This window comes from Choristoneura fumiferana, chromosome 15 (genome assembly GCF_025370935.1).
Source record: "Choristoneura fumiferana chromosome 15, NRCan_CFum_1, whole genome shotgun sequence".
Classification (NCBI taxonomy): domain Eukaryota; kingdom Metazoa; phylum Arthropoda; class Insecta; order Lepidoptera; family Tortricidae; genus Choristoneura; species Choristoneura fumiferana.
The window spans coordinates 10,666,331-10,738,419 of record NC_133486.1 but is presented as its reverse complement, the minus strand read 5'-3'; the positions used below and the strand labels follow the sequence as shown (position 1 = coordinate 10,738,419).

General features: G+C 36.7%; 3 protein-coding genes across 3 annotated transcripts in view; 1 reads left to right on the top strand and 2 right to left on the bottom strand.

Moving 5' to 3' along the window:
- Positions 1-16,157, bottom strand: part of LOC141435788 (uncharacterized) — a 123,749-nt gene extending 107,592 nt beyond the window's left edge. Inside the window, exon 1 of the mRNA XM_074098609.1 lies at positions 15,908-16,157. The gene's annotated coding sequence lies outside the window, so the exon portion shown is untranslated. The remainder of the gene's footprint in view (positions 1-15,907) is intronic.
- Positions 16,158-20,846: 4,689 nt separating this feature from the next.
- Positions 20,847-40,340, bottom strand: Gycbeta100B (guanylate cyclase soluble subunit beta-1-like). The gene is made up of 16 exons (XM_074098212.1): positions 40,304-40,340; positions 40,050-40,209; positions 37,477-37,503; positions 36,987-37,060; positions 36,008-36,108; positions 35,150-35,268; positions 34,110-34,265; positions 33,469-33,622; positions 33,004-33,158; positions 32,293-32,424; positions 32,125-32,207; positions 31,608-31,778; positions 30,840-31,077; positions 30,136-30,273; positions 29,542-29,699; positions 20,847-25,068 (listed from the first exon to the last, which is right to left on the bottom strand). The coding sequence occupies exons 3-16, from the start codon at positions 37,477-37,479 to the stop codon at positions 24,948-24,950; spliced, it is 1,803 nt and encodes a 600-aa protein (XP_073954313.1). The 5' UTR covers positions 37,480-37,503; positions 40,050-40,209; positions 40,304-40,340; the 3' UTR covers positions 20,847-24,947.
- stops (SOCS domain-containing protein stops) lies at positions 26,439-28,715 on the top strand. The gene is made up of 3 exons (XM_074098304.1): positions 26,439-26,669; positions 26,878-27,111; positions 28,040-28,715. Exons 1-3 carry the CDS (start codon positions 26,540-26,542, stop codon positions 28,699-28,701), a joined length of 1,026 nt encoding a protein of 341 aa, XP_073954405.1. The 5' UTR covers positions 26,439-26,539; the 3' UTR covers positions 28,702-28,715.
- Positions 40,341-72,089: the final 31,749 nt, after the last annotated feature.

The following is a 72,089-nucleotide window of genomic DNA, read 5'->3' as shown; positions in this document are numbered from 1 at the left end:
TGGTGGTTACCGTAATTGAAATGGAAAGTACTTCTTCACAAACTTGGCGACGGTAACCGTGGTGTACGTTCTAATTTAACAGTGATTATCGTTGTTATGATGCTGAATGTACACAAAAGGACCAAATTGTTCGTAATACTTTAGCCTTTTTTCATAAAACACAAAACATAATAAGCATAACTTGCATAGAAAAAAAGTTGAATTTTTTTAATAAAATAAAACTTTCCCTAGGTACTAGAATGCGACGCCGCGTTGAACTTATTTTTGACACTGACGTTAATTTGAAATTATTTGCCAAGTCACATATTTTTCAACCATTCATATCAAATTATTTAGTAGTTTTTAGTCAGTCTAAAAGTTTCAAAAAATATATACATTGAGATAGGATTTTTTAATTAACTAACGTCACGGTGATGCACAGTGCCAATTTAAGGGTTATGCGCAAAATACGTATATTTCGACACTCTCAAGGAAATCAATGCCTAAAATTTCTACGGAACCTCGGTGTGCGAGTCCGATTCGCACCTAGCAGGTTTTTTTAAGTAAAAAAACTTCGTACCGATGCCTAATCTAAAAAGCATGCTTGTCGAATACTGTGTCACAATAAGAAAAATATTAGAAATGCTATGTTAATAGTCACAACGTTCCAATAGTTGACAGAATAATGGCAGAACCATGGCGTTTCAAACCATGACGGAGTAGATTACTGTTACTTAATTCTGTCCTATAATTAAAACGGAGCGTTACGGTGAGGAATACCAGTTGATGGCGCAATCGTATCTAAAGCATAAACAATTACAAGAGGTTTGATTTTATGAAGAAATTTTGTCTTTTTGATAATGAAATCATCAAAAAATTTTTTTTTTTTGAATCTTTTTTGCTGTTTTTCTGTGCATATATATTAAGTCTTTGGAAAAATAATTAGTAGGTTTTTTACTAATTGCACATATTTTGTAAAGAGCTTTTATACCTGCTAAGCTAGCAACGTTGCATTTTTCTTACTTTTTCTCGATTATTTCATCAAAATTCAATGAAAATTAAAAATGTCTGATCTAATGGTCTGATAGAACTCTTCTTAATATAGAAGTTAATGTATAGTAGAAGGTAATCTACTCCAATAATTATTCGTTGCCAGCTCAGCAGGTATAAACGCTCTTAAGTGTACTTGCATTTGCTGAGCATTTATACTACAAGCCGTACCATATTTTTACTGTAAAATGCAAATTTTAGCTTCATAAATATAGATAAAATAATACCCTCAGATCGTCAACCTACAATCGAAATAAAAACCATAGGATACTTTCAATCCAGCTGCAGGTGCAGGTGCACCTTGTGCAATGTCCGCCCGGATTGTTTACCACCGTCTTGCTCGCTAATCCAGCCGTGAAGCAGCAGTGCTTGCACTGTTGTGTTTCGGCGTGGAGAGTAAGACAGCCGGTGCAATTACTGGCACTTGAGGTATCCCACTTAGGCTCTAGGTTGGCAGCGCATACCCCTGGTGTTGCAGATGTTTATGGGCGGTGGTGATCTTTTACCCACATGCTCGTTTGCCATCCAGTTGAATAAAAAAAAAACCCGAAAATTTTTAATGTTCCCGCGGGATGACACCTAATGAAATATTCATATAAGAAAATCTCGAGCATGCAGTGCCTGCTACATTATATTTTGCAAAAATAATGTAATTGATTTACAGTAAAAACGACTGACTTATGTTTATGTCCGAATTGCGGTACGGTGATAAAGCATTGCTTGAACTTGATGATTGAAGACGTATATTATTGGTTAGTAGGTTTAACTGTACTCTGACCGGGTTTTGTGGTTCAACTTTAATATTTACTAAACTTGAACAAAACCTAATGTTTCAATACTTATCTCACATTAACTTCTTAATAATGAATGAGTAGATAAGTAACTTCTGAAGTGAGTATGTGTTTGTGGTTTTTACCGTAGTAACTAACGTTCTAATAGGATCTTATTAGTAACAACTTCACTATTTCTGTAACATGCATTTTTAAAGTACCTACCTACTTCACGTGCAATGTTAAGGTTAGTTAAGATTTTTTTACACACATATTGCTAAAAATGGGTCATTAGCCGACGTAAAACTAAAAACAGTACAAATTTTGGTCCATAAACAATAATAATAATAATTATAATAATAATTTTGTATCGGCTTCGATTTCCGGTACGGGCAGATATATGTATATGAAAAATACGAATGTTTTTTTTGGTGTGTTCTTTGTCTTCACAATTAGTTAAATACTTTAACCGTCGGCGTTCAAGCGTAACCAACCAATGATCATTTTCGTATCTATATGTATAAGGATGTTATTTAAAACTGAACCTTTAAAAAGGTTTAAAGGATTCTAAAGAAAAATATAACCATTACGATTTCTCAGAAGGTAACCCAACCTTTTTAATGATTATGTTAAGGCTTTTGTGGTAGCCAGTGGCCGTGGGAGCGACAGGTTCCCAGGTCATTGAACTCTGGGCAGGGGGACTTTTGGTCCTTCGAGCCGGATCGGCGAGAATCCGAACTTGATTGCCAATTTTAGATTGGTGCCAGTTCAAGTATGAGAAGAGTAAAATTGCTACGTCTAAATATTTCAAATTTGAAATGGGTCATTGTCATACAACGTAAATGGAGATCACTATGTAATATTTGGGAATTCTCATAGTTAAATTACGAATACATAATTGAAATACATGACTGCTAGGTCAAATGGTTTACCCAAGCGAAGTCGCGGATTAAGGCTAGTATTGTTATAAAAATGTTAAGTATCGAATATGCATCATCATCACCATATCATCCGTAGGACGTCCACTGCTTGTCATAGGCCTCCCCCATCCCCCATATACCTGCAGTTACTTAGGTTGGAAGCAGCCCACATCCACCACGAACCCGCTTCTTTTACTAGGTCATCCATCCACCTCTTCGATTGACGTCTTACGCTGTACATGCCGACATAGGCAAGCGAATTAGCCCATTGAAGTGGCAATGGGCAGGTCATGTAGCACGGAAGACAGGATGGCCGTTGGTATCGAAATTTCTCGAATGAAGATCGAATATTTGAGGAAGACGAAACTGTTCCTGTGCAAATTTTATGTAATGTGTAATGCCACTGTTTCCAATATTTTTTAGTACCGGGTTAATTTTTTTAACGATCGGTTCAGTCGCGTTTCTAGCTTTATAAAATAACCGCTTCCATTTTTAAACGGAATCATGAGCCGAAACATTTATTACAAAACGTTACGTTTAAAGTAACAATGTGTACAATTTCACCGGATCCGCTCGATGGAGCGTGCAATTGTACAATATTGTACATTTCGGTGGCGGTCACACCCCGCCATTGTGGTCGTTGGCGACCATTGTGTTCCACTCTTGCGCAGATTGGGTAAGACAATGTTATGGGAAGCATCGCTGTGTTTTTTAAAGTGTTTACCTTGACTTGATTAAGTAGCCATGACTGTAGCAACGTTTGTTAATAATATATCTCACAAATAATTTTTCTCCAGCAATTAGGTAAATCTACTGAACTGCAGTTCGAAATGCATCAATGTAGTTTGTTCCTGGTGACAGTTGGGTTTTTGATTTGTATGTGTTATTACAGTGTCAAGGTGGAGGAACTGCATAAACAAACAAGACTGCGGGTGAGATAAGTCATTGTTTTTTAGTTCACTGATACTAGTAAAAACGTCACGATAGGCAGGAGCTAACTTGGAGCTGCAATGTTTTTTAAGCCTGCGTCTAATTTAGACCACAAACAGCAATAAAAAAATCAGCTAAGTAAGAGTAGGACTTCCGCACTAGATATTCCACACAAATTTGTAAGTATCTATGAATATCCGGTGTTAGAAGAGCCCCTCATCATCCCATTATCCCAGCCTATATACGTCCCACTGCTGGGCACAGGCCTCCTCTCAGAACAAGAGGGCTTGGGCCATAGTTCCCACGTGGGCCCAGTGCGGATTGGGAACTTCACACACACCATTGAATTGCTTCGCAGGTTTGTGCAGATTTCCTCACGATGTTTTCCTTCACCGCAAAGCTCGTGGTAAATTTCAAATGTAATTCCGCACATGAATTTCGAAAAACTCAGAGGTGCGAGCCGGGGTTTGAACCCACGACCCTCTGCTTGAGAGGCGATAGGTCAAACCACTAGGCCACCACGGCTTTTAAGAAGAGCCCCTATCCTAAGCAAATTGGACGAGATAAAAAACAAATGTTATATCGTCGTTTTATTTTTCGTCGATAAGATTTGAGCATATCATAATATGGTCGTACCTAAGTGTAAGGTTTTTAAAATGGTGATCGTTTTCCAGCCTAGCTAAAAAACAATCAGAAGCAGCAAGAAGTCAGTGTAAAAAAATGCCAAAAACTTACGTGCCAATTTGAAATCAATTTAATTTTACATGCCCACGAGATTTCCATATAAATAAACTTTCGCAGTGTATCTTTATTGAAGCATGAAATTCTTTCTCGAAACATTATCCGATTCCAAGAAACGTCCAGAATATTTACAATGCAAAACCTTTTGTCCTTGCTACCAGCAAACAGGTTTAAGCACAGCCATATTACCTTCCACCATAGATACATAAACTAGTGTTCGACTGAAACCAGTATTTTCAACCGAAACCGAACTTCGGCTTGTGTACCAGTTTGGGTCGATACCGAAACTGAAACTTTATTCAACCGCTTTTTTAGTGTAAATAATTATGAAGCAAGTGATTATTAAGGGCATTATTAAACTTCATTATTTATCACATTGTCCGGTTATTACGAATATTGCTACATGATCGTTGGGCAATTTGATTACTGAACTGAAGTCTGATTCAGTCAATCGGAAAGTTAGGTGCGACGACGAACGCAGCGAGAAGGAGCCTGTTAGGTTCTATTGCGACCAAAACCAGAATGGAATTCAACCATTATAGATAACTTACTTTACAGATTTTGATAGATATTTAGTTATATAATGCATCTATGTATAAAATGAAGGAATTTTAAGTCAAAAATATAAATTACATATAGTAATGAAGCATATATTTTTATTAGTCTGCCCAATAGGTGATAGGCATTATGTATAATGCCCGGGCAATTTAATTATTTGTATAGTTATTATCAAATTACCAATATGAGATGGCAATGATCGATTTATCAGTTAGTCCTCAATATATTATTTTACATAATTTCTGAGCTTGCGTTCATTTTAGATCCTTTGCACACCACCTTTTTAGGGTTCCGGAGCCAAAATGGCAAAAACGGAACCCTTATAATTTCGTCATGTCTGTCTGTCTGTCCGTCCGTCCGCGGCTATGCTCAGGGACTATCAATGCTAGAAAGCTGTCATTTTGCACGAATATTTTTTACGGATAATAACGTGGCCACGGAAAATTAGCAGATGAACGTGTGGTGAAGCCACTCCTCGTCGCTCAAAAATTTACGAATCTAATTTCGGTTTTGGTTCTAGTTTCGGCAGATTTTCTGCTGTCCCAGTTTGTCAATTGTATTTCTTTCTTCCTTTTGTACAATAAAGAGTTTACATACATGAATACTACACCGAAACTCCAATTTGAAGCCGAAACTCGCCGATACCGAAACCAAAACTGAATGTTTGGTCAGACTCTAGCACAAACCAACCGTAAAGATGTGCGAACCAGATAATTGGATTCCCTAAGCTCATTTATAACTCCAAAGCCATAAGGAGAAATAAATATGAAATGTTTATGATAACAACATTGGAACTTTAGAAAGTAATAAGGAAGGTAAGGGAAGCAGATAATTTAAGTGCGGTAAAAGATTTTGCGGCGATTATAGGTTTAAGTAGATTTTTTTAAAATATGATAATAATAAAGATATTCGTAGTAAAAGTTTTTAAAATTAATAGGTACGTTAGCACGTCCTGGCAGTTTATGCAAATACTGGACTTTTAAATCTTTTTTTTTTCATTTTAATTATTTAATTTAATTGTTTATTTGTTGTAATTTTTTTGTTTAATAATCATTACTCTTTTCCTTACAAATTGTAGTAAAGACATTAAACATAGGTATTTACATGTTTTTTGCACGCTACAAAGTTTGTAGTACTTGTGTCTTAACTGCATAAATTATTTTTGTTTAATTTTGGGTGTTAATTTGACTTTACGAGTTAATTTTGACGAAGAATGAACCCAAAAATTTCATCAAACAAAAAAGTAACATTTAAAAATTTCCACCTTGGGTACCTATCTTAAAAATTATCCCAGCATGATGTCATACCAAATTCCCCTTGCATTGGGATGCTGGGGCACCGATCCTTTTTTTTGGTTCAAGTTCAGAAATAAAAGGTTATTTTTAACCCGCCTCATACAGAGGCTTTGAGGGCATGCCCTTCAAATTATAGGGCTTGAAAGCCGCCAAAGAAATTAATTTACATGTCTGTTCGTTTGATACATCGTGTTATTAAAGGTTTTGTTTTAATTGGATTTCTTTTGTTTATAGCCTTTGGCCTGCAGCTAAGTGCTATCAGTGGATGAGTGGCGATAGAAATAAGAGTGCGTTTCGACCAGAGATGTGCGAGGATGTGTTGCGAGGAATGTAGTTTGCATGAACCAATAGGAACGCTTCATTTAGCTCGCCTCGCTCCGCTCTGCTGTTTCCAGCAGAGATATGCTGTGCGAGGATAGGTAAATGAAGCGTTTCTACTGGTTCATGAAAAACACATTTCTTGCACATTTCTGACAGAAAAGCAGCCTAATGAAGCTAGAAAACTAGAGAGAGGAAGATACTTTATTTAAAAGAAAAAATAAATTTCTTGCCGCAACTAAGGCCATTTTTTTAACATAAATCTGACCCGTGACTGACCCCTATCTCACTTGATGAAAAGTTCTATAAGTGACGCCAAAGGTGTATTTCACCGGGTCAGTAACAGTCCATTCACTCTAGCCCTGAAGAGCCCTAGATTGTACCTCATCACCATCCTTCATCCTTGTGAGCAACAAAACAGAATCTGGTAAACAAGCAGCATGAAAAATCCAGATATTGGACCCCAAATCTGACAGGAAAATTCAGAATATGACAAAAAACTAATTTGTAAAATATCAGAAATTGGACAGTTTAGAATTAGAAATAAAACGCTGTCTTGCCGTACCGTAGCCTGTTCCCAGTGTGGATTGGAAACTTCACAGACTCCATTGAATTGCTTCGCAAGTTTATACAGGTTTCCTCACGATGTTTTCCTTCACAGTAAATCTCGTGGTTACTTTCAAATGTAATTTCGCACATCAAATTCAAAAAATCACAGGTGCGAGCCGGGGTTTAAACCCATGATCTTCTACTGTCGAGAGGTTAAGCCACTAGGCCACCATGAGGTTTACCTTTTATCCAGAAATACCAAGTAAGTAATAAACAAAATCATCTAATTTCTACAGCGTTTTCTCGGCATCTAATGATCAAAGCAGCAAAAACTTGCTGTTACAAGCTCTTCAGAGATCATCAAGGTGCATTACTCTATTGATCCACTGCTTGCTTTCATGTGTACATTACGCAGCAAAATAGCTAGTTTTCTATACTCTATATCATATAACGTTAAGCTATTGGACAGTAAACATGCTTCTATTTCTTAGACTGGCTTTCATCTCTAATTTCGTCGTTACTTATCAAAGATGCATATCAATGAACTACAATTTTTTTTCTTGCGTCTGTCGCCTCTAAAAAAGAAAAAAGAAAGAAGCCAAGTAAATTTGCAGTTCATTGCATTTTATGTTATTTTGTGTTTATTTGTGTTTATGTTAGTGTTAAACATTAGTAAGCTCCAGGGAGTTGGGGACTTGCTGCCTAATTTTTCAGCAAGCGAGAGCTCAGCACTGTCTGGGTCCTCCCTTCTGAGCCATCCATAATATATTTTTCACACCTCTCATTCAGAAAAGTAACTTTTGCTCCCTGACGAGAGGAATCAAAGTGCAACTTTTCTGTTCAAGGCTTTTCTAAGTGTTTTTTTGCAAACGCAATATTTTGAAGTTGATAATTGTAAAACCGCGCCATTTTCTATGCTGGTTGTTCTTTAATTATATTTAAAATAAAATTATTACAATTTTCGTCATATTCGGTGTGAAAAGTTGTATGAGTCACTCGGGAGAAAATTATTTTCATCTTGGCGTTAACACTTGAATCCCTCATTACGCTCAGGATTCTACTTTAGTCTAGAATCCTTCACTACATTCTGGATTTAATGTACTGCCCTAAATACATCATTTTGCTCTCTTGTGACACAAATGACTATTCCCCGACTGCACACCTTCATCTATTAGAAAGTGCCTCATGTAAAATTTCAAGAACTAAAAAGAAGTTTGTAAACAAAAGCAAGGATCTAGTGTCTTTGCCCTTTAAGGCGATTTAACTCAAAAAAATATGTTGAATTCATACACTAGCATACATACTCGCATGATATTAATGTATTGTTATCTGGAATGAAGTATAAAGCTTGAAAAGCTCACGTTGAAATAGGACTATTAACTATGATCGATAACATAAACATTAGAAATGGTACACCCGATGTTATCGGCGACGCGTTAGACAATTCTCAACGTTATGCCTTGGGAATAGTGATTGTTTTTGAATGAGATTGTGACTGTATTGTTTAATAGTAAACTTTAAGATTCTTGGAGATTGTTGAGAACTCGTTATGGTTTAGTTTTAATTTTGAGTTCGTTTTGATAGTGGCATAGAGCGTGGAGGAGAAATGTAGATAAAATTTGACAAAATTAAGAACAAATAAACATTCTTAGTTATTGTTCACTCAAATTTAAGTCTTCCGAGATACTGACTTATTGTATTCATTCGATACAAAAATGTGTTTTTTTACATGCCTGATTTACACTGTTATGTTTTCTACTTTAAGAATGAGTTCTAGAACTGGCATCTTGTGAATTGTTTTCAAATATTTTTCTGACATGTTAAATAAAACCATTATAAACTACTTAGTAATTAACTTTTTGGCCAAATATCTAGCTGTCGACATCATTACCTAGTTGCCGCTATTCAATAGGCAGTTTTATCCAACGGCCATTACCACAATTTTTACATACTTATTTTTAAACTAACCTACACAAGACCAGTTGGTTAACATTTATGTTTTGCCACTCTCGCCTCACAGCTGACCTCGGAAACTTTCGGTTTAAATATTGCACTTTTGATTAAAATCAAGAGTTAGTTTGATGTCTTTCTGAGTATCAATGGTCTTGATATTTAACGCTATTCGAGAAATGGTTACACTCTAGGCATTGCCATACAACGAGGAATCGTGGCACCCTGCCCAATAGTAGCGACTTGGGTGATATTTGTAAATATAGATTTTTAGGATTAGTTTTAGTTCTATGTTTAACCCCCGACGCAAAAAAAGAGGTTATATAAGTTTGACCGCTATGTGTGTCTGTCTGTGGCACCGTAGTTCTAAAACGGGTAGAGCGATTCAAATGTGGTTTTATTTATTTAAATGCAGGTTTTCTAGCGATGCTTCTTAGACATGTTTTATCAAAATCGGTTCAGCCGTTTTAGAGGTATTGAACTTTGAAGTGACACAGTGTCGGGGGTTTGTTTTGGGGTTTAACTTTTTGTTGGTTAGGTTATTCTCTTTATATTCATTAATCATTGTAAATATTGTATATTAATAAAATTTGTTGATTACACAATTAAACTTGTTTTTGAATGTATTGTGTCAAATATGGTTTAAGTATCTACTTGAACATTTAAACACGCACTCGCCTAAGATGTTTATGTTTAACTCTAGAATTACTTGAGTAAGAAATACTATTTGACACTAAACAATTAAGTTCCATGTATCTACATTGTTTGATTGACCTTTGGGTGCCGTTAATTCCCGATGGAAGTACATAATGCACTATTATGTGTATATTAAAGGGTTCTCTGTCTTTTCCCAATTTCATTTGCCAAACTGTCTCGTTTGCCAACTCAGGATTTTCTATTGAACTATATTTTTTTCGGAGCTTTCATAAAACAAATCTAACCTAACCTACTGTGTTCTATAAAAGTATAAGAAAAGACAGTTAACCTGTCCTCTTCCAGAGGCACAAATTTGTGCCCAAAACCCTTCGATCCTGTTATCCTGGGAGATGACAGGTTAAAAAACTTTTGGTTTAGGAGAAAACTGAGAGTTGGCAAAATGAAACATTTGTCAAACAATAATTAATCCTGCGAAAAGACAGAACCCGATATTAAAGTTTCTATTTCCATGTGGAACTTTAAAATCTTGAACACATCGCGTCGCTATGCCGCTTTCCACGGCGCACGCGCAAGTCGCCAGTTATGGCCGCCATCCAAAGTGAAACCGGCGTACGTTTGATGTTTTCACCGGTTCGAAGATAACTTGGTGTAAAAATGAGATGACAGTTTTTATGTTTTATCTGTTTTTATCGTGTTTTATCTGGTTTTTAGTGAATAGAAAGGCTTGAATTTTGATGCAGCAGAATTTTAGTTTTTAATCTTTACTTACATACATACATTAAACTTACACGCGATAGTAACTCACTGTGTGCCTATCAGTTTGTATCTTTTCAAGCTTAAACAACTGAACTGGCTTAAATGGAATTTGGTATGGTAGGTATAGTTTGGGACCGTGGGAAGAACATAGGATAGTTTTTATCGAGAAATTGCATAGTTCCCGCGGGATGGTAAACGGATTCTTGGCAGACGACGTCACGGGAATAAACTGGTAATTTAGATATATTAATGTTTCACTGCCACCGACGCACAATGCGTTTTTGCAACTTCGCCCCACTGGGCGGCACTTCTCTGTCATAATTATTCATACATTTTGAACGCACATGTGCGTTGGTGGCACCTGTGGAAGTCAGATGGCAGTGAATTCGTTAAAAACAGCGACAGGAGCATGCTCTTGAACGAGACAAGAGGCAGAAAAATAGGTCTTTGCTCAGCTATGGGCACTCAATATAGGCTAAAAAATACATGGTAGATATTTGGTAGGTATTTAAAAATGTTTAAAACACCGACGTGTTAAACAATAATAATAGTTTTAGGTACACTTAAATAATTATAGAGGTGTTCGTTTGTGCAAGTTCATGTCAATTAACCTTGCATTTAAATTTATGAGGACCAGAGGGTTGCATAACGTTTCTGGCGCTCGCGATCGCAATCAAATGTCAGTTTTCGCATACTAAAACTGTAATTTGACTGTGATCGCGAGTGTCAGAAAAGTTAGACAACACAGCCTCAGGTAGGGTTTTGCATGACATGTGTCGCATAGTCGTAGCTATTGCGCATGTTAGGTGGAGTATCAAATTATACCTAGTAGCCATCCACGAAGACGCGTGATTTTGTCAAAATTAGATATTAATGACATTGTAATAAGAACCACGGCACTGGCACGGCATGGTTTTCGTTTATATTTACCAAAACTCGGTGTCGAAAAAATCAATTTGGTTTATGATTCACTAAATAGCAAAGCTATTTAGATGGATAAAATCGGAAACTTTATACTGCAAAATCTTAAACATTATAGTCATTTATAAAGCACAGGCTTCCTCTTGCAAGTAAAAGGACTCATCTCATCATCAGCATTAGTGAAACACTAAACTAACGGCAAAAGCACATTTATTAGTGCTATTTTAGTTTTTAATCAGCTTCCTAATAAATTAAAAATGCTGCATGATATGAAAGCGTCATTTAAAAAAATAGCTGATTTAGAACAGTTTCTATTCCATAAAAGATTTTTAGTTTTCGCCTTAAAACATGTATATTAATTATAAGTCTGTGCCCGCTTATGCCCGCGACTTCGCGGGTTATCGCGCGGTGGCGCCCTCTACTGGAATAAAAAGTATCCTATGTTGATCCTTGGGGCTTAAACTATCTCTATACAAAATTTCATCAAAATCGGTTCAGCGGTTTCGACGTGAAAGCATAACAGACAGACAGAGTTACTTTCGCATTTATAATATTAATAAGTAAATAAGTATGGATATAGCTTATGCCCGCGACTTCGTTTTTATTATCATCAAAATCGGTTCAGCGGTTTCGACGTGAAAGCGTAACAGACAGACAGACAGAGTTACTTTCGCATTTATAATATTAAAGTAGGGATCGTTTTTGTTTGTTCTCTTTAGTTTTAAGTAAATATAGTACACTCGAAATGGGTAACCGTTGGAACCTAACAATATGTAACACGGCTAAACAATAAAGTTTATTCTATTCTATTCTATTATATCAGTCGTAGAACATCCACTGTTGGACATAGGCCTCCCCCCTCCCCCATAGACCTCCAGTTGCTTCGGTTGGAAGCGATCTGCATCCACCAGCGGCATTAACTAGATTATCTGCTGTATTATCATATTACCGCTAGCAATCGCATTCACCGCCTCTTTCTACGCTCATTAAGGTTTGACAGAATGAAGTCGCGAAAACGATTGTGATTCCAAATGTTTTAGACAATAAGGCCTCAGTTTCAGTTTTTTTTTTTTACCAGATACATTTAGGTGAATGTGCGCAGGAATTACATGATCTTATTCCTCCATCTCCTTTTTGCCAACGGGCTTCCAGGCGGGGGAGCGGCCTCACCCTATGTACTTAGTTAGTGTTCCATTGGCCCGCACGAAGTGGTTTGCTTCATATTTCATAATGCGATGCGAACTTCAAGGGATGCAATTCGCTCCCGTCGTCGGTATTCCCGGATAAATACAATCTAGCTAGGTCAGTTTTATGTAAAAAAAACACCTCGTTGATGGACGTCATACGCTGCGGTAGACGATCCGCGATCTCCATTGGGGAACATTTCGGCCCCAACGGCCATCTGTTCTCCATCCTATATGTCCTGCCCATTGCCACTTCAACGAGCTAACTCGCTTGACTTTGTTCTTCTACGTATCTTTTCACACAGAGGGTAGATTACCGCAACCATATCTTATTAATCGTCTAATTAGTTTCGATTATAATAGACCTTGTCGTCAAACACTTAAATAATCCCAACGGTATAATTATTGCATTACATAAATACCCACTTTATTTTAATAGTACGTGTTGCAAGTTTAATAAAATCATATAAAATAGTTTCCTGTATAAATAAATTTGTTATACAACGCGTATTACTTCAGATATGATTTAATTGAAGCTAAATTAGATCATGTCACATTCGGCATGCATTAATTTATGTCTAGCGTTTATGTATACTAGGTTTTATTTTGTTACTCAACATGTTGAGTGCCTGTACCTATGATCACCGCCGATAGTGTCCTATGATTACAAGTATAATCAAATCACAAATTGAACTCGCATATACATAAGTGCTCTTTGACTTTCTAGTGCCCTAATGATTAAAAACATGATCATATTTTTAATAGGCTAGACGACTAAAAAACTGTTTAGTCCGTCAGTTAGATAATTAAAAAATAATGTACATGTATTTTTTCTTTTGTTTTACAAACAAAAAATGACGAGGATACAGTGCTTAGAAGTTTCGAGTGAAGTCACTATATGGTACGATTTTTACCTAATAGGTACGCACAAGCCCTCACTCCGGAAGTTTGATGATCTATACCTTTGTCGATTTTTAATAATTTGATAAACCATAAAATACTTGTCCCATATTTTCCATAATCTAACTGTCGGACTAAATAGAGTGATATATTTTTAACCCAGTCGTCATCCCTATCGTCTGTAGTATCCTATGAGATAACAGGACTGGTGAGATAGTTACGGACATACCTAATCGAAGTACCTATTATACATATGAAAAAAAAATGATAGTCAATTTTATCTAAGTTCAATATATTTTTACTTTACAGACCTCAAAAATTAAAAAAAAATTTATTCCTTATTATATGTTGCAGAGTGTCCTTCATTGCATGTTGTGTCCATACTATGTAAAGATGACCTCAGCTAGATATTTCCACGATTCACAGCAACATGCGAAGAAAAAACGATACCGGATATTATTTTTCCTTGGCTTTAGACATAATCTACTATGTTACTTTGCCGTACGATTGTCTCTAGCTTGAGCTGCTATTAATTGAATTACGCGTAAGACAATAATTACATTGTCATGATGGCTCACCATCAGACAAACTGCATGCTTGTTTGTTTACACACTTATTGAGTGAAACCATAAAGTGAACCTAATAGCTGTCTTAATAATTATATTACTCCCCACTCTCCCATTGGAAGCCAAAAAAATCGGCCAAGTGCGAGTCGGACTTGCCCATGAAGGGTTCCGTAGCAGCAAGTAACATAATATAAAAGTTTCCTTTACTTTACGATTTATGACGTATTAAAAAAAAGCTACTTACTAGATCTCGTTCAAATTAATTTTCGGTGGATGTTTGCATGGTAATCTACATCATATATTTTTTTTAGTTTTCTCATTCTTTTATTTTAGAAGTTACAGGGGCAGGGGGGCGTTAGGGGGGCACACATTTTACCACCTTGGAAGTGTCTCTCGCGCAAACTATTCAGCTTAGAAAAAAAATACCTCAATATCATTTTTTAAGACCTATCCATAGATACCCCACACGTATGGGTTTGATGAAAAAAAATTTTGAGTTTTAGTTTTAATTATGGGAAACCCCCGAAATTTATTGTTTTTTTATATTTTTGTGTGAAAATCTTAATGCGGTTCACAGAATACATCTACTTACCAAGTTTTAACAGTATAGTTCTTATAGTTTCGGAAAAAAGTGGCTGTGACATACGGGTGGACAGACAGACAGACAGACATGGCGAAACTATAAGGGTTCCGTTTTTGCCATTTTGGCTCCGGAACCCTAAAAATGTAATGCGGATCTGGCAATAGAATTCGGAAATTTTCAATTCCCTAAAATTACGTCGTGATTCTTCGATTCGTTGCTTTAAAAACAGTTGCACTACTATTTACTACCTACGGGACTTAGGCTTAGCGGTTGTTATTTTGATATTTTATCCGCACTTCGTGGGAATATCGGGTTAAAATAAAAAGAATAGGAACAATTTACACAAAAAATCAAAAAAGCCTAGCCTTTTAAAAATAGCCTATATGTTTTTTTATATAAGAGTGGCAAACAAGCATGCATGCCACCTGATGGGAAGCAATCACCGCCACCCGTGGACACCTGTCAACACGAGGGGTATCACAGGTGAGTTGCCGGCCCTTTGAGAGACTGATAAGCTCGTTTTTCTAGACGTGTTGTTCTAGATGGCCAGCTATCTACATACCATTCATCCCAATCCCTCCGGCCCTTTTAACACTAAGGTCGCAATTATACACATTTCGGTCGCATTTATAATAATAATTGGATTATGCTTGGTCCTCTAGGACCCTGTGTACCTGTGTCGACCTTGTAAACCCACGCCTTTTCCAAGTAATAGGTACATTACGTAGGTACTTAACTATTTACTCATATTTATTTTCAACTAACGCATTTGACATTGCCTACGAAAATTGTTAAAGTTAATTTATTTATTAGGTTGTTTATTATAATTTGTCATTAATATTTTTGTCGACAAGTAATAATTTTTTGAGGGTAGTTTCTTAGATAACTTCGAAAGAATTGTCTGTTCTTATGAATTGAATTACTTTTAAAATTCTATTGTTAATAATAATAAATTGATTGCTGCAATTTGGTTTTTTATTGGTACAGTTGATAGTAAAAGTAACTTTTGGCAAAACACGCAATCTCCACATGTTGACTAATGTCGATTCAAAAGGAATCACTCCAAACATACAAAAATGCATGATTGCGTTTAAAGCATCTTAACCACACCGCAAATTATTTCTCATAAGCGGGTACAACAAAAGATAAGCGTTAGCGCAACATTTCTGCAATAACCTTTTGAAATAAGATGTCAGCAACTGACACATAAAACTCCGTTACACTAAAACTATAAACAAAAGATATAACTAATTAACATCAAAAAAATACACAAAACATACCGTAACGTGAGAAAATCCGACCTTACAGTGTTGCCAGTCACTAACACAGTCCCAATGTCACATAAACAACCTCCTTTTAGTACTATGAACACTGGCCACTAAGTTAACGGACACCGTATGCAAAAAGCGCTCGCGAAAAAGAAATCAAACGTCAGATCGAACGCGATTGGCCGGTCGATTGGAGTGTTCGAGATTCGAATTGGCCAATAGCGTGCGCGTGCGTGCTTCGACGACAAGTGCTTGACGCGGACTGAGGTGGTTTCTCAAAAACTCAAATGACTAGCAGTCGATGAGCCTCCATTCACACTGTCAAGTTAATTCTTTTCTAATCATTCCTTAACCAACCTTATCTGTCTTAAAATAGGAATCAGTCTCGGTTTGCTGTATTGTCGTGTTTAAGACGTTTTGAAAGTGGTTAGAATGCATTGCCACCTCGGTCGCCTTCACATGCGCACGAGTCTTTTTTGCGGCGACATGTTTTAATTTCTAGGTTTATTTTGAACGGTATAAATTCCTAAACTGTAACGTAAGATGTTTTTAAACAGATATGAAAAAGTAGCAATTTTTAGGTTAAGTACAAAGTTTTTTTATGATTTTGACAAAAAATAATATGTCCTTCTTTTTTATCGGAGTATAATCGTTTTCTTATGCGATATTTTTTTCAAATACAAAAAAAATATACGCAAGATATCTATTAAGTTGTGTCCTTAGGTATATTTAATTATAGTAAAAAAAACATCACATAGTTATTATTAATGAACTACTTATGGGAATAACAAATAAATTTATATTAAAATCGATAGCATTAATTCCTATATTTATAATTAAGATTTAGTTCATTTAATAATTACTCAAAGAATAATTTCAGTATCTTCATGTATAAACCATACGGGTAGTTTATTATAATTTTATAAAACAAAATAAGTGACTGATGAAATCATAATAATAATATTGTCATTCTTCCGATAATTTCAATAGTATAATCCTACCTACAATTGAGTTATAAACTTGTGAGCAAAAATATTTGAACACGCCTTCTACGCCGTTAACAATAGTGTTGTGTCCAGATGTTTTGATCAAAATTTTGCTCACAATTTTATGAACTCGACTGTACCTATAATTCTATATCACTTACCTATTTTAATGAATTAATATTAGTTTTTGTATCATGACCGTTTAGAAGAGATTGCTTTTAAGTAACAAGACTGCCTATGTCTACTCTGCTATTTGTCTTTATTTTTTGTTAACCCTTTGTACAGTCACCTGCATTAATATCTGTCACAGCGGAGCGTGCAAAAACATCTGACACGTCCTACACCGGTCCTAGAAATAAAGTATCACATATTTATGCACGCTTTCTTGTGTCAGATATTGGTGCTGTCTGTACTAAAAATATTTGTGTGTTATTATATACCTGAATTGTGTAGTGGGTAGTACGTGTTACCACGAGCTTTACGGTGAAGGAAAACATCGCCTATATACGTCCCACAGCTGGGCCCAGACCTCCTCTCAGAATAAGAGGGCTTGGGCCGTAGTTCCCGCGCGGGCCCAGTGCGGATTGGGAACTTCACACATACCATTGAATTGCTTCGCAGGTTTGTGCAGGTTTCCTCACGATGTTTTCCTTCTCCGTAAAGCTCGTGGTAAATTTCAAATGTAATTTCGCACATGAATTTCGAAAAACTCAGAGGTGCTCGCCGGGGTTTGAACCCACGATCCTCTGCTTGAGAGGCCATAGGTCAAACCACTCGGCCACCTTGGCTCAGTATTTATTCAAACGAAGATTTTTAAGAACACAGAAGATGTCAATGACAACTGCGTTATTTTTCCAGCCTTCATAAGAGTGGCGCTGACCTGACCATAATTAGTCTTCAAAGGCCGTGTAAGATGTACATGAACATAACACAAACACAGAACACACCCTTCGTAAACATATAAGTGAATGTCAAATATGTTTCCAAAAGCAATGATGTCATCTCAAAACACCAAGCTAAGCAGTTAGTAATATTAAAACGAGCACCGACTGGATCCTTTACACTTTCATGTTGTACATTGCGTTGTTTCACTAGATCTTCATTGTGCATATCCTCAGTGAGTACGCAAGGGAAAATAAATGTTTATTTAATGTTGGTTCGATCTGCATTTCTGGGTACGAGGTATTGGGCACGCGTCTCGCAGAATCCGTTAGCAATATCTTAAGTATAGGTATGTTCGTTAAAAAAAGCCTTTGAAAAACTGGTCGTGCAAGATTCGGCGAAACATCCTTTTGTGGACATGTACCTACCTGAGCTTGTGTTCTTTTTTAGCAGGAGTCTGCCGTACAGAGGTCATTGATGCTTTAGTCGCTTGAAGAATACAAAAATTTGCTTCTATTTTATTATGTCTAATAATATATATTATTTATTACCCTATTTTTGACTTTTGTTAACGTTATGGGAACTTTCAAGAGTTCAAATGAGGTTCATTTCTCCAAGATACTGATAGCCTAACTCTTACGGTTCAAAGTGTAGAAGGTTTTTAATTCGTGACGTTTTTTTAAAGTTCGTAGTTTAAATATTTTTATTTCATATTTAACAAAAGAAGAGTTCCTATCCGGGCCCAGTGCTTCACTCATCAGGAACTTCACACACACATACACACGCACGCACGCACGCACGCACAAGTGCAACAGGTGCAAGTTTCTTCCGGATATTATCCTTCAATGTAATGTTCATCGTAAGTAAATAAAAAAAAAAACTTTATAAAATGTATTCAGTAAATTACGAAAAAAACTAAATAAAGCATACGGCAATAAAGTATTTCTTTGTATTTTTTTTAGTACACAGGCTTCTATTGCTAAAACAAGTTAATTTTTTTGTTGTTTTTCTAATATAATAATACGGACCCAAATAAAAACTCGTTGATGTCTTTTGTATCAAAACAGTCCAATGTCAAATAAAGGTTATTTAAATCAAAAGTTTATTTCAAAAATGGGTCGTAGACGATATTTTACGCGTATTTTGTATTGTCTGGCAAAGTTTTTAAAGACCATCGCTGCCAAGAATAATGCAGCGCAAAACTTGGTAAGTGTAAAGTAATTCTTAACCACTATTTTAAACATAAGAAAACAATACACTTCATCTCATCACCATGCTCGCAAGTAAATAAGTTTTTGTTAAAAAAATCCTTTTTAATTTAAGCTTTTTTTCTGACTGTACTTGCATTGTCATCCAAACTACATTCCCATACCCAATTTCAAATCAATACCATTAACCGTTGAGGAGTTCCGTCCTGCGAAGACGATCCTGGCCGGACCACCAAGATGTAATTATCAGATTATTGGATCGTCACTAGATTTACGTATACAAAATTTCAAGTCAATCTGACCCCTGGAAGTGGGCCAAATTTAACTTGCAAGATTTAACCCGTACATACACACAAACATACATTGCAAGTTAAATAGAAGCTTGTAAAATAAGTAAAATTTGACGCAACATCCAACCACTTACACAAAACGCAAAAATGCGGATAATGTGATCAAAGGTTGTATCTTAGCAATCGGCTCACAAGCTGAGTTGTGTGCTTAAAATAATCAATGTAATGGAATGCCACCAAGCGACCTCCACCATCCGGCCGTATGGCGCTTGCTTCACTCACAATCGACGGGTCCGATACGATTGCGATACGGATACGATGATAGAACGAGTGAATATTGTATGTGTTTATGAGTTCCTATTAAAGGAATAAAATATCAATTGATTGATATTTTACGATATAAAAAATTTAGAAAAAATATCGGTTCATCTATCGACAAACCAAATTTCAAGTCGATGCCATTAACTGTTGAGGAGTTCCGTTCTGCATTAACGATCCCGGCTGGACTACCAAGATGTTACTACCAGATTATTGTATTGTCACCAGATGATAAGTATGCCATATTTCATGTCCAAAGTTATCTCCTCTCTCCCGCCTACTAAAGCGTCAGCGAAATATCTCGCATTGCGAGTATTTATTACACCAAGTACACAACAGTGGCTGGGTAATGAAATGCCTCCTAAAGTGTGAGGTTGGAAGCGAGGAGCTGATGGAACTCTCGAGCCAGTTATCACCACTGATCCTCCAGCTCCTGGCATCGTACTGACTTAAATTTTTTGTCGCTGCAAATGTGCTTGCACTTGAAAATATGGATGTCGAAATCGACGTCGGTATTAAATGCAGTCTAGTATGTTTCGGCTGCTTGGGCCCATGTACAAACGGTGTTCCTGTAGATGTCATAGAAGGAGAAGACGGTAATGTCGATGTAGAAAACGATGAGTAACATAATAAAGATGAAATAATTTGCTTTTTCTATTTTTAAACAATATTTGAAAACCTACTTCGTTAATCATTTCTTAAATTGTCTATTTTTTATCTCCTTGTTAACTTAAACACCCTTTATCTCCTAAAGTATTGACCGTAGAGCAAAAATGAATATGACCAAATTTGTAGGAAATTTTATGTTAAAAGTTTTGTCCGATGTAATCATAATGCTAATCGTACAAATATTCGGGATGTGAGGAAAAACCTGAAAAAAGGTACCTTCAACCCCCCCTTACACCCTCACCATAGCCCTCACCCTCGAAGGCTTTTAGTATGTTCATCTGGATACCGCAAGGTATAAATGTACCAATTTTCAAAACTACACGAATTTTTCCCCCTGATTTTATTAATTTTCTCACCCTATAATATCGATACTATGTATATAAGGGTTTAGGATTCTAGGATCTTAAGATCCTAGGGTTTGAAACTGTTAGTGTTCTAGAATTCGACGGTTTTAGGTTTCGGAAGGCTGCTAAATTTCATCGGTGTTAGTGGTGTCAAACGTAAAATAATACAAAGTATTTCATTATTAATTAATAGTCATTTATTGCACAGAATACAGTTTCATAGAAATAATGGAACATATCACAATAAAGTGGAATTTTCTACACATTTTAGTGCTTATACATGCTACATTTTTAGGCCTTATATTATTAAAAATATCAGTAAAAGTAACAAATAGGAAAAACATTTAAAGCTCTCAAATAGTATTTGGTCAAAATTAACGACTAGAATATTTAAGTTCATTCTATCTTGCCACTTGCGGAGAGATAGAAGCCAATGCTGGGGATGGATAGTATCCGATCTAGAAGTAGTATTCTACTGGATGAAGATTTACCGCAATATTCAGGGTGTCCCAAAAACCAACGCCAAATTTAATGTAAAAGGGCTCATAGAGCCGCTCCGCGTGAGTAAACTTGACTTAAAGTCTCATAGTTTTTAAGATAGTTTAATTTTTAAGCCAACACAGGATTTCTATAAAAATGCCAAATCAATTTATGTTACAACCGAATTAAATCTTTTTGAGTGCTGCTCTTTCATCTTTCTTAGTTATGGGTTTTGTTGGGGACCCCTACAAACTACTTTATAAATCATGCCTCACGAAAGTCTAACATAAAACCAATAGGTACGATTACACAATAAGTTTTTAAAAAATCTGAAATAATGTCAATAGATGGTTAAGCAATATTGATTTTTTTAGGATTTTTTTAATGTTTTTTTTCATACATTTACCATACACACTGCGTCAAAAGCGTGACTAGTTTTGAATAGACTTCCCCCTTCTTTAAGTGAAGTTCCTCGTGAGGCATTTTTGGTGCAATTTTGAGCCCTGTGTTGAACAGAATCATGCCTAATGCGCTTGTGAGGCGGCTCGCCCTATGGAGACACCCTTTACATAGGAGTTCAGACAAACTTACCTCACTATTTGCGGAAATATTTCAGGATGTATAATGACGGCGGCCGATCGTAAAATCAACCAGATAACGAAATTCCTAGGCATATCTTGAAATGGCGCCATTTATTTCATGAATTGGCTAAAGAACATCCGCCATATCGTTCAAAACACACCGTTTAACGATTTGCCTAGTGATGTTTAGGCTGATCATGAAATTCCTAGGCATATCATGAAACGCCGCCATATCGGTTCTGGCACTTCGCCGGCCGCTGCCGCGGCACGCTCGCTCGGCTCGTGTGTTGTGGTCACAATTCATACTAACCACTCCTCGCTTCGCTCGTATCTAAATTTTTCTTATTTCGGCATATCACGATGTGCCCGGCATAGGGCTAGGAATATCGACGAATGCGTTGCTAAAATCGATCTGCTGTATTGTTTCTCAGGCACATCGTGATGTGCCTGGTCAAATTTTAGGCATTATCATGAAATGGCGCCATTTCACGATATGCCTAGGAATTTCGTGATCTGGCGGATTTTACGATCAACCGCAGACATAATATACACCGGAATAACATATAGCTGCATCTTTATTTGACTAGTTACCGCACACGTGATAGACTAAAGGCAGGCTTTCATTGAAGCGGAAAAAATGTAAAATCGACGAACCCATTGTAGCAGTGCCCAAAAACACCTTGTAGGGTAGAAGTACCGGTTTGGCCACCTTAATACTGTTTTTGGCCAGTTGAAATTTGAAGCAATATACCTATAAAAAGTGTTAAAAAAATATGTTTAGTGAGTTTTCGCAAGTTTATAGTAAAGCAAATAAAGTTTGTAATGTTTTATTACTATACATTTATTTCAAACAATAAACGGCCATAAACGGTACAGTGGCCACAAATGGTACTTCTGCCCTATAGTGACTTGGAGTTCCATTAGTGTTTGATTGATTTCAAATGTTCTACTCCGCCTCAATAAGAGCGTGTCATAAAAATAAACTTTTTAAGATATAAATAAATAGTAACAAGGGTAAATAAGCTACGTATAACATATTTTTTTTATATTTCACGCGTACATTAAGTATAAACCATACTAATTAGGTAGAGTACTTATAGTTTACCTAAAGCCTCAGCTATTAGTAGAAATGTATGACTTTTTAGTCATCATCATCGTCATCATTATTTTGGCCGATACACGTGCCACATGGGCCTAGGCTTCCTCGCAGAATGAGAGGAATTAGCTACCAAGCGCCAGATACTGATGGATACTGTTTAAACTCCAGAAAGTTCTATCATCAACCGGAAGACGTCCATTGTTGAACGAAAGCCTCCCTATATTAAATGATATTGTAACGGACTCACATCTTAAATCGAGATCGAATCCTAGAAAAAAGGGCTACAAATTAGCTCGAAACATGTCGAGCTAAACTCTATTTAAGACGTGAGTTATCCGTTACAATATCATTTAATATGAGTCTCACGGTAGTTTCATGTTGAAAAAAGAAAGCCTCCCTCTTAGAACACCTCAATAAACGACAACTCGCCACTTGCATCCATCTGTTACTGGCATCTCTCGCGACGTCGTCAGTCCACTCGGGCTGCCAACGCTTCGTCTTCCGGTTCGTGGTCGCCACTCGAGAAAGTTCTATACTTGTATGTATTTAAATAATATGTCTTATTGTTGTTACTTATAATAAATCAAGAGCGCTACCAACTCTTAAAATGGCTAACATCAAAACTTACTTCTAATAAACATTTTTCCGATCTTCACTCTTCCCATCGAGCTAAATCTAATTGTGATTTCCAATAGAACAAAAGACAGCCTGTGGATAATTATAAAAAGTCAATGCAATATGCATTGTCCAAATATATTGAAGAATTTATTTCTATACAATCCTTTACCCGTTGCTTTGCTTGCGTGAACCTTTAGATCTGGCAGTTCAATTGAAATGCCGCTGTTCCTCTAACCGTGGTCTTTATAATTTACGTTATACCTTTAAACGAGTCATTCTTAGTTAATTTTTCATTTCTTTTCGATGAAATTTGGTTTGAAGAAATAGATCAAATGGTTTGCATATTATTTTGAAACCTCGCAGTTGCAATTTAAATAAATTCTCGTAAAATAGTCTTTCTCGTAAAATGCCTGGAGGAGCTACTGGTCAATGAAAGCACTAACGAAGTGTAAACTTCCACTAGCCTTAAAACGCAACTCGTTGACATGTGCATCCTGCCCATCCTAACCTACGGTGCTCAGACCTGGTCTTTGACTGAGGCCCAGAAGTCCAAACTCAAGGTTTGCCAGCGGGCTATGGAGCGCAGTATCCTAGGTGTTCGAAGAGCTGATAGAATAAGGAATACTTAACTGCGCTCAAAAACCCGAATTGTTGATGTGGGGACAAAAACCGCCAAACCCAAGTGGGACTGGGCAGGCCATGTCTGCCGGATGCATCCGGATCGTTGGGCCAAAATCACCACTGATTGGGTTCCAAGCGACGGGCACCGGAGCAGAGGTAGGCCTAAAAGAAGGTGGCGGGACGATTTGGAGCGATTCAACATTTTGCCGAAGCCAGAGACGAGTGGAAGGAGAAAGGGGAGGCCTTTGCCCAGCAGTGGGACACTGTATAGGCTATTTAAAAAAATAGTCTTTGGGTTATTCGCTACGATGACTTGCGCTATCGATATTATTTATACTTGTGCTATCGATAGGGTTTATCGAATAGATAAGGATTGGTCTAGAGTCTAGACTATACAAATTCAATTTATATAGCTAGTGTGACTGGTTTTGGATTAAAAAAACTAATGATTGTGAAACTGTTGATAGTGTGGTAGCACTAAATCAGACCGTTGTTTGGTGTTTCAAAATGGCTATTTTCATAATTATAATATCCTCCTGAGTCCTGACATTTTTAAACAAACTTAGCGTTTAAGACCTAGACGAGGTTGACCTGCTTTGTTATTTTGGATATTATTTAAAAAATCTTAGAATTCTTTATTCAATGAACAATTTTTACTTTATAAAGTATGCGAGGACTTAGGAGGATATACTATTCATAACAAGATTTTCCTCAGATATAGGTTGTACTATTATAGTTGGTGCGAATAAATTGCACGAAAGTAACGTAATCTGCACATTGTTAGGACTTTGCAGGCAAAAAAAATATCACAAAAAGCTAAAACGTTGGTTCATCATCATCACCTCACTGCTACACACGTAGAACTTATCATTCACTCATTCAATTAATTCATGCCAGCTCTAATAAATCAACCTGTAGGTGTTTTAGTTTTCAAAATTATAAAACTTGTTGACTGTTTAGATCTTCTTCCTCTCCAAGAACCATGTCTGCATAGCTTCGGCTTTGCCCTTCATCGTGACGTGCCCGCGATATGTCAGCTGGAACTGCTCGTCATAATTGTCCTCACGCATCAGGTAACTGGAATAAAAAAATGCACTTTAGTTTCTTGATAGTTATCTCGGTTCTCTATCGTTTGCCCGAATTTCATATGCCATAATGTATCGTTGACCATAATTTTCATTTGCCATAAAGTAATTTATTTTTGAAATAGTATTTTCTTCAGCGTTGATATTAAACTAACCTAACCTAACCTACTGCATTCTATAAGATGACATTTTGAAACATCCTGAAAACAGCACGGTTCTATATATTTTATGGAAAACGTTAGTATGGCAAGTGAAATTAGAGCAAATTAAATTCGGCCAAGTAAAGCTATACGAGTTATTTCATCACTATCATATCAGCCGTAGGACTTTCGCTGTTAGACAACGGCCTCCCCTATACAGGGTGGCTCATTTAGATCGGTCAGTATGGGAAAGTGAGAAACTATAAAACGTACAAAGATCTTAGGAACCATGTCATCGATTTTAATAACAAGAAAAACTGCATTCATACATTAAAAAAAACTGTATTCAGTTCGGAAATCGAACCCAGAAGTTTTGAAAAATAAAACACATTTTTAAAGAATATGAATTACAATGCATTTTATTAATTCTAGATACCGTGTTTCATAGTATCATTTATTGCTTATGACCTACAATACCGATATCCAAATAGAAACAATGTACGTTTTATTTTTAAAACGACCGGAATCTCTTCCCCAACTGAGTAAAAGTATTTTTTTTTTAAATATATGAATGCAATTTTTCAAGTTACTAACCGTGAACCCGCTTCTTTAATGAGGTCATCCCATCTCGTCGGTGGATAGTTATTTATTTACAACTATAAAACATACTATCCTTACTATTATAATAAATATGAAAGCGAGTATGTTTGAATGAGGTAATCAATCGATCGTGATGAAACTTAGAGATAATAAAAAATAATCTCTTATCCCGTAAAATTTAATAGTTCCCGCGGGCGTGCGATAAACGTATTAATGGCAGATGAAGTCGCAAGCAACAGCTTTGATACGCCGATAGTTTGAGACCCTGAAAATAGCATTGATAGTTTTATCCCGAAAAATTTTATAGTTCTGCTAGTTGACTGAATTAATTTAATGTAACGCAGTCACTTCACGAGTTCGTAGTGGTCAATCGAGCGTCGCAATGTAATGCAACTTGCATGATTTTTCTTGCAATTCTAAACTCGGCTTTAGAGAAGGATTGTGCTCAGGATCTGTATAATATTGTAGTAAACATTCCACATGTTGACGGCGGTCTTTACAAACTTTATAAACTTGAAGGGTTTCCCATACGCGACCGTAGTAAAGGGATTAGAACACTAATAGGGTTTCATGAACTAAGTAAGGGTGGACTGATTTCCGACCATTGAGTTCCTAGCTATCGTGTTGTAAACATCTTTCAAACCGTGACAGTTTCTGTCAATATACCAGTCAATAGTCATATAATATTATTTTTGCTTGTAATTATTATTCAAAATTTTCGGTATGGATTCATTCATGGAGTATTACTTTGAGGAGGTGTTTTGTAATTTGGAGAGAGATTGTTTAAACGAGAGATATAAGAGGAGGGAGTTGGTGGAGTACTTTAACACTGTCATCGCTGGTTGTGCTAAAGGTATCACGTTGCTTTGTACACTTAATATAATGTATCAATTAGTGCTCTTATTTAATGAAAAAAAAAGTGAGTCTCACGGTAGTTTCATGTTCAAAATTAGTGATCTTCTATGATTATCACGACATCTATCATTTATGCACGCTTGTTGTGTCAGATATTGGTGCTGGTGACTGTACTATCATTTATTGTGTTTAATTTTACATCACAGGGCAAAACCACTCGGACAACATAACTTGCAAGAACTTCATCCTCGCCGCACTAAGATACCACAATGGGTGTAAATCAAACAATGGCGATGTGTGCCTTATGGGGAAGTACCACAACCTCTTGTACATAGCCATGAAATTATCTTTTGATTGGAGTGTCCAAGACAATGGTGTAGTAGCAGCATTGTTGGACGAGTTGTACGCTTGTGAGAAAACTTTTGAGAGGATATTCTTGGGTAAGTAAAGCTACTACACAAAATTTAGAGATTGTCACTTTCAAGAAGGAAAAGGAAAGGGAACCTACTCCAAACTGATGATGTCTCTAAATTTTGTCTTCAGTTCAGTAGCCACTTAAGCATACTTTTGATGGTACATACAAACCCCACCCTTTTCATTGGTTGTCAGTTAATGGGCTAGGTTATTCGCCAAGAAATGTGATGCACAATTCTGTGTTATATCGATTTAGACATTTTGAACGTCAGATTACGAGTAAAAAATTAGAACATCACATCTCCCTATTCAGTAACAGCAATAAGGGTTTCTGTGATAGATTAGTGGGCGATAGCATTGTGAGGTCTCTTTGAAAACTTTGACATTTATGACACGTCATGTTTGTGGTAAATTTAGTACATTGTGTCTTAAGGGCAGTAAATAAGTAATTACGAACGAGAGTCTTTTATAAGCCCGAAGTCGATGTTCGTAATTCTAGTACCGCCCGTGCGACATACAATGTTTTTCATCACATTTGCGAGTAAAATTGTTTATTTGTAAGACAAAATATTATTTTTGCCTCATTGCCGATACCTTAGGCTGCGGCTCTTGGGCAGCAGCACCAGCATCCTCCCCTGCACAGCGCGCCCGAGCTGCGGGAGAGTGTGCGCGTGCAGCAGCGCGCGCAGCACTATCAGTACGGGCACTGACTCATTTACCGACCTTGGGCTTCATGACAAGCACATTTAGGTCGAGGGTTTTATTTTGGGGGTTGCAACCAAGGTATCGTGCATGTTACGACACTGTTTACGAGCAAGTGTGATGAAAAATAACTAAATGAGTCATTCACACACAAAGCAAGACTGTAACGTCAAACGGATCTTTTGATACTAACGCCATGTAGCGATATTTCACTTGTCAATAAACCCTCATTACAGCACAATATTTTTGCAGGTGCAATTTTCGGTACATCAGCGCCACACTTCCTCGCCGGATGGAAATCAGACTTCATAGATAAAGAAGAAAACGTACACGCTCTCGTCTTTTTCTTAGATCACGCCACAAATGCAAACTTGGAGTATGAAGAAGATGGAAAAGTTTATCGTTTCATTGACGTACCTTTGGAAAGTTGCGGGAAAGCATCCCCCGCAAGAGTAGTATTACAAATGGGATCATCAGAAATGCTTATGATACTATTAAGATTTGGGGCACAAGTGTCCTCCGAAAATGCTGCAACGGACTCCATTGAATCAGTTTTAGATAGACTAAAAGACTACAATAGAGCATATCCGTATGAACTAGTGGGGTGCTTGAAATTGCTTTTAAGAGTGATACCTAAAATCAATTTTACGATTGATAAGAAAGCGTTTAAGCATTTGGAATTGCCAGATGATTATAATTATGATAGAAAGGTTGTTTTAGAGAAATATGGCGAGATGCTTCAAGATCATTTAATTCCAAGTTCCAGGTGTGGCCTAAGGCCTGTAGAATTAAAGCACTTATGCAGATGTGTGGTTCGAAATAGATTGTGGAGAAACTTTGAACTACCGTTTGGTATACCAAAATTGGGAGTGCCTGTTTCCTTACAAAAGTATTTGGATTTGTTTGAAGATTAAATAGATTTTATAAATGCTGTTTAATTTTATGCTTTTTACCCTAAGAAAAATAAGGTTATCAGTGGGGAAGGGTTATACTAAAATCTTCGTGCACATAAAGTTAACATTATTAGAAGAATTTCAAATGTTTTACTGACTATGCCATTTTTCTTTAAAGGCCTCAAATGCAGTTTGTAATATATCTCCAGGAAACCTTTTATGTAATTCATGGGTTGAAATATAACTGAAAGCCAAAATATACTTATTTCAATCCAGCGGCTATCTCTATTAAATATGCTACTTTGTGTATGCAAGGGCCTCTACTATATATTTTTTTCATATCTGTGGCACGTATTCCTTCCCCTATAATAGGCATCAGAAATTTAAGTACAGGGTGGAATCCACTTTCCTCCAGTAAATTTACTGAATCCCCTTCCATCGGGTAGGCCTTCTACGAGGTGAAGAAATAAATAAATAAATGTCATGGTACACTTGACACCAATTGACCTAGTCCCAAACTAAGCAAACCTTGTACTATGGATACTAGGCAACGGATAAACATACTTATATAGATAAATATATACTTAAACATTCAAGATCAGAAAAAAAACATTCGTATTATTCATATAAACATCTGCCCCGCCCGGGAATCGAACCCGGGACCTCAAGCTTCGTAGTCAGGTTCTCTAACCACTTGGCCATCCGGTCGTCTGTGTGAAATGATCTGATAAAGTTCGTTAGATTCTGTTGAAAGTGGGCGGTGCAAGAACGACCATTGTGGCATTCTATGGTGGAAACGAGGAAGCAATTTCCAGCGTCTTTCGGTTGATGATGACGGTGATGACGATGAAACTTGCTAACCTGTAAGTATCCTCGCTGACGTTGATGGTACCGGGGACGCCAGTTGTCTCGCAGCGACTGGTTAGATTAACGGTGTTACCGAAGAGGCAGTAGCGCGGCATGCGATGTCCGATCACACCAGTCACTACTTCGCCTGAGTGAATGCCGATGGTTATGCCCTGTCAGATTAAGTTCAAAAAATATTTAACAGGCTATTAATTGCATGATAGGAACACACGCTTGACTATGGGGCAAACATATTTCATCGATTAAGCTCCATTTTTTTCCAATAGTAAGTAAGGCTGAAGCTTACTTTTTCTAATTGTAATGTCTTTGTTTAAATGATATGTCTTTGTTTATGAAAAAACTAACAAGCATTTAATATTCGAACATACAAACATTATGGCTGACAACACGAAAACATGACTTGTCAATACTTTAACAGATCCAAAGAGTATAAGTACCTATGTAGGAAAACAGATCCTAGCTGAAGCCTTTTACTTCTAATGTGTGCTTTCCTTGCAGCGCATCATTTATATTACATAATATATTATTATTTTATTCCTTTATTAAAAATTTTGTCTTTCCAACGTTTTAATTTTATTGTGTACTTACAACCGGCTCGCCATCAACAGTGATTTCCTTTGAATTATCCATCATTTCAAGAGCCAGTAGAGAGATGTGCTTAGCGTGAGCAACTTCATACTCCGGCAATCCTGAGACAGCCATATACTTGTCACCCACTGTCTCCACCTGTAAATCAGTAAAGTTAACGATAGGTAGAAAAACTCGTGGCATTTTTTTTGCTATATCGGAGTTCACGGTTTCCCCGTGAACGACGAAGTATGAAAGTATAATAACGAGTCATAGACTTCCACATAAGATTTGATTGATAGAAGCGTTACTTGAATGATCATTGAAATCATCTGGGCCCTATTTCCACGCTGACAGGTGCGACTCCTACTTTCATACAGGGCTATTTTGAAAATACGCGCAATGTTAATGACGAAACATGACCAGTGTAACGCAAAACTGACACAGCTTTAATCCCATGTCAAGATTTACCGACAAATCTACAAATAATGTCGTCTATGAAAAATTTTTTTGTTTTACAACATAAGTATCATTAAATTTAGATAACAATAATAGATTGACACTCGATATATAATTGCCACGTTGGGGAAATAAGAGCCAGGTCCATATTAATGAACTATAATTCACTTTGCTCTTCCACTAACAACATGATCTCATGATCATGATCTCAGTCTCATGCTCATGACTGTAAAGTTATGAGAAGAGACAAGCTAAAATTCACCTACCTTATAAACATTCGGATTCCTCTTCTGGTCAGTCAGCACGTCAAATGTAGTGTACAGGTCATTGAGCATCCTCACAATCTTCATAGCACCCTTGTGATCGGTGTTCCTTGCGCAGTAGTTGGCGAATCCGACAATACCACTGAAGAGAAGAGTGACGGGGTCGTAGCGACGAGCAGGCACTGGGCGGCGATGGCGAAGTTCTGTTGCTACGCTGCGTGGTAGCACGGAATAGAGCAGTCTGGAAGGAACAATGGCAGTTATGATATAACTATATCTCGCTAACAGTTAGGTTAACAAAGTCTCCAAATAAGTCAATATACAGCTGGTGATCCAAGAGATATTGGTAGACGGTGTGAATCTATAGCAGTTTTGTAAGCAGAATATATTTCATTGTTGTCTCATGAAATTGAGCCATAAACTAAGTACCGAGTGGAAAGAAGATCGATTCAACAAAATTGGAGCTAAATACACCAAACCTTAGCTAACCTTTTTATGATTTTAGTGATAGTATGTCATAGTCTAGTTTTCCAACTTCTTGCTTCTATTCCTGCTTTTATTTTACTAGCTCGTTAAAAGTCTCCCACTGTCAAGCTTGCCAAGGCAAAGGCTCTATTTTCGTTATATTATTCGTCGCTATCGAAAGGATGCTCCTGCTACTCTACTTGGCAAGCGTCCAAGTCGTCCCGCCATCTTCTCATCGGTCTGCGTCTGTTTTGATGGCCATCCCACCATTCCAGCTTCATAAAAAAGTGCTCCACCAAACGTTACCTATCAGTTTTCTGCTTCTCCGAGTCCAGCTCCCGGAAAGTCTGCTGGAGTTTGTCAGTCAGCACCTCCAGGTTCTGAGTCAACTTGTAGTCCGCTTCGAACTGTTCAGACATCAGCACTAAGTCGCGGGTCGCATCGTGCAGCGGAATGTCAGCGATGCAGAGGCCACGGCTGAAATAATGCAGGTAGACCGGTTCCGTAAAAGTATCTTGGAAATGTAGATTTATTTTCTAACGTACAAGAGACTTTACAATAACGAGATTATGGTAATGATAAAGCGGTAAAAGATACAGGCATCCGGTGAAACAGTTTTAAACCTTTGATTGAGTCAAATCACTTGAACTGTCATATTATCTTACGAGTATTTGAATGTTTTATCCACAAGTAGTAAGTCAACCATCTTATAGATAAGTATCAAGTTTATACCACAATCTGGGACTGGTACTATCAAAATTAAAAAGACAATATTAATGTGTTGTTTTGGCTTTTAGCGCTACTAAATTAGAAAAATTCATACCGTGTTAAATCATCAAGATTAGTAACGCTAGGATAGCATTGGAATACGACCACATCGGTCTCGGGCATGTAAAGCATTTGACCCTGAAAAGAAAAATGATAGACTTTAGAGCATTAATTACAAATAGTGCATAGCTACTGAACTAGGCTGTGGTTGTAACGTATCTACCTTCAGCCGAAGAGGAGCAATCCCCTCGTGGGGATCAGTTACATTCATTTCTTCGGGTTTCGTTTTCAGCACGTACACGGTGTTAATGTGAGCCAACACATTTTCGAATTTCATTTCCAAATGTGGCCGAACCTGAATTTAACAAATCCTACTGTTAAAATGATGGTTTATTTATTAAATATATCGTTAAGATAAGCTAAAAACTAAACCACTAGTGCAAAAGAAAAGTAGTTGACATAAATATCGAGTGTGTCCTGCAGCTAGTGGCTACAGCAGCTACTAGAATGCAGGATTTGTTTGCCCAGTTTGTTTCGAATGAACCAAGTAATAATTACCAAGAACCAAGTAGTAAACAAATTTGCTGTCTCTATACAATGTTTTTTTGACTACCTACCTTCACCTTTAGGTCATGTAAAGATTTTCTCTACACGTTCATGCTGCAAACTTAAACAGGAGCATCGAACCACGTTTAGAAAAATCGTTTAAAAATGAGCCACTGCTTCTTGATCTTATCCCAAAATTCTTGTATGAATCTTGAATTAATTTTAACAATTGAAAACTTTTGTCTTATTGTAATGACATAGGTTCTATTTTTTATGATTCAAGTCCAAGCTGTGGCTTTGATTTAAAAACTGGATTTAACTTTTAATTTTGAATTAAGGGTTTAGGTTAATAATTTGTGCTAATAAAATTGAATAAGAGTGACTTTACCGTATCCAAAACATCAGTTATCTTGCATCCTGGTCTAGTCACTCTGGGCAGTAGACGGGAAACAGTGCGTCCTGCTTGCACGATGTTCAGCTCGCGATCGAACATCAAATGAAATGGAAACACTCGGCAGAATGTAGCTGGACTGACTTTTGGTTCTGGACAACAAAAACAAAACAAATCTTTCATCATCATCATAATATCATCCATCTTCAGCCGGTATACGTTTTACTGTCTTGAACTGAGTACGCGGCTGTGATGGCTTTAATGGAATTTAGTTCGATAGTTGGAAGACATCATCGACGTCCTAAAAACCGCCAGGCCTGGCGAATTTGGCCTTGTTTGGTCTTCAGATTCCCCATTACTGATGTTTATGCCCTATGTGAGTATAGTTACAATAGCAATTGTTACGAGTAATATTAAGGCAGTTTATAAAAAGTTTAAAGTTACATGAGTAGGGACTCTTACCGAGTGACAAAGTTTCAATTTCCGCTATCTCAGGCGCGGATACACGACCTGAGGTAGAAGTTTCTGTGATGAGGAACTGGACATGGTCGCATTCTTCTTTTGTCTTCAACACTTCAACCTTCACTTCGGTATTGTGGAGCTTACTGGCAACTGTCTGTAATTTTGATAATAATTGACAATTTAGTACTATCGAGGCAATGAGTTCGACTTCACACATTGGAACTAAAATGGTCGTTGACTGTACGGCTCTGAAGGAATGACATCCTTGAATGTTCCGGCTGTGTAGAGAAAGATCTCAGGCGCATAGGCAAAATAAAAATGGATAAAAGAGGCCAGGGATAGAGCAAAATGGAGAAAAATCATTGAAAAGAGAAACAAATACGTGTTCAATATTTTCTGATAGTGATTCTAACTGACGGATTAAATAGAGTAATTTTTTTTACCCAAGAAACTAAAGTCAGTGCCACGAGAGTTGAAGTGAATGATTAAATACACAGCTAAAGGGAGAACTGATTGCATAAAAGGAGTATGATTAAAACGAATGAGTAAATGTCAGGTGTTTGCTTCCTAAATACAATTTTGAAATACTCGTATAGAGAATGAAAAAAAATCCAATACCATCATTAAATTGCTCACTGTACCTTGACGATACCAATAACAATATGCTCCAAGCCAGGTCTATCAGAGTAATAATGGAGGACCAAAGCACCATCTTCAGGTCTTTCGGTGCATCGGAAGGATGGCGATCGCATTCCAGGGTACAGGGTCCCAAGATGGTCGTGCAGGGCATCCAGGTTCTGCAATTTATAAAAAAATACAACCGAATTGATAACCTCCTCCTTTTTTGAAGTCGGTTAAAAACAACGGTTATCCCACTAATATTATAAATGCGAAAGTTTGTAAGTCTGTTTGTTTGTTACTTCATCACGTCGAAACCGCTAAACCGCTTTAGATGAAATTCGGTATACAGATAGTTTAAGTCCCGGGGAAGGACAGGATAGTTTTAACCTGGAAAATTGCATAGTTCCCGCGCGATAGCGGTAGCTGAATTGTATGTGGACGGAGTCGTAGTCGCGGGTAACGGCTAGTAAAAGATATAAATATCAGTTAGATATGTTATGGCTATTTTATGTTTTTTTATTCAACAGAAATACCTTAGAAAAACAATGTTAACATCTCTTTTTAGAGTTTCGTACCTTAAAAACCCTTATAGGATAATTTTCTTGGCCATCTGTCTGTCTGTCTGCAAATACGTTTTTCTTAAGACCACGTGGAAATGTTAATTAATATCAAATATTACCCCCTTGAAGTACTGAAGAAATTAAACTTAAAAGACACATTCGTTAAAAAGGGTTTTCCTTACAAATTGTCGTTACCCAAAAATGTATAGGGTACTCGTAGGTACTTTCAATTGTGCAATCAATTGTAACTTGAAATTTGTTATTAAGATAGCTCTTATAGCACAACCAATGAGTAAAGTCTGAAAAATCTTTATTTTTTATGTCTGTCCGTCTAAGTTAACCATCTAAAATTACCCCGCACTGCAGCCTGAAAATTTACTTTGAAGAGGGACTCCGTTAACACTGGATACTCATATTATGTAGGTACAAATTTGTTCAGAACTCTCAGTGCGCGAAGTTTTTTATTTTGAAAAACTTCTAAAAAAGAACTTAAAATTAACCTGCAAAAAGTCACGTGGCGTGGCACCCAAGACTTGCAAGATCTTATCGTATCCAGAATCCTGGCAGAACTCGAAGAAAGTCTTTCCAAACAGCTCCAGAATGGCATCAGCGGGTATATCTATCAAAAAAGATTTTTTTATTATCTTACTTGCATCCTATGTTAAAAATATTTGCAGGTAGGTATTCCGTTACATAAAATAGTTGATTTTTAGGGTTCCGGAGCCAAAATGGCAAAAACGGAACTCTGATAGTTTCGCCATGTCTGTCTGTCTGTCTGTCCGTCCGTCCGCGGCTTTGCTCAGGGACTATAAATGCTAGAAAGCTGTAATTTTGCACGGATATTATTATATGTAAACTATGCCGACAAAATGGTACAATATTTTTTTTTATGGTACCACCCATAGACAGAAAGTGGGGGTGTTTTTTTTTCTCAACCTACCCTATAGTGTGGGGTATCGTTGGATAGGTATTTTAAAACCATTAGGGGTTTGCTACGAAGATTATTCGATTCATTGATTTTTTTGCGAAATATTCAACTTTAAAGTGCAAATTTTCATTAAAATCAAGCGTCCCCTCCAAAATCTAAACCGGTGGGTGGAAAAACTTGAAAAATGCAGGATGGTAGAAAGTATATCAAACTTTCAAGGAAAAGTATAACGGCTAAGTTTTCTTGAGAATTATTAGTAGTTTTACTCTTAAATAGCAGCCTAAGGTATAAAATATACCTAAACTTGGAAGATTCCGTATGAAATACGAGATCCTAAGAAAAATATTACTTAATATTTTCGTAATGGCTACAGAACCCTATTTTGGGCGTGTCCGACACGCTCTTGGCCGGTTTTTCTAATAAAACTTACGTAAAATCTCAACGGCAGCAGTGATGAGATTGTAGGTTATCTCGTCATCGTATATCTGCCTTACGAGGAAGCTGCCTTCCATAGCGACATCTGCTTTTCTCCTGGAATAAAAAAAAGACAATAAACGTCCGTGTAACTCAAAACCTCACTATATATACTCAGCGACAAAAAATCTGGCCCACAAACGTATGAAGTAATAGTTAAGTAGGTAGAGTGGGCCAAAAATTGTGCAACTGGATATATTTTGCTTCTCGTGTGTATTTTCTCCACGTGTTTGTTTTTCAGCATTGTTTTATTTTAAGTGTAAAATATAATAATAATAGCCCTTTATTTTCGAACATAGGTTTTGACAATTTCATAATTATAAAATATCTCTCAGTTCGATGTGCCTTTTGGCATAGGCCTCCTCCAACTGTTTCCATTGGACTCTGTCCGCTGCCACTCTTGTCCAATAAAGTCCCAGGGTTCAGACGAATATCGTCTTCCCATCTTCTCGTTGCACCGCATCACATCTTTTTCCTAGCACCGTCCCTCGGGTACCATAGAATTACTTGCTTACTCCATTTGTTTTTCTTGCAACGTAACATATGACGTGTGACGGTGTACAATGTAGTGTTGTTGTATTGTATTGCTACGTAGTAGACACCCTCTTAGATGGAGTGACGATATGCGAAAGGCTGCTGGTGGAAGCAGGATGCGTCGAGCCGGGGACAGGGAGGCCTATGTCCAACAGTGCTCTGCTGCAGGCTAATGATGAGTGTATTAAAGGGGATGATGGTGAAACAAATGACGATTGTGAGGGTGTTGAAGAAAATTTGCTGCAGATAACAGATGCCCTCTTTCGAGCGACAGTCTCTAAAGTAAGGATAGCCCTAATTATCATCGACCTCCGATAGGAGAGGGCACCGGAAGAAGAAGAAGAAGACAACAGATCGAAGAAATCAGAGCACTCCCCACAATAGACCTAATAAAGCCTTACTTGATTTCTTCCCATGTTGCTTGTCCGAAGGTTTTCATAACTAGAAGTTCCAGGGCATAGTTCACGAAGCCGTACTGAAAACAAATTACAAGATTACTTATCTTGTAATATATAAAAAACCTATGACTATAGTTGGATGAGTTTGGGATTTTAAATAAATATCTATATCCGATTACTGAATTTCATCAAAACATGACCAGCAAGTTTAGCGTATGTCCATACACACACATACCCACTCACAGAAATATAAAAAGCATAATTATTGTATCTATTTATTCCAAATAATCAAGTTATATTATAAGCATTGACTGCAACAATCATATTAATTAAAAATGTACGTGTATTTTTTTATTGAAATTAACAGCTTTTACATTTTTTTACACGCTCGTAAGCGCGCGCTTACACTCACTTTCTTACTCACAAACATTCACATTAGTAAATTTACAAGATATATAAGTATAAACATTGTTTTAAAAAAAAACCTACTTACCATTTTGAGTTAGTTGATTTACTTTTCCTGTAACAAAAATGTGTAATAATGACAGTAACTTAATAAGAACGTTAATTAAAGCAATTATTTGTAATACCAAAGCTAAATTATTACCAAAGAAGGAAAAGAAAAAAAAATGAGCCCCTGCTTCTATTAAATCGTCGGTTTATATTGGAGACCTCGTATTAAATCCAGTGTCGTCATTTTAAAAGCAACCTTGCGATTCAAATATAAGGTTTGAAGTTTAAACTAGCGCGATTACTTTTTATGCATTTCATAAAGAAACTGTAGGCTCGTTTGCTTGTTTTCTACGGAGCGGAAAAACTCAATTTCCTCGAAGTAATTTTGCGCTTTGAAGACAAAGGCATGTTTTTATTTTAATTTATTTCCATAGTACGCGGTTGATGGAATAAGTATCTGTTTAACGAATGAAAAGGAAATACTTCATTGCTTTTTAGTTTTTATCTGGCAGATGTAGCCAAAATGGCGAAAACGGAACCCTTATAGTTTCGTCGAGTCCGTCTGTCTGTCTGTCTGTCCGTTCGTCCGTATGTCACAGGCATTTTACTCGAAAACTACAAGATGTATATCAATGAAATTTGGAGTACAGATGTCTTGTCAAAGCCGCTATTTAGTTTTGTAGTTAAATTACAAAAATAAATATTTTTAGGGGGGCACTCCATACACGTAACAGAAATTGAAAAAAATATTTTTTTAACTCGCATCAACGTGTGGCACATAGTGAAAAGATAAAGATAGTAAGGTTTCTCCAAAAAATTTTTAATTAAGTGAAGATTTCCGGGAATAATCGCTCCCAAAATAGCAAACATTGTGTCCCCCCCCCCTCTATCTTGTAAACCGTTTGTCCAAAAAATATGAAAAGGTAAAGCTTAATAAATAATTTCAACGAAAATTGGTTTCAACATGATCGGATATACCGTTTTTGAGTTATTGCCGAAAAACTGCGCTTCTCAACAAAAGGACGTAAGTGCCGTGAAGATACGCTCTTTTTCTGGTAATAGATTTTAAGACTAGTAAGTGTTTTAATTGTGTTATAACGCACATAATATTACTTGTTTTTTTTGTAATGGCTACGGAACCTTATCTTGGGCGTGTCCGACACGCTCTTGGCCGGTTTTATTGTATTACAAATTAGTATCTGGGCGACCGAGCTTCATTCGGGCTAAAAATCAAAGACTAGAGTTTTCCTAGAGATAAGACCAAGCTGGATCGATTGTTGGACTCCTAAAATCTCTACATATCAAATTTCATCGAAATTGTTAGTCATTTCCGAGATCCCCGAAATAAATATATAAATAGGTATGAGATAAGATAAGATTATCTGTATAATTTCATGTCACTAACGCAGCTTATTACATATTATTAATAATGATAGGTACACGTTAGATCAACGTGACTATTACACTTAATATAGGCTTCGAGATCAGTATGTCTTTATGAATATGTAAAATTATTAATTACAATTGGTATAATGGTAATGTATATTACATGAATTGACATACATTTTATACCGTATATTATAAAATAGTTTTCGTAACATTACAACGAACAACGACGATACCAATGACAATCACACGAATTCAGGACAGTCTCAAACACACCGACAGAACATGACAAGACGACAAAACTTCATTTACGAGTATATATATTTGAAATCATTTATATTAAATTATATTGTAAAGGATAACTCACGTCTTAAACCGAGTTTAGCTCATGTGTCGCGCGAGCAGAGCGGTGGCGCGTAGTGTGCGTGTTGCGGCAGACGCCGAATCGCGTGCTCCTGAAAAGAAGGGCTACGGAATAGCCCGAAACAAGTCGAGCTAAACTCGGTTTAAGACGTGGGTTATCCGTTACAATATAATTTAATATGAGTGAGTCTCACGGTAGTTTCATGTTCAAAATTGAAATCATTTATTTAAATTAATTGTTATTACTTCTTTACTTATTGTGATACTTACATTAACACGTTTGGTTTTATGTGAAATAAATTGACCCTTATTACTTACCTATATAATTTTATTAAATAAAAATATACGGTATAAAATGTATGTCAATTCATGTAATCTAAATTAGCATACCAATTGTAATTATCATTTTATTTTTGTATGGAAGTTTATGATTTTAAAACTAAGCGTTACTTAGGACGCCACCTGTTACAAACAATGGTAAAGTTACTTTTGTCCATACACCGCTAGATGGCACTGGCAGACAAGTTTGAGTAGATGCACCACTAGATGGCAACAAGAGTTTAATTAAATAAATGGTCGGCATTTTTCACACCACAATAAAAACAGTATCGTTTCAGATTCTATGAAGCTTTGTATTTGTGCTGTTACACGGGTGTAATTATATTTTGTAGCAATATTTGTAATTTTCTTTTGAGTAGAGACAGATTAAAACTTATACAGACAATATTAATTAGTATTACAAAGAATTAGTGGTTTAAGTATTTTATAAAAAGTCTCGCCCAGGGTTAAATTAACATCCCCTTTTAAATAGATCATCAAAAACAAAGATAGCAATTCAAACAAGACAATCAGAATCTAACTCACCTTTTCGATTCCACGTCTTTCAACAACGATCCAATTTTACCGCACCGATGTCATATAATCCGTAAGTCACTCGTATACGTATTATTTTGATACGAATTGACGCGGAAAAGGCTTCGAACGACACTACACGCCGAGTGGTCGGCGCGAACTGAAGGGCTGACTACGAAACAACACACAGAACATAAAACATGAAAACACCATTTTACTTACTAAAACCATGTATTTTATACTGAAGGAAATAGTTTAGTAGTTACTTGACTTAATTCGTAATGATTTATTGCGATTTACAATTGTTTTGAAGCGCAATAATTAAAGTTTCCCAATTTCGGTAAGCAACGGCGCCAAGCGGAATTTTTGTGAACTAAGACTTTGAGCTGTGAATCTACTTGACAATAGATGACACTAGTAGTTCTGTAGCGCAAAATAGTTTCAGTGAAATTTAGAATTATTGTCATTGAATGCCTTGTGTTTTTTTTGTGTTAGTTTAATCTTTAAAGTAATTGCCATTTGGATTTCAATTTCAGTGCTTTTGGTATTTACTCAGTTCGTAACTTGGAAATCGTTTAGGAGGCGAAAAAAGTGTTTTTTTACCTTATTTGAATCGAAATTTCGCACTCTTTCAATTCTTAGATTAAGTCCAAACAAATTGAATATTTTAATATCAGTTCATTTTCAATGAAAGCAAATCGCATAGATTCGTAAATTATTAAATCGGGTTTGACCTTTCGACTTTAATGAGATTTCGGTGTCCCAATATTTTTTTCATGAAAGCTGTCAATCGCGTACTGAAATGATAATGCGATTCAGACCTACGCTTTTTCAGGGCAGCCTAAACCAATACGCTATTTAATTTTGGCTGTATCATTTATTTTCTAGACTGAAAGAACTTTTAAAAGAACTTTGTTTTTAGTTTTTCTATGAACAACTATTTCTTTACATGTCTCGGGCTGAAAGACGTCATCATGGGATCTTCGTGAAAAAAATCCAAACACAAATAATGGGATCCCACTGTTATTATAAATGCGAAAGTTCGTAAATTTGTTTAGTTTTAGTTTTGTAACGAAGGGACCCCATACATCCCTGTATCATTATTTTTCTATTCATGTAATTTTTTCTTTAATTTTATACTGTAGTTTTTAAGTATACAATATAACACAATACAAAGACTCTTTAAGTATTTTATTTGTAACTATTTTATTTACATTTTTGATACCTACAAGCTTTTTTGCTGACTGTACTATTTGTTGACTGTACTTGCATTGACACCCAAACTTTCATACCAAATTTCAAGTCGATGCTATTAACAGTTGAAGAGTTCCGTCTTGCGGAGACGATCCTGGCTATACTACCAGGATGTCACTACTAGATTATTGTATTGTCACGCAATTTACACAAGTATTCCAAATTTCAAGACAATCTGACTAGGTACTGGAAGTTGGTCAAATTTAACTTGCAAGATTTGATTACAGACAGACAGACAGACAGACATACGGACAGACAACGGGACAGGTGAAACTAAATAAAGGCTTGTAAAAATGACTTTCTGCCAAGTTTCTTTCGGGTAAAATTTGCTAATTTGAAAGTTGCCTCATCACGTTAAAACCGCTGAACTTATTGAGATGAAAATCAGTATACAGATATTTTGAACCCCGGAGAAGGACATCATATAGTTTCTATCCCGAAAAATTGCACAGTTCCCGCGAAATACCGGTAAACAAATTATAAACTAACGGAGTCGCGAGCAACAGTTAATAAGCTAAGTAATCAACTGATTTAAAACGTAGTGTAATCAACTCTACAACTCTCGATTCTGAGCAAACTAGAATACAATACAATACAATTCATTGACAGACTCTTTATTGTACACCAGAAGTAGTAAGCGGTACACAGAAAGGAACTACAGAAAAAACAATAGAATAGATAAACTACCTTCTGGTTTTGAGTTATTTAATTAGCACCTTGTACAAATAACAAGCTTCAATGCGTAAAATCTAAAAACAGCCAAGGTCTGATTCGTACGATATGACAGGTGCGCCGCAACATATACTAATTACACAAATGAACAGGGTTCGGCCTAATAACCATGAAAGCTGTTGATTTTTACAAATGGAAATGAATTTTAGCACTCCACTATATTGGATTAAACATGTAATACTAATTATTATACCTAAGTAGCGTGTGCGTTAGGGGCGTATGGCTGATCGAATGTGGTGGCATACTACGTAGTCAGCGAAATTTATTTAAATACCTACAAACAAAATGGAAATAAAACTAAATGTAATCACCAAAAAATACTTTCGAAACTTTGGAGTAACATTCAAACACACACTAAACTATACCGGGGATTCGTCCAACTAGCCGAAAAAGAAATTCAAATTATAAGAGTATCGTAGTTTTTTTATCTTACCTATAAATATTGAAGATTTTAAGCTTACAAATTACTTAATGCTATTTTTAAGTTTGACGGAAACGGCTCAACCTGTTTGGATGAAATTAAACTCACACATTGTTTATAACCTGAATTAACAGATAAGATATATACTTTTATACTTTTTTTAAATACATGTCACTGTACTCTACCCAAAATTGTATCATTCTGCCTCTAAATCGCGCTGGCGAGATTTTTCTTACTATTAAATAGGATGTCAAATGTAAATAAATGCATGTTTAAAACTCTTTGTTGTACATAGAACACATAAAAAACCGATTACAATGAGAAACAGCTGTACAACGGCGAACTTATTCCATACCTAACTTATAATATAATTGTACAGCATACCTACTTATTATTATTATGCCCGTAGGATAGCCATAAGATTATTTGCAGACAAAGTTCCCTAACTTTGTCTGAAAAGAATAGAAATATAACTTAAACTAACTTAAAGAAAGAGAAAAACCTCCGACATTGTCATTTAACCGAACTGATTTTTATCAAACATAGCTAAGAACCATCGTGAGAAAACTCGCTTTTATCTAAAGAAAAAACAGACAAACAGACATTGGCGTCAAATTTATACCACTCCTCTTTTTGCGTTGGTGGTTAAAAACCGTTAAAATACAAAATGAACATATGAAAAACTTACTAAGTATACCATACTAGTGATTAAGGTCACTTAAGATTTTTAATGCAAATGCCCTAGCATTGTTTATACAGAGCTTAATAGCTCCGAAACTGCATGGAATTCGTGACTTAGAGCTATTAATTCTATGGCTGTTTTGAAAGTAGCTAAATTGCGACGATTATTATACAACTCAAGTCGTGATGTTGGAAAGAGCGAGTTTTTTGTTGCCTGTTGTAAATTCTTTCATGAATAAACTCACTTATTTATCAACTTCCATCATCATCCCAGCCTATATACGTCCCACTGCTGGGCACAGGCCTCCTCTCAGAACAAGAGGGCTTGGGCTATAGTTCCCACGCGGGCCCAGTGCGGATTGGGAACTTCGCACGCACCATTGAATTGCTTCGCAGGTTTGTGCAGGTTTCCTCACGATGTTTTCCTTCACCGCAAAGCTCGTGGTAAATTTCAAATGTAATTCCGCACATGAATTTCGAAAAACTCAGAGGTGCGAGCCGGGGTTTGAACCCACGACCCTCTGCTTGAGAGGCGATAGGTCAAACCACTAGGCCACCACGGCTTAAACGGTGTCAACTTCCATGTTTTGATATATTTAATTTTGAAGTGGTCTCGGATTTTTTATTTATATTTATACTAATATTTAAAAAAATACTAATTCATGTCCGAAGATAAATACATTAGAAATTTACCACCAGCTTTGCGGTGAAGGAAAACGTCTTGAGGAAACCTGCGAAGCAATTGGGGCTGATATGATAATATTGTTACCATTAAATCTGTCACTTGAATTAAATTTTCAGGATGTCCCTCGAGAACGGGGAATTCATAATAATAATCACTTAACATTATCCAGTGGGAAATGAAATCGTTTACCTACATCTCGCCTGCTTTATCAAGTGAGCTTGTTTCTATCTCTCATTCTTTCCTCTCGATTCATGCGAGTCCGATTTCTCGAACGTTCTTAGGCTATTTTGCTTTCTATTGTATTATGATTATTATTATAATTAAAAGTTTTATTGGACAAGCATCGTATTGCGAAATCCTTCATTTTGTTACGTGACAGGCGATGTCATTTAGGCTATATTGGATGCCGTACATTGAAAATACCATTTAATTTGTTTGGAATAAACATAATGATAAAATTACTTCATTTTTGAAAGTTGCAGAACTAAAGTAGTTCCATTTGAGTAGCAGAACCTATGTTTTAATTTTTTCTCCTGTTACAGTCCTGTCCCGCCAGCATATTTGATGATCTAAGCGTAAGTACAAATATGTAATGTATGTAGGAACGAATAAGGTAAATAGAAACAAATAGAACTCTGTGTCGACTGGCGCAAAATTAAGCTTTACATTTGGCTATTTTATTCTCTGATAGCGGTTTCGATCTTATATTTGCAGACATTGTCTTCAAGTGCAGTGATGCGACACGATTTATCGACAAAAACGAATCAAACTCAGCTTAAATCAGGAAGAAAATGTGTACAAGTTGTATTACATTACGAGGCCGTGAAGCGAACGAGTGAATGGTCAATCGAGCCACTAAATGTAATGTAACTTGCACGATTCTTCATGCAGGCTAGCTTACAAGGCTTAAGATTTTTAAATGTTATTGCAGTGGCTATGAGCACCCGTAAAACCGAAGGATTTCTGATGCGTTGCCAGCCTAGAAGTGTAAGAAAGAGTATGTCGTGTGCCGGTAATTTTACCAGCTGTTATGCGGAATTTACTAAGTGAAAAGCTGACGTCGTGGTCGCTCACCTACCCGATGGTCAAACCTAGTTAAGTTTCTCACTGGCTTGCCTGTCACGAAAACACTAAAGGCCGCCGAAGATATGAAAACATGGAGAAGCACAGTGCAACGAGCCATCATCCCTTCAGACTAGACAAGACCTTCAGCAATGAAGATACCAACGAAGAAGAGACTAAGTGAATAACACGGTAAAAAGAACGACACCCACAACCGCTTTATATGGATGCCGCAGTAGACGGACATACTAATGTGAAGACATCGTTCTTTGGCCGAAGTTTGAAACAAGTTCGGCAAACGCATTAGATTAATGAACTAAAGTAATTGCCGCATTTACCTACTCTTAACGCTTCCGTATCTCAGATAGAGCATCTACGATACGATTCTGTTTTTAGCTCAAAATAATTTAGAATTTACGTGTTACGTGTCTTGCCATGATTAAGGACGCGTAATATGCACGGTATGACCCTAAGCAGTGCGGAACGTAATTTATTTATAATTATAAGTACTTTTCGTGTTTTTATTACGTAATGTCACGTAGCAGACGCGGCAGAGAGCGACCACCTAGAAGGTGGACAAAGAATTTCCAGTATTTAGAAGGCCGGTGTAAATAGTCGCAAGAGAGAGAGACAGACAGAACGGAAAACAGGGAGAAGGATTATGGTCGAAGAAAAGATCTATAAGAGCAGCTATAAATAAAAATAATGTTACCAGTCTAATTCTTTCTTTATAATGTTTGATGGTCCAAGATGTTTGAATGCTAATTCCTCTGGAGTCACTTCCGATAGCCGGGTAAGCGATAATTCTTATTCGAGTCGATTGTCGACAACTTCCAGGTTCGGTCGGGACATCCTTAGTCCGTACACGCTTGCATTGAATGTAAATTTTAAAGAATGATTGGTTTGAACGATTCGAATGAATTAACTCATAGCTCTTTGCACTTATTCCACGGTATTTGTTTAAGATCTCTGAATTTTTAGGGTTTCGTGATATAAAACAAAAAATGAAACTATTATAGGATAATTTTGTGTTTCGTCTGTCTTTCTGTCGAGACTATTTTTCGTAGGAGCACGTACAAAGATTTAAATAAATTAAGATACTAGCTGTTGCTCGCGGCTTTGTCTACGAAATTTTTTTTATTGCTATCTCGTGGGAATCATGCAATTTTCAATAGTATTTAGATGTGGATCTCTGTAAATAAATGCGTAATCCAATGAATAGGCTACTTAGTTACACATTGACAAATCATTATAGATGAGGGGAAACCTTGTTTTACAAGCCAGCTTAATGTTTATACATAATATATAATAAGCCTCAAGCATCCTAAATTTTTTAAAAAATTCCACCCACCGGTTTAGATTTTAGAAGGGGGAACTCCCGATTTTAATGAAAATTTGCACTTTAAAGTTGAATATTTCGCAAACAAATCACTGAATCGAAAAATCGTTAGTAAAACCCTAATGGTTTTAAAATACCTATCCAACTATACCCCACACTATAGGGTTGGAAATGAAAGCTGGATGAGAAAGAAAAAATCACCCCCACTTTACGTCTATGGGAGGTACCCTAAAAATTTATTTTTGAATTTTTAATTGTACCATTTTGTCGGCATAGTTTACCTATATATACGTGCAAAATTACAGCTTTCTAGCATTGATAGTCCCTGAGCAAAGCCGCGGACGGACAGACAGACAGACAGACATGGCGAAATTATAAGGGTTCCGTTTTTGCCATTTTGGCTCCGGAACCCTAGAAAACAAAAATAAATAAATGGTTAATTATTGAACTGGCAATTACAATACAATAATATACAATACAAGAACTCTTTATTGAACACCAACACATAGTAAGCAGTATAGAAAACACCACCATACCAACACCACCTACATATTTCCTTAAAAAATCCATGGAGAATCGCATTTTAATTTTCATTATAATCACGCATTTTTAATACCTCATGAAAAGTATAATGTTCATTGATTGCTGTTATCAAATATCCTATTAGGAACAATAATTAATTTAATAACGTCATTATAATTTATGTGCATTGAAAATCGTCACTACGCATAAATTGGCACGTCATTTGAATAATAAAACCGATTATTGCGTTACCGGCCGTCCATTGAATTACTTCGACATTGTTCGCTGACAACCATTTTAAATGTTTTACATCTCTACTAATAAAAGCATAAAGTTTATCTTCATTTTGAAAATACACACACACACACACACACTTAGCAATTTTAGGTTTAGTTTGACAAAAAAAGGTACAATAGTGACAGGCATAACTTCACCTATATCCTTAGTCGCCTCTTACGACATCCACGGAAGAAATGGAGAGGTGTAATTCTACCTGGTGGATACCCGTGTGGTGTCGGGTTAGAATTACACCTCTCCATCTCTTCCGTGGATGTCGTAAGAGGCGACAAAGGATATAAGGTTAAGGTATACCGGAGGCTAGCAACCTGTCACTATTGTACCGTTTTTGTCAAACTTTAAACCTAAAATTGCTAAAAGTGGCTCCGAAGCGGTTACGTTTCGTGTGCTCTGCCTACCTCATTTGGGAAAACAGGCGTGTTGTTTGTGTGTGTAATTCTAACCCACGGGCAAAAATTTTGAAAATATTTGAAATAAAAAAAATACTTACTGTTACAATACTGTTGCATATTGTACCTATATTACTGTTTCTTGAACACCAATATCTAATAAGCACCAAACCAAATAATCACCAAACGATCATGATATTTTGAAATTTTATGACTGGCTATTTGGCGAATTCTTTTTTGTGGTGTTTGTAATTTTTAAGATGGTGTCAGGAGAGCAAATTCGAGGGTAAATATTTGTTTTATTCATTTAAATAACATCTGCTTCGACTGGGTATCGAGCCCGGGACCTCAAGCTTTAAAGTCAGGTTCTCTAACCCCTCGACTATGCCGTGGTTTTGTAAGAGAATGAAGAATTACTGAACGAATAAAATCCAAGCATTATAATTTATGTCTTAGTTGGTAATTATAAATTTAATTTAAAAAGTTAAGTCTAGTTTAATTGATCGTGATTGACCCTTATCTCACTTGATGTTAAGAGCAGATGAGGCCAAAGGTGTATCACACTGGTTCAGTAACAGCCAAACTCTAACTTTGAAGCTTATATATGTCCAAAAGTTGTCTCATTTATAACTTTATAAACTCCTGCCCCCTATACCATAAATATTACAAATGCTACAATACCACAAAAAAAATATAAATATGAATGTTTGAACGCCCTTGTAGGGTAGCGTCCATGTTTGTACTGGCTAGGATTAAGAATATCTTTTAAATACCATGGTTGCAAGAAATAAATGAATATGTATAATGGTAACATTTTACTTGAAAAAATGTACAATTTTGCCGAGTTGTAGCACTTGTAACGTTTGTGAAATAGCGTCGAAAGCCACAGGCAAAAGCCTGTTATGTTTTATATTACATTTGCGTACGCTCAGTTAAATCTTGCATTTTAAGCACTCAGTAATCAAGCTTCAGAAATGCAGTTGTCGTATTAATGCATTTATTGCCATGCGATCCGGTTTATATTGCAATGAATTTTAAACCTCGAGCGCGGAACACCCAAAGCCGATTTGAGGCTTTCATTTGCACTGAATTCTAATGTTTGTTTTCGAATTAATGCTCGCACATTTTATTCGCATTCAATTTGCATTTGGTTGAAGCCAGACGAGCGTAACTTTTTCAGTTGTGAGTCGCGTAATTTTCGGTCGCGTAATTTTTCGTGTAATTTTTGCTGCATTCGGTTTTATATATATGTCCAGAGGCCTTATTGTCTAACGCACTTAGAATCATAATCGTTTTCACCACTTTTTTCTTTCACACGTTATAAGATGAGGGTAGAAAAATATAAGGAATGCGATCGCGAGCGCACGCTTGTTATTGTTGACAATACGGCCTCAGTTTGCGCCACATGGCGACTCAATGGTTATTTATGCAACTGTATCGTAATAGGGGTCCTTAAAACACGAGTGTGGTCTTGGTGTGGTTTTTAATAGGGTAACATGAGTGTTTTAAGGCTTAATTAGGTACGTACAGTTGCACACAATATTTTATCTACATCCATATATTAAATCCTCTATCATGTGTTCAAGAACCATTGAGAATGACCTGCATTAACGAGAACTAGGTAGGTTAGGTATGTCTGCCCCACGAGCTGCGCGCGCGACGAGCTGCTGCTACTCGTGCGCGCGGCGCGGCGTGCCCCGGTGCTGTAATGATGTATGAAATCTCATTACGATACAGATTTTTGTATCGTAATAACTATTACGATACAGCCGTGTTCATAATACAATCCAATGTCGTAATGCTGTTCATTATCTATGATTTTTGAACGCATTATGGAGGATTTACTATATAAAATGAGTTGTACACAAGTAGGACTTTTGTATGACACCAAAATTATGCGACTCATAACTCAAGAACTTAAGCTCATTTTGTTTCATTCTTTAAAGTTATTGTAAAACACAACGTACTACAACTTTAATCAAACTAACTAATATTTTTTTAGCGATTTCTATGGTTTGGATTGACTTTGGACCTTTAGTTTCAAGTGAGATTATATTATAAAGCCAAAAAAAATTGCGTTTGTACAATAAAAGCATAAACCCTTAATGATGAAAACAGACCGACCATAAAAAATGCCTCACCCTTTTCTACCATTAAATATTTAAGTACCACTTCAAAACAGGCTGCCATACAAAAGTACGCTCTAATATTGCTAAAATTCCCACAGATTAAGTTAAAAATCCAAACCTTTCTAAAAAATAAGCTGTGATGGTAACTGCCAGACTGTTCCATCATCAGACCTTGGAAACTAGCTTTGGTCAAAAACTCCCTGAGATCATTCTAACAAGCCCAAAGACGACTAAAGCTATATCGTTCGGCCTTGGACTTGATGTGGTTGCCTGAATGCATCATCAGGAGAGAGTCAAAATACACCTTAAGATTATTCTAACAAGCTCAAACATGGCCAGGTTGACTCCATCTTCCGATCAGCTCGATAGTACCATATTACTGTATTGTCATCATAACTACACATAATTGCCAAGTTTTGTATCAATAAAAGAATAAAAAGTGGGTTAAAATAAAGTTAAAGATTCCGTTAAATTCATAGATACAAAGTTAAACAGATACTTTGATCGATGCCTAAGGGAACCCAAGAGCTGGCGCGTACTTATCCCAAGCGATCAGTTTTACGGCTCTATGGGGTAATGCCGCCATCACCACGGGAATCTTGCCACAGGCAGATCTTTTGGATGTGTTCTTTTTATAACTTTGTGGAAACGTTTCTGGTTATAATATAATTGGTCTTAAGTTGGTTATAAGTTCTTTTTGTTTTTGAAATATTACGTGTGATAATAAAAAGGCATAATTACTTATATAATTTACGCTTTATTTTACAAGAGGTTTAAAAATTTATGATTACAGCTGCTTGCTTTTCAACTGGAAAAAAATAGAATATAGGACAATATTTGCATGCCAATGTATGTGGTTAGACATCTCAGTGCACATTAGCAATATTTAAAAGACTTTATACATGCCAAAGCAAAATAATTACCATTACCATTAGATTTTTAGACCATTTAGATGGTTGGCAGTCCTCTACTGTGCGTTTTTCCAGAAATTTCCTACCTCGAACAGCAAAACTCTGGAATGAACTATCGCCTGCGGTATTCCCGGACCGATATGACCTTCAAGCTTTCAAGAAAAGAGCGTACTCTACCTAAAAGGCCGACAACGCACTCGTGACTCTTCTGGTGTTGCAGTTGTCCATGGGCGACGGTAATCGCTTACCATCAGGCGATCCGTTTGCTCGTTTGCCCCCTATACCATAAAAAAAACTATTTCATTTCAATTAATTTTCATGTTATGTTATATTCATATTATTATATAAATATATAAATAAATATAAATAAATATGTTACAAGTGAAGCTAATAAGCGTATTACAAAACAGAAAGGAATAGCATTAGACAAGACCCATGTTTTTCGGCGTTTTTTTTTCTCATGCTTATAATTATGATAGTTGCATTGGATAAAGTATACCTACTTGTTTTTAACTCCCGACGCAAAAAGAGGGGTATTATAAGTTTGGCCGCTATGTGTGTCTGTATGTCTGCATGTCTGTCTGTGGCACCGTAGCTCTTAAACAGATGTACCGATTTGAATGCGGTTTTTTATTTGAAATAAGGTTTTCTAGCGATGGTTCTTAGACATTTTTCATCAAAATCGGTTTAGCTTTTTTTGAGATATTGAACTTTGAAGTGACAAATTCGGGGGTTTTTTTGGTTAACTTATTAATTTTCTAATTTTATATGCGGTGCTTTATTGGAAATGAGGGCGTGCAGTCGGGAAAAATCCATTATGAACGACTGGGAAAGGAGGGCCCAGACAGTGCGCTACTAAACCCCGGCTAAAAAATTGCTGCACATCCTCTACTCTGGAACTAGTTGTATGGTATTTTATTTAAATCCTTGGCGTATGAGGTGAGACTCTGACTTGGTCGATTTATATTAAGTATTTGTATGAACCCATCCCGGAGTACTAAGTAACTCCTTTTAAGCCCAGCAAACACTGATCCGACAGTAAAACGCCTCCAGAATGACCCCTTGTCGCATTGTCGCATTCCTTTACGATTTTAACGCTGCTTTCTTTCCATACTTTTTGCACAATATGTTGGGAAGGTTTATGACCAGTAAAAGGTTATAATGGGCGGATCCGTGTCACAGTCGTAAGTGGACGTAAGTAAAGAAATGGTACAGAGACTAACGTTACTGCAGATAGACCTATGAGTTAATTCGAGTACAGTCAATTGAAAAATATGTATCTATGCGAACCACTCAAAAATATGTTACCACGGCCTTATTACGTCGGAATAACAGTCCACTGTACATATTTTTGTAGTAATAAGTCCATATTTTTGCACTCGACTGTACTAGTGATTTAGTAAGCTTTTTTAACCGACCGCCAAAGAATGATACTAAAACAAACGTGGAGGTTTAGGGATGATAGTTAAATTAAAAACAAAGTTTTATGTTTATAGATTCAAAAATGACCGGCTTTTATACATACGCTTTTTCAACCTCCTTTTCTCCCCCTTAAATTTCGAAAATCCTTTCTTATTCCTTGTTTTGGTACTTCTTAAAAACAACACTTCTGAAAAAAACAGGTTTCTAGGTCCAAAAGCGTAGGCTGGCCGTTGATGAGTCAGTGAGTCAGCAATTTTCTTTTTATGCATACTCATTGGAACCTTAGTCTCTGTTTCGTTTCTTTACGCATTAAGATCGTAAAATGGGCGATTGAAAGTTGCATGTTAAGGGATAGTTTTAAATGTTGCGCTGACCTTTTGTATGATGTAAAGGGTATGTTTTAGTATCAAAGCAGATGGAACAGGGTCATGCATGCTTGCTCTGTGCTTCAAATAACTTAAATAAGTAGGTACGTCGAATGTAAATAGAAAAGATTATGTAATTTCCTTTCTTATGGCACTGACCGGCAAATCGCCAGGATTAGTTCCATTAAGTTAGGATATAATTTGACCCCTACACGTGCTGGCTCTGTAAGATGGTTACGTACGGGGAACAAGGGGCTATCTCCTGTCATAAGTGCTATATGTGCAACTATAACTCGTTAAGTAAGGCCAACCATTGAAAATGCAAGATAATTTCCCGGAACCAAAGTTCTGTGTTTAAACTAAGTTTGGGACAATGGAGCTTTAATGGCCGCCATGACTGTTTGTTTCGGTACGTGACACAACAGATTTCCCGTTGGATAATGCTGACGAAATACGGCTTGGGTGTATTTTTATTATTCATACACTTGCATGTTTGCCAGGGTTGGTATACACATAGGGGGTCGGTATATATCGGCACAGCAGGAAAGTAAATAACGAATATCATCATCATCTCAACCTGTATACGTCTCACTGCTAGGCACAGGCCTCCTCTGACAATGAGAGGGCTTGAGGCGTAGTTCCCACGTGGGTCCAGTGCTCTTATGACCTTCGCGTCCAATTTCGGCCCAAATAACTATTTTCTTTCAACCTACAAAATTACTAATGTTATGTGTTTACCTCTGTTGTAAAATTAAACCACTGTGTACTACCTCGCAACGTGTGAAACTGTTTTACGATTTTTTTTTATATCTCTCGGGGTTGTTTTTTAATATACCTACCGTGTGTTTGTGTTTTTTTCCTTTATGGGCTTTAAAAATTAAAAAATAAATAATATTTTCCGTTAAAATTATACGTTGTTTAATTTATGCCGGCTTATAGGGTCTACGGGCACCTTAAGTGCTCTTGGACTGCTGGTTATGTTGCAATTTATTCACTCAGCGTAGGACGTCCACCAACGAGATGGACGGACCATCTGGTTAAAGCCGCGTGTTCAAGGATGCAGGTCACTTCCAATCGAAGCAACTGGAGGTCAATGGGAGGCCTATGCCCAACAGTGGGCCAACAGTGTACATCCTACGGCTGTTACGACTGTGTTATGATAATGACGATGAAAAAATGTATGAACACTTTAATGAGGGCTATCGCGTAAGAATTCGCCGCTAGAGGCGCTAGTGTAGCGTGAGGTCTCCGAAATGTCAAATCGCTTAGTTTTTGGGTGAACTACGCGGGTTTATTTATAATTAGAATAACTTTGTGAATATTTTGCATTACCTGAAATTAATCATGCGTTACGGGGCAATGAATGTCTGTGTTTTGAGACCGTTTTGTTGTTCGGAAACTTCCGTCCTCCCTTTTTTCCGAACAAAACGGGACTACGCAACAGTGTGGTTGCTTGATATTTTTATGATACGGTTTTAAGGTGTATTAAATATTATTTTAATCTAAACTTCGTTTTCACACCCGTATAACAGACTTGGAAAGCCACACTTAAAAACCTCACGCAACAGTGGCGCCATCTAGAAAGACAAAAAACCATAGCCCTCATTGCAATAAAACGGGCATGAGCGCCTCGCAGCTTATTAAAACCGGAAAGCTCAAATAAAATATTTTCTATTTCTTGGAAAATAAGGAATTGGGAAATTTAATTAATACTTCAAAGCTTTCCCGCTGATTTTCACGCCCAGATACTAATTAAGAGCTTTCTCACGGCGCATGATGGCCTATATTTTATTTCAATATGTATACACTCAATTTGGAAGCTTATTGTGTTTTATTATTTTGCGGAGATTCTATAATTTTACGCAATATTAAGGGAAATATAGGAGGGTTAAAAATGGGAGGCAAAGAAAAACATTTTCGTGGATTCATTTGGAATATTATTATTATGGGGAAGCTTTATGATACTTAATGAAAAAACCGGCCAAGAGCGTGTTGGACACGCCCAAAATAGGGTTCCGTAGTCATTACGAAAAAAAAAGTAATATTTTTCTAAGGATTTCGTATTTTATACGGAATCTTCCAACCTTAGGCTGCTATTTACTCATAAACTACTAATAATTCTCAAGTAAACTGAGCCGTTATAGTTTTCCTTGAAAGTTTGATATACTTCCTACCATCCTGAATTTTTAAAAAATTCCACCCACTGGTTTAGATTTTAGAGGGGCCCCGGGGGGCGCTCGATTTTAATGAAAATTTGCACTTTAAAGTTGAATATTTCGCAAACAAATCACTGAATCGAAAAATCGTGATAGCAAACCCCTAATGGTTTTAAAATACCAATCCAATGATACCCCACACTATAGGGTTGGATGAGAAAAAAAAAACACCCCCACTTTACGTCTATGGGAGGAACCCTAAAAAAATTTTTTTTTTCAATTTTTAGTTGTACTATTTTGTCGGCATAGTTTACATATATATCTGTGCAAAATTACAGCTTTATAGCATTGATAGTCCCTGAGCAAAGCCGCGGACGGACAGACAGACAGACATGGCGAAACTATAAGGGTTCCGTTTTTGCCATTTTGGCTCCGGAACCCTAAAAACGGTAACGTTTATTAGTTGAATCTTTTGTATGCATGTATGTAAATATCATATCCTTCCCCGACTCAAACTACATATCTGTGTATCGAATTTCATCTTAACCTACTAATTCCCCTAATTCTTTTTAGCGGTATACACGTGATGAAGTATTAAACAAACAAACAGACTTGCAAACTTTCGCATTTATAATATTAGTGGCACTTTTAGCAGAAGTACATTCAACAAAACAACAACAATAAACGTTAAACGTAATAATAATAACGTAAAATAATAACTAACGTAATAATACGTAATTTAACGTAAAATTTATAACATGAACGCTCAGCTAACCGCGTAAAATGAACTAAACAGCGTGTGGTGGATCGTAACGTCCAGTGTTGCCAATAACCTAATTGTTAACAAGCCAGCCGCTGACGTAATGTTATTATGCTGACAACCCTATGCGGCGTATAAAAACCATGTTAGAACAGATACGACTGTGCTTCATTTTTTACCAGTAGCTACATTTTTGTCGGTGAATTTTGTTCAAATATCTTATATTGAGTAGAGTCCCCAGCACTAATATTATATGACACAACAAAGCAAGCATATCTGATATGACCCCATGTCTGAGGCCGGTAGGACGTTTCTCAGATATTTTCAGCTCCGCTGTGGTATACATTACTGCAGGTACGCTTTATGGCAGCTTCTGAAAAACCACAAAATGTACTACAAATAAATAAATTTATCTACGAGTATTTATAAATAATACATAATATTTTATTACTCACTTATAATTTTTTATTTCATTAGTTCATATTACTGTTTGTTTCTTGCATGGTGATTTGCTTGTTATTTTTAAATTTTTAGTACTACCTATTATTAAAATTTCTTACTTTTACTTTATATTTGTACGCCAACAGGCAAAACATAGTGATACACACTGTATTTTTTTTCACCTGTATTTTGTTTACCTATGTTTTACAAATAAATAATTATGATTCTGATTCTGATTCTGATTGTTTTGTTACACATATAAATTATGTGTGACATACATTGTGAGCAGCAGCTTCTTTTGCGTGCATTATCAACGGGATACTGTGATCTTTAAGCCGCCTACCAAGCTTGGGGATTATGGTAAGCCCCCCCATAACGGAGTGAAAAGGGAGTTTGTGCACAAAATATTTTAGTCTTCAAATTTTTTCATCTTTTCAGTTTTCTACAAACATATCTGTAAAGATAACCGAATGAAGTCCAATACTCGAAAGACTTTGTTGTAAATTTCCATATTTATAAAAGAGTTAGCTAGATGTTTTTTTTATATATTATATACGTAGAGGCGAAAGCGTTACACTTAAAAAATCTTCCAGAAAAAAAAATTGAATAACAATTTAACTAATTTTTTAGAAGGCAGGGAAATAAAAATTCAGTTTAACATTAATAAAAGAAAATAAAGTCAAATTTGGACTGTCAACTTAAACTCGCTATACAAAATAAATGCGAACGAATTTGGGCGGTCAACAGTCAAAGTCAAAATATCTTTAGTCGCATGTGTTCGTGCATGGCTTAATAGATATTGGTTGTAAAGCAGGCGAGATGCGGAAGTTCGAGCTGATGAAATTATGTGCTTGTTCAACGCAGTGGATATAGCAGTAAAAGCTATAAGTTTATTATTAATTTGGCACATTCTGTTTCAAATCTTAATACATGTAACTAAGGTTTATATTTAAAGTTGTTTCAGTACACTTACTTACGCCCTTTAATTTTATCGTGTAAAGCGAGTAGTACGTCAAAATTTTGATCGAGTGAGGAAATTTGTGATCGATAATGTAACAACTAATAATTAATGGAGTTAACTAATTATTTTGCCATTTTCTGTGGCCTACTGCTGGACAAAAGCCTCTCTCTCTCTCTCTCTCTCTCGAGCTTCCAACATCTCCTGTTGACAGCTAGGTCCTAAAAGTCGCTCCGAAAAAAAATGATTTATTCATCTTGTAAAAGTAACTACGTCTACTTTCGGAGAGCAATGAGGGCTATCGTTTTTTGTCTCACTAGATGGCGCACTGTTGCGTGAGGTTTTTAAGTATGGCTTTCAAAGTCTGTAATTACGGGCGTGAAAACAAAGTTTAGATTAGAATCATATTTAATACTATTATAATTATTAGTGAAGCCAACTTGGGGCGGCGATGCCATGCGTTGCGAGTTAGGGTCTCCCCAAACCCATCAACGCGGAATTGGCTTTAGCCGATCAAAAAACTCTTTTTTCAAACATGACATGAAATATTGACGTTGTGTTACGAATAAAAGGGCGAGAAGTATCGCGCTGCAGGCGCTGCGGCTCAGCTGCGTGCGCGCGGTCACTCTAGCGGCCTGCAAAGAGATTTCATACAACCTTGCAGGTCGCTGGCGACCGTCTTTTGTTTCAACGCGCGCTCTGCGGCACCTCCGCCAGCCACAACAGCACCGCCCTTGTCCGCCCGCCAGCAGCCAGCGCGACACGCGCGCACACAACAGGGCGACCAGACTAGCGTCCTGCCAGCTTGATTTCTTGTTTTTATATTTTATTTCATGTCATGTTTGAGAAAAGCACTATATGCCTCGGCCGGAACGTCGGGTTGTCGGCCTCTACAGTAATGTACTATTATATCCACGCAGTAAGAGCGAAAAAGAAGTCGATCAGCTCGGCCAATGCGAAACGACGTTTACTGGCAAATGTACAATATGATATGCTGGTTTATTCAAGATTTTTTCTTCTCCAAAAAAATTTGTTGCCTGCGAATTAGCGTTAGAGGGAGAAGACTCGTAGGGTCTCCCTATAGACGCGAAATCGTCTTATGCCGGCCAAAAAAACGCTATACTCGTATGCCCACGCAATAAGAGCGAAATATTTGCAAAGCAATTCTATGGTGTATGAATTGGGTCTATATTCGCATAAATTAATTGTTCTAATTGATTTATGCTACTTAAATTTATGCCAACTTACCGTTATGTCAATTCACATTATGCGTATTCAGTTATGCGAATTAATGTTATACGAATGAATAATTATGCAAAATAAGATTATTCTCATTTGAATTAGGAATATTACTTTATTCGAATAAAGACCCGTTTGATATACCTCAACACAATGCTGGCTTAATTTTACTATTTTACGACTATGAAATTTGTCGCAAGCCGGCCCGGAGTGAGCGCCATTTACCGCGGTAAATGTGGATACGATTTTAGAGATTTTATGATTATGAAGTGTGAAGGTGGCTTAATGAGGTATGCAGCGAAGTAGTTAGGGGTTGTGGGAATTTCAGGGTTGTTCGTGCTTGTATTGTGGCTCGGTTTATTTTTCTTAAGATAGTTAAGGTCTTTTGGTGGTTCGACAAGTTTAGAGTTGGGAAAAATGTAAAGTTTTTCCGGTGTGCCTGATGGGATTCTAAGCTGTATTTCTTGGCTATACTCATCGATCGAGCATGCTACCACTACACACTGAAGAGTTCCCTCCTGCGCAGGCGATCCTGGCCGGTTCTAATATTGTTTATTTGTTGGAATACAAAATGGCGTGGTTTCACAATTATCAACTTCGAAAACTTGTATTTGCAAGAAAAACACTTAGAAAAGCCTTGAACAGAAAATTTGCACTTTGATCCCTCTCGTCAGGGAGAAAAAGTTACTTTTCTAAATGAGAAATGTGAAAAAATAATTTCCAACATTCACAAAAAGATCTTATTCATTTGTCCATTTACCTTTATTGATCTTCAATTTGTCATCGTGATTTTTTTTAAATACTAGATCTTATTTATTTACTTACACAAAAGGTTGAATTCAGTTTGCCAAAAAGCTTACCAAGATACATTTTGTATAAAGTATCAATCCTATTAGACGAAGGAGGTATTTCGAATCCTTAACCAACATCGTGCTATTGCCATCCTTTTAAACTGGAAAAGAAGAAAAGAGAAAGGTGTCGTGAATTGAAGAGAAATAAAAAGAGCAGGGATGAAATGAGTAAGGCAGGTAAGGTGCTGTTTTGGTATGGACATATACATACAAATGTATGTATAGGTATGGGTTAGCCTATCGACATGAAAGCAGAAAGGTAAACGGGTTTTCTGTACAGTGGGAAATAAAAGAATAACAAGGGTTAGCATATGTATTGTGATGAATGATTGTACATTTACATCATTGTGTATACACACTTTTGCTTTGTTCACAAAAGAATCATAGATAAAACATAAATTTTGTTTTGTTTTGTAAATTGTAAGACCAATACCTACTAACAAAAAATATGGACTTTTGTTGGCCTGAAATAAAGTCTTTTTTTAATTATTTGGAAGATGATGGTTATTTTAAAATAATTTCATCATCATCAGCTGGGAGACGTCCACTGTTAAACAAAGACATTATGAACGACAACTCGCCACTGGCATCCGCCGGTTACCCGCAATTCTTGCGATGCCGTCAGTCCTCCTTGCACGGAAAATAAGGATGTCTTAGATTGAGACAATATACCCTTGGTCATGACAATATTTCGTGTATGGCCGGATACCATAATTGTATTAGACGAAGACAAATATTGTCTTGGGTTAAAACTATTATCTTACTGAAAGAAAATAATTACTTACTTGGATTTAAACAATATTCCTGAGACTATGAATATTCTTGGTCAAGAATTCCTTTTTTTCCGTGTGTGGGAGGCTTGCTAATGCTTCGTCTTCAGGTTCGTGGTCGCCACTCGAGGACCTTTCTCCCCAACGGTTATCTATTCGTCGTTGGTCCAATTCTACGTAAAAGAGGAACAAAATAACATACCAACAAATACTTTTTTGCATATAATAAATATGTAATAAGTTTGACGTCAAACAATACATTACACTTACAAATACCCTTACAAGTCGCTGGTTAAATTTCGTCCTTTAAACGCCACACTAATTTTCGCAGTCTGCACAAATATTTTAATGGTTTGCACAACAACAATTGCAAGTAAAATGGGCCATTTAATAACTCAAAGGCTTGTATAAACGTGAGTGAAGCAAAACTGCAAAGTGGAACAATCTAGAGCCTTTTGACTCTCCAAGTAGAAGTTAGCGGTAGGGATGGGAAACGTAATGAAATTGAATATTTTTTGATTAATATCGGTTAATCTCATTATCAAATCAATCTCATTAAAAAATAAGCTTAAAATTATTACATTGGACTACAGCTTTCTGTTATGCAAAGGAGCACACAATGTTAAATACTTTTTTGTTTACTTATTTAAGCACAAGTATTGAAAGAAAGAAAATGATTTATTTATAACAGCAATGACACATAATAAGTAAAAATAACAATAGGGAATGTTATTGGAAGTGAAAATAACTAACAATCGTTTCAGTTCAAGTATTTTTATCGAAAGAAAGAGATAAACGCTATAAATATAATAAACTATTTTGAAACCTTTGTCTTTTTCCATGACATAAACTATCTTCATACCAAATTTCATTTTTATCGGTTTTAGACGTTATTGAATGAAGAAATAATAAAGATTTTCACAGCTTGCTCATTTGTATCTATCTATCTAATACCTTTAAACAAGCATCTGTATAATGGAAACGGCTCCTACGATTACGCTCTAACGATTTCGATGAAATTTGGTATATAAGGGTTTTCGCGGGATGATAAATCGATCTAGCTTGGTGTTATCCCTGGAAAAACGCTTATTATCGAGTTTTAGCCCGAGCAAAGCTCGTTCACCCAGGCACTATTAAAGATGAGGATATTCACAACTTTGTGGTTCCGAAGTAACAAGGAAAATAGTCCTTAGTAATTCATTGATACGAACTGTCGCAAAGTAAAACTCGAATCAATCAAATATCATAAAATAAATCACAAAAAGGTTAATCACTTATTTTTTACAATTATCGATTGCTCTCAATAGATAACTCACGTCTTAAATCGAGTTTAGCTCGACATTTATTTATTTATTTAATGAAATAATTACACAGCATTACAGACAAGCCAAAGCACTGTGAAACATGGCACAGGGCACAAAATATAACAGAATTAACATTTACAAACAATTTAGTGATGACGGACGGTCAAACGGTCATCCTTCGCTACCTCCGTTCGCTACATAAAGTCTTCCAGCTACTAGCAAAGATATCACAATCCGGCGCCGATGCGAGAAGCGCATTAAGATTTAATAAAGCTCGAATAAGAGGTGAGTTCTTCGACATGTTGACATGTTTCGAATTTCGTTTTCTTGAGCTTCGTTCCGGTAACTCCTTCTGTAAGATTACGCGACTCGGCTGCTGCAGTAACATGCGCACTGCGCGCCACCGCTCTGCTAGATTCTATTTAATTATGAAATTTAATGCAAACTGAAAAATAATTACTGACCAGAAGTAACTTTTTGCTCATTAGTCTTACTGTCCTACAAATACAGATGCAGAATTATCGATGCAATAAGACGTTTCATTGGCCAAACGAGAATCCAATTGCAAGGGCTCTTCGAAAATCAATTCCGATTATGCAAATCGGCTAAACGAGAAACGCGATTAAATCTCATAAAACGATTAAGCCTGGCTCATCACTATGCCGCATTTTAATCTACACAAACGTGTTTATGGGCTATTGTTTTGTTTGAATTACTTTGTTGTTTGAAGAGTTATGAAATTTGTTACGTTTTACTCTGTAATAATATTGTTTAATTATGTTTGAGTGAAAAATGCCAAGGCGTTAATTTTGAACATTGGAATTTAAACATACTCTCAAATTGTTTCAAAACTAATTTAAATTATTTCTGCAGGATGGGTTAGTTTATTTAAACTGCCTTGTATTTTTATTTAATAATAAATAAAGAAGTTTTTGATTAACAAACGAAACGAAGATAACTAAAGACACCGAATGAGGCGCAAGTACAAGAATCATCTATACAACTCTGAGTTAACTTCTAACTCATAGTTTTTTTTTTGAGGTTGAGTCGCCTTAATGGTCAAAGGCACTAGGCCTGTGCTTTTGTTTGCTTATTAAATTTTATACGAGGTGCTTTATACATAATCAATGGACAAAATACCACAAACGAGACTTAATTATCGCGCTAAAACACACTCTACTCAATATTTACCTCGACGTTTCGACTACATTACAGTGGCATTACAGTGTTCGGAGGGACGATCGGACGTTGTTAGTATTGTGTGTCGGTGTGATGGGGTGACAAATAAAAATGACCAAGTGCGGGTAGTTCGAGATACGAGTGCCGGTACATTTTGTGATCAAGTGCGGGTAGTTCGAAGGACTCGCGCTGCTAGGCAGATTTGATTTGACACTTCAGTCTACTCGTGACCACGGCCATTGTGATGTGGTCGAAACGTCGAGGTAAATATTACTCATGTATTTTAGCGTGATAAGTCCCGTTTGTGGTATTTTGACTTTGAGTGAAAATCTCGAAAGTTTAAAACGTTATATAAGAGATGGAGGCGCGCAGTCAGGAAAAATGCATTATAGATAACTAGGAAGGGAGGGAGAGCCCTGACAGTGTCGGGTTGCCGGTCAAAAGCCCGGTTGTGAAGCTAACTGCACGACCAGAAATGCTTAAGTTTTCATGGACATGGCCCTCCGCAAAATAACAACTGAATCCATACAGTATAAATAGTCACCTCGCTTACAGTACTCAAACAGCTTAGGATTGCATATCAACCCCCTCAAAATTAGATTTTAAGCTTGACATTTTGTGATTTAAGCCTTATGCTGTGCACTGGTATTAAAGTTGGCAGTGGCAGCTTGGAGTGACGGCCCTAATAACCTGTCAGACGGACAGATTTATCGTCATATTAAATAAATTAATAGTTTCTGTCGTGATGTGAAACGACAGCTCAACACTTACGACTTTGGAGAAACAAGTAAAGTAATTGTATGTTTTTAGGTGCTTATAATTTACTAGTTGTTCACCTGCGTCACGCAAGTATTTTGCTTTTTGCATAATAATATAAATTTTACATAAGCACTGGTTATTATAGATCGTGCTTTTCTTGATTTTCGTTTACTTTCACTTAAGTCTCAATTAGATAGTAAACAATCTGGTAATTACTTAATTAGCGATAAGGCCGTCTATTGCGTACTTTTTCATTTTCTCTTTGTGTACCTGTTTTCTGTATAGCTTACGTTTCGTGGTGTACAATAAAGTCATTGTATTGTATTGTATTTTTTTGACTAAATCGATATTTTATAATGCATAATATAATGTAAGTTAACAGTCACTGTTAAATGTCAAATACATTCAATACCTAAGAGAGACATAAAAAAGCGCACTTCTTTAACCTTCTTTTGCACAGTTAATTGCTATGTAGGAACGAAAATTACTGCATATAAACTTTAAAAACTGTGCGTACCTAATTAATTTCCCAATTATCTTTTAAATAGTAAGAGCTAAACCACTCTTGTCGTGAAGAAATTAACTTCATTTGACCTGTCGAATGTTCACTCGAAGTTTTTTTGCATAAAATTAAGCGAAATAAAGTTTATTCACAGCTGGAATTCCTAGACAACCAGCTAGTTCGGAATAATTCCTCAACGCTTCTAAAGCCTTTACCCCATTGTGCGGAGGTGTCTGAATTGGTCCCACAATGCCCTATTGTAGTATTGTGGGGCGACGCGGACGTACTTTTCGATATTTTGCTTCGTTATTGCATGCGTGTTTGAATGGTTAATTTTGGGTAAAAACTACGCTACGGCTGTATAAATTTATCATGATTGTTTCCGCCGTAAGACATCCACTGTTAGACATAGACCTTTACACCTCTATAGCAGGGTTCGAGGATAATAATATATATCATTAATCATGACAAATATTCGATATATCTCAAACGAATTCTTATGATATATATCAATACAAAAATGGTTTAAAATGTAATATTATTAAGTAATTTTTGGCCTTTGTTACTGTATTTCTACTTCCTAAATGTAGATGGCTTTGGAGTAGAGAAAGTATACTCCCTAATAGTGTAAATGGCAACACTTCTCTTTTTTAGTTGATTTTGCCTGATATAGAAGATTTTATGTTTTAATTTCATTTGTCTGATTTTAAATACCTAAATAAATAAACATTAAAAACATTTTAATTTTTTTTTTAATAATTTAAGTATTATGGTTATGTAACACATATTGTTATGCAAATAGAATCCATACTAATATTATAAATGCGAAAGTGTGTTTGTATGTTTGTGTCTTTGTCCGTCTTTCACGCCGTAACGGACCGACGGATCGACGTGATTTTTGGCATAGAGATAGTTTATGGGCCCGAGAGTGACATAGGCTACTTTTTATCCCGGAAAAATGCACAGTCTCGAGGGAACAGGGCGCGATAACCGAATACCACGCGGGCGGAACTTTTGATAAATATATATCATAATTAATATCTGATATTTTGATATTTATAACAAATATCGTATATTTTCGAACCCTGCTCCAGACCTCCAGTTGCTTGTTGGAAGCGGTCTACATCCACCGTGAACCTGCGGCTTTAACCAGGACATGCGTCCATCTCGTTGGTGGACATCCTGCCGCGGGTATGATGGTTTGTAGGTTACTTTATGTGTTAATACTATGCTTTTACTTCAATTAGGTACTTTAAGTTTGAATATTCTAGATTTTTTAGTATTCAGATATTTTCCAGAGACGCCAAGGACGGTTGCGGACACAACTATAATTTTCAGTTAATTAATCCAGGACTTTGATCATTTTAGTTCATGAAATTTCTTTGAAAGTTCGACTTAATTTTTATGTCTGACCATAAAAAATACATTTTAGTTAATAATTTGATATACCAAATTTAGTTTCATAAAATTGTGGTTTATTTGGGAGCGAAATATATTACTACAAATTAACTCTAAACATTTCAGCAGATTATTAAGTGTTCAAACTGTAGCGTCAAAGTCGCAGTCTAAATTTCCGGTAAGTACCTAGTTTTTTTTTTATAAACGTGTTAAATCAGACTAACATGACGTAATCATCACTTAAAGACAATCAGAGGCTGCATTGTCTAATGCATTTGGTATCACAATCGTTTTTAGCACTTCTTTCTGTCACCAGAGACCTTATTGCCTATCGCTGTTGGATCCACAATCATTTTCACCACTTCTTTCTGTCACACGGTGTAAGACGAGGTTAGAAAGAGATGGTGAATGCGGCGTCGAGCGCCCTGTCGTTAAACAATACGGCCACAGATCATTATTGGAAGTGGTTGAAATCGACTTAAAAATGTTTTTAAGGCACTGTTAAGTACGATTCACGAGCCACCATGGAATATTTTTAAAGGAAAAGTCATTACGACTTTCCTTGTTAATTAATGCGATGTCACTATGCGTTTACTGTGAAATGGTTCCATGGTGGCTCATTAATTAAAGTCCTTGACCGTACCTACTATTATAAGTTACGTAATTAAAAGAGAAGCTAATGAATAAAACGGCCTTAAGATAATTAATAGGTATTCATTTCTGCGAATGAGGATTTTGTTAAACCTTTCTGACAAGAATTACGAAATAAATTTTAATTAAATATCCCTGGATTAGCTTGACATTTTAACAGATGGAAGCCAATAAATGTCACGACTGTCATTTGGGATTTGTTTTTCATTTTTCAAAGAAAATGGTTTTCCATGGCACAGAAGCCATTTTCTTAAAAAATGCAATGATACCGATAATGATATATTTTTGCTCAGCATTTGAAAGATTTCTTTATTAAGATAAAGTAATAGTGAATGAAATGTCGTTATGTGGTTTTGAAAATTTTGCGCGTAAAGGCTGGGTGCTTCCATATAGTTTATGAACTTGAGTAATATTATTAAGTTACTTCGAAACTTTCGGTTACCTACGCAGTTCCAATTCGAACTTGCCCGGTTCCTTAGATACGAGTAAATACTCCTTTTATTATTGTTATCTCTAAGCCAATTGTTATTATAAAACAAAGTAGCAATCGTTATATCGCAGAAACGGCGAATGTTAAGAAAGTTTAAAATAAACCTTTCACAAGGAATAAGCCTACTGAATGCATAAAAGGGAAAAGCATGTAAAGTACATAAAAGAGATCTATAACCGATTTAATACGTGATACCGTAGTGTGTGGTGGTTGGTAAAGGTTCGGACACAAAGTAGCCAGGCAATAAAAGTATGGGTGGGATTTTAACTTAACTTGTATGTTGATGACTGCATAGCCCGGTTGTTAGTGAACTTGACTATGATGAATACTAAGGTTTGAGCCTGAGTAACAGATGCTGTACTTTGATCGACGGTGATGAAATTTGGTGAGGAAACAGCTGAAAACCCTGGTGAATGCGTAGGATAGTTTTTATTCCAGAAAATTGCATAGTTCTCGTGGGAATCCGATAAACGGATTCTTCACAGATAAAATTGCGGGCAACAGCGAGTTTTTTTTTGTTCCACTGGATGGCAAACGAGCAAGTGGGTCTCCTGATGGTAAGAGACACCTGCAACACCAGGGGTATTGCAGATGCGTTGCCAACCTAGAGGCCTAAGATGGGATACCTCAAGTGCCAGTAATTTCACCGGCTGTCTTACTCTCCATGCCGAAACGCAACAGTGCAAGCACTGCTGCTTCACGGCAGGATTAGCGAGCAAGATGGTGGTAGCAATCCGGGCGGACCTTGCACAAGGTCCTACCACCCGCCGTACCACCTACCTACCTACCTACAGTTAAAGTAGATTTTTATTCCAACTCACTCCTAGGTTTGCTCGACATTGCGTCGGTTCCTTTGTCGAGAGTACGTGACTTGTTTTGAGTATCTCAACAGATGTGCTTGGTAATCATGATTAACCTGGACGCTTATAACATCAGGAATTTCACATGAGCATTGCACCTGGCCTGGTGGTGTATTATTATTAGGCGTTATAAATAGGATTGGTTTTTGGAATCTTTTGGTATTTTTTTATTTCAATTCAAATTTTTTGTTACTTTTACGGTCATCCCGAAAAACCCATATCGAAAATACAAACTGAAATATAAATGCAGAGAAAAACCAGAAAAATAAGACCAGCGCTGGGAATCGAATCCAGGTCCTCGGCATTCTGTGCCGCGTGCTATACCGCTACACCACCGTTGGACAACGGTACAGACACGAATTTCTCCTATGCACCTCATATCTCAGCCTGTTTGTTTCTTATTTAGTCACTTAAGCAGCGACACTAGCGACATCTATGCTGTAGCCCTCATCGAGAAATTTTCAGCACTCCATTGGAACTAACCGCTCACCCGGACAAGAGATATTGTTATTAAGCAATCAAATTAAGATTATAAATAGGCTCAAAGTTTCTCTACGGGATCAAATTAGAAATGGGGAGATACGCAGAAGAATGAAGGTCACCTACATAGCCAAATGAATTAGCTCGTTGAAGTGGCAACGGGCAGGCCATAAAACACAGAGAATAGACCGTTGGGGCCGATAAGTTCTCGAATGTAGACCACGGATCGGCAAGCGAAGCGTAGGACGTCCACCAACCAGATGGACGATGACCTGGTTAAAGCCACGGGTTCACAGTGGATGCAGACCGCTTCCAAATGATGGAATTAGAGATCCGTGGGGGAGACCTATGTCCTACGGCGTGTAGAAGTCCTACGGCTGATATAATGATGGTGATTATTCTACGTCGAGCTTTTTTACAGGTAGCAAAAATGCAGTCATAAATTGTACCTATCACAAAAATGTAAACTGAAATTGGACTCATAACTTTCTGCTCTGCAAACAGGTTGGAGTACAAGCAATAAATCGTAGGTAGATTGCACGTTAACGCATTTTGTAAGGAAAACAAATATGTACATAGCTTTATGGGGGAAAAAAGGGAAGATCCGGGCGTTGTAATATGCAAATCTAACGTTTTCCTGAAGAACCACCCGCTTAAGTGTATCTTTATTATTTGGATCGCTAACACAGTAGAAATTATTCGACAGGTGCAACAACGTCCAAACCAGGTCGATTTGTGTGATAAAGTACAAAAAAACAAGAGTTCTGTACTTTGCAGATAACTATAAAAATATCCAGTGCTACCAGAGAGCTTTTAAGTAAAAATGTACGCAGTTTGGGGTCGTTTTACATGGTAAAATAATAAATGATGATGACTGTTACAGAAAAGTACTTTTGGCGTAAATCTGACACACATTCATATTACTTCATTAGCTATCCAGTCGATACAGAGTTGGGTCGTCACGTCACCGCGCGATGTTTGTCAAATAAAGCGGTTTATGCGTGATCTAAATTAGTCCCGGAGTTGTTTACATTCTTAAATTTGCCAATTTTCATACATAATCGAGGGATGCGCTAAATCTTTTGTATCGTTTAGGATCAAAACAATATCCCACGTCGAATTACTATATCCCAATAGCGCAGACCTTGGAAGAACTCGATCCCTATCAGGGTTGCCTATTACTTAGTCTTTTGCCAATTAATAAATATTTACGTGATATTATTGGTTTTTTATTCATTAATTCGGGACGCCAACAGAGCACACATATCATTATTACATTAAAAAAAATATTGTTTTCTGACATTTTATTAATTTAATTATTTCGCTAAAACTGTCAAATATCTTTATCCTTACTAGAAATTATTACTTATTACAAATACAAAAGTAAGTAGATTTGTTGGTTTGTTAGGATAAAAAAACTATTCTATGTCCTTTCTCGTGACTTAAACTATCGCCATACCTACCAAATTCCATCTAAACCGGTTCAAACGTTATTCCATAATGAAGTAACAAACATCTTCACACACTTTTTCGTTTAATAATATTAGTAAAATTAGTGGGATTAAACATCTAAGTTTCAAAATTTACAAAAAAAATCGTCTTCATTCCGTATTCCGAATAAGGACGCGGGAGTTAACAATCTGTCGTTAATTGGCGAGATAACCTCGCGGCAGCCTAATTCTGGGAGTGCTTAGTGGCGCTTACTTGTCTTACATCTCTGAGACAAAGAGATTGGCGAAAATCAGTGGAGAGGAAATTTGTGAGCAGCAAATTTTACTAAGTAGGGTATTTGAAGGTATTGACAGACAATAGATGTTTAGGAATTGTGGGTGGCTTGTTTGTTTCATATTTCTAATTGTTGGTTTTGATTATTTTGATGCTGTTTGTTGAAATGTTAGCCATTTTATTGAAAAGATGAATTCCTATTTGCATTTTATGTTATACCATAGGTTGTACGTCGTATAAATATGACGTATAAAAATTAATAAAGAATTAAACTTTGTTTGTTTGTACGTAGGGGATAATCTGGTACTACTGAACCAATTTTAAGCATCCTTTCACAGGACACTTTTCAGAGAACAGAATCAATACTCTTATAAAACAAAACCTATTAGAAAATATACTAGGTAGTATCCTCGTACAGCCCAACGTCCTAAATTTAGGACATACGTCAAAGCGAATGTCAAACTTCACTGACTGACATTAAGTTTCAAATTATAATGATCAAAACTTGGCGTGGGGCTTACGAGGTTAAACTATGTGATTTAGGAGAAGTGGGCAGGACCAACCCTACACTCTGAGTAATCAATAATGGATCACAATCATATTTAAGTTCGACGTAGGGATCTTTAAAAACCATATCTATCAGTTTCTCAAAAGGTTGGCGGATAGGTACCCCTCGTGTTGCAAGTGTCCATGGGCGACGGGCTTCTCATCAGGTGACCTGCATGCTCGTTTACCCCCTCCCACCACTTTTAATAGCAGAGTTACCATGCACTTAGTAAATATTTTTGTTTTAAACATTAAAAAATAACCCTCCTTCTTCGCAGTCGGGTAAAAAGTTAATTTCAGTATTACTGGTAGGATATACCTAACTGAATCCGGTTGGTCCTGTTCACGTCTAACGGTTAATATTGTATATACAAGTGCATGCATTATGCCGCCGATTGGCAAGCGCAGCGTAGGACGTCCAGCAATGAGATGGACGGATGACCTGGTGAAAGCCGCGGGTTCACGGTGGATGAAGGCCGTTGCCTACCGACCGAAGCGATTGGAGGCCTATGTCCAACAGTGGACGTCCTACGGCTGAGATGATGATGATGATGATGATGACATGCATAATAATAAGTGCAAAGTTCTCAAAGAATGCAAACGAAGACGTGGGTAACAGCTAGTCTTGTATGAAATTGCAAAACATTACATATTCATGTGGAATAAATTCAAACAATAACACGCGTATCTTGTTAAGTACCTAAATAATTTTGACGTGCTACTCCGGAGTTGATTGTTTTTGACGTTAACTTCTAATTTTGAGCGAGGTGCGGAAACATGGCGTCATGGCGTAACTTTATTTTTTGCCGAATCCTCAAAGTTTGTGACCCTACCTTCATGACACTTCGCTTTGTACGTAGATTAACGAATATTAATTTATTAAAGTTGAGCTTAAAAACCTAGTTGTGATAGTGATTTTTTTTAATGAAGTTAAGTAACCACCGCCGCTCATAGACACTTATTAGTGTACAGTCTCGGCCTTGTACAGTCGAGTTCATAATCTTGTGAAAAATATCTGAACACGATTCTATTGTTAACGGCGTAGAAGCATGTTTAGATATTTTGATCTAATTTTCGCTCACAAGTATATGAACTGTACTTATACAATGGTCATGATTGTTTTGTTGATATGGGGGAGGTGTATGTCCAACCAGTGGACGTCCTATGTCTGATATGATTATGATGATGATGATGATGATTTTGGTGATGTTGCGAAATATATGGCCACGAGAAACAATGGCTACTAAATACTTAGAAAAGTTATTACTCGTAAATAAATTGCTACCACTATCTTGCTCGCTAATCCTGCCGTGAAGCAGCAGTGCTTGCACTGTTGTGTTTCGGCGTGGAGAGTAAGAGAGCCGGTGAAATTACTGGCACTTGAGGTATCCCATCTTAGGCCTCTAGGTTGGCAACGCATCTGCAATACCCCTGGTGTTGCAGATGTTTATGGGTGGTGGTGATCTCTTACCATCAGGAGACCCACTTGCTCGTTTGCCATCCAGTCGAATAAAAAAAATAGAAAAAGTGCCACCCTTGTATACAATTCAGTTTTCTCAAGTAGTACTTAGTGACTCACGTAGTTTAATAATACGCGGGTATAGTTCAGGAAATATGATTTGGTCAACTGCTATTCTCGTTATTGTTTATTATTGACAAAAAGATCTTAGTGAAGAATACAGATGGTCAATTCTGTTGACTCAGTAACCTGAAGCGGATCTAGGTCTTAGATACAAGTTGGCGCCAGCCAATATGACCCCCTGCGATCTCTTGCCAGTTTTATGCTGTAGGACTCGCGGTCCTTCTCTGCTTGGCCCTTCCATAGGTGCTTAGGACGGCGAACGCGTGTAACATAGTGAAAGAAAGAAAAAAGATATTTATTCACATACACAAAGAGACAAATACAACAAAAAAAAACAATAAACAGCAAACACAAATAAAACAAAGAGAACTACAAAAATGAAGATACACGATTTTGTGTGTCTCAGCAAAAGTGAAACGGCCGCTGACTCAGCATAATGCGATTTAATTTTACCGTTTTTCACCATCCTAATCCATCAATATCCGAAGCAGACGTCAAGGCATTTTTTGTACTTTAGGGTTCCCGATAGGTAGAGTAGAGTACCGCCTAAAAACTCTCATTCTGAGAGGAGGTCTGTACCCAGCAGTGGGAAGGATATACGCAGGGATGATGATGTGATGATAAATAAAACAATGAAAAATATAGGCTTTTAAAAGTAAATTAGTAATAGATAATAATTCTTAATAATGAACAATAAATCATCCAAATAGTCAGAACTATTTTCGGAAAACCCATTAAAATATATTAACATGTAAAACAGCATAGAGATATTTAGGCACATAGCTCTCAGAGTAAAATCAAGTTCGAGTAGATCTTGCATACGTAACCCTCCGTCGCACTTTGCCAGTTATTTTTTACGCCATTTTCTAAATGGAAGCGATCGTGCCAGCCCCAGATGTTTGTCACCATGGCCGGCGGGCCGGATAATCAATCGGCATTTATCAATTCGGAAATCGGAACAGAATGATTAGATTATTTATACATATGGATAAATATTGTCTTTAGTAAGTTATATGGGCCTGAAAGGGAAGCGTTTTGGCAGGCTTTCCACAGTGTTAGTTAGTTTTAGCGATCAGTAGCAGTTAATATTCTTTGGTTGATGATTATGTATGATGATGATGATGGTGACGATGATTTACACTGACGTCTTTATCTCATCATCATCATGTCAGCCTGTAGGACGTTCAATATT

Excerpts from the sequence above, each read along its gene's own strand:
- stops (XM_074098304.1), top strand. The coding sequence starts at position 26,540 with ATGGATTCATTCATGGAGTATTACTTTGAGGAGGTGTTTTGTAATTTG. Across the intron at positions 26,670-26,877 it reads CATCGCTGGTTGTGCTAAAG|GGCAAAACCACTCGGACAAC; the intron begins GTATCACGTTGC and ends TTTACATCACAG. Across the intron at positions 27,112-28,039 it reads TTTTGAGAGGATATTCTTGG|GTGCAATTTTCGGTACATCA; the intron begins GTAAGTAAAGCT and ends ATATTTTTGCAG.
- Gycbeta100B (XM_074098212.1), bottom strand. Across the intron at positions 36,109-36,986 it reads GCAACATGGGAAGAAATCAA|GAGAAAAGCAGATGTCGCTA; the intron begins GTAAGGCTTTAT and ends TTTTTATTCCAG. Across the intron at positions 35,269-36,007 it reads TGCTGCCGTTGAGATTTTAC|ATATACCCGCTGATGCCATT; the intron begins GTAAGTTTTATT and ends CTTTTTTGATAG.